Source organism: Ursus arctos, unplaced genomic scaffold, assembly GCF_023065955.2.
Source record: "Ursus arctos isolate Adak ecotype North America unplaced genomic scaffold, UrsArc2.0 scaffold_17, whole genome shotgun sequence".
NCBI lineage: Eukaryota > Metazoa > Chordata > Mammalia > Carnivora > Ursidae > Ursus > Ursus arctos.
In genome coordinates this window covers 11,893,499-11,965,587 of record NW_026622841.1, presented here as the reverse complement: position 1 = coordinate 11,965,587, position 72,089 = coordinate 11,893,499, and the positions used below count along the sequence as shown (strand labels likewise).

The 72,089-nt window shown below is 37.1% G+C and overlaps 1 pseudogene; it reads left to right on the top strand.

Annotated features, from left to right (window-relative positions):
* Window positions 1-30,357: 30,357 nt before the first annotated feature.
* On the top strand, window positions 30,358-56,174 carry LOC113253567 (tyrosine--tRNA ligase, mitochondrial-like; annotated as a pseudogene).
* The last annotated feature ends 15,915 nt before the right edge of the window (window positions 56,175-72,089 follow it).

Here is a 72,089-nt window from a genome sequence, read left to right as displayed (position 1 = left end):
CTCGGTATCCTCTTTGGTGTAATTTTTATGAAATCAAAATTTCACTCAAGTTATTTTCTATCTTGAGCAATAAAACATCAGTAAATTCCTTAAGCCCTATCCAAACACTGACTTCATGACGAATTCAAGCAAATATTTAAAATAAAAGAACTTGATTCATTTTAATTAATTACTATAGTTTGAATGATCTTCAAAATAAAACCACCACCAAACAACACCAACAACACCACCACCAACACCACTTCCTACTTTGAGATCCTTCAGGGAACCTTTTCATGAATAGATTACAATTATGTGTAATGAGTATGTTGTTTCCCTGTGAGTAAAACAATGCTTCTAAAGTATCCCCAAAGATTGCTAAAATAAATTGTGGCATATTTAAACAACAAAATACTGAAGAACATGTTATAAGAGAATACTTAAATATCTTGGGAAAACATTTATGCCTTTATTAAAGACTAGAAGAGTACAAATTAATATGTACAATGAGATTTGTTTCAATGTGTAGCACCAAGTATAACATTTTATATAATTATCTGTAACTTTGGAAAAATTTGGGAGAAATTTGAAATACACTAAACTATTAAAAGAGCCTATGGTGTTGGGAGCTTCCTTCCATCTGCTGGATGGGATGCTGCCCAAGTCATAAATTGTTGAATAAAGAATAAAGCCAATTAGATATTTTTTAAAAAAAGAGCCTATGGTGGACTGGTGGGATTACAGGTGATTTCTTTTATTGTCTGTGTGCCTTTCCATATTGTACAAACCTCACACATTTCAGAAGCTGCTACTGTAATCATCAAAAGAATGCCTTAAAATAATCTTGTGTAGGTGATATATGTGTTTGGAGGACATATTTACATACGTAATATAGTTTATTAGCATAGTTTTGTCAGTATAGCACAAAAATGAATTTTATTTGCAGTAATCCCCATCTAAATGATCACATTTCAATTAACAACCCTCAATGTTGCAGTAGTACTGCTTCCCTTTTGAATTAAAAATTTCCCAGCTAATATCAGATACCATAATTATCTTATAGAACCCTAGATACAAGAATCCCCAAATATTTTGAGAGAAGTATAAACATAAACCTTCAAACTATAGGAAATAGGTCACACTGCTCAGTTGTTTATTAAGCAGTGCAAATGGAAGGACAGAAAATTAACTGATTTCCTCTAAGATTAGATAGTGAATTTTACTTGCAAGCGTATCTTGTTTGCCTTCCATTTGAGAGATGTTTCAAGCTGATTAGTGGAACTATAATATCGATGTAACAGCCTCTATTGCAAAGCTTGCTGAACCCTACTTTTAAAGACTTAAGCTATGTATCTTTATTAACTTGGCCGGTCTGTTCTGAGATCACGATTAGAGTCCACATAAAAATATAATAATTAGAAAATACTTTCTGACCTTGAGCTGGCCAGAAAATTTCCTTATTTAAAAAAGGGAATATTATGCTTTTGCAATAATTTGTTGAACGTTTCTTTGGAAGATATAGGGAAGCAAAACTATAAACTTACCCTTGCAGTGTCTACCCATCAGTGGCAAATCTTCTCATCTAAGAAAAAAGAAAAATTGAGGATTGAGAGGGTGAAGTTATATCTCAATGTAATTACACGGTATCAAAGAAATGCGGGAGCATAGAATTTCTTAATGGCTCTAATAATGCTATCTGAACAATAACATGTAAGTGAAATCGGTAATTTTTCCAAAGACACAACTGTGGTCCTGGATCATGTGAAGGTGTGGTGAGGAGAAAAACTTTACACAAAGCCAAGTTCATTAATCATGATGTTGGGACAAGGGCAGAGTTGTGCAGGAAATTTCATAAAACTATGGAGCAACTTATCTAAAAGTCCTTCAGATGAATTTTAGATGTAATGTGATATTGTGGAAAAAACACTGGCCCAAAACTGGAAGATGAACTCTTTCAGCTACTAATTAGCTAGATAGACCTGCAGTGTCTTTGGACCTCATTTTTTTCTTACCTGTGAAATAGGATTTAGAAATTCTACTTTCCATCCAAAAATAATGTCACTGTGTGAAATAATTATTGTCTCTTGGTTTCCTACATATAACTGGGAAGTATATTTGCCCATATTGAAAACTCTATTTGGGATATATTTTAGATTTTTCTTCCCTTAAAGATCCATTGTGACATATCATATAAAGTAAAACTGATCTTCAGCTCAATATAAAAATGTAAGATAAAACTATTTTCCACTCTTAGTGCTATGGGATAGGGGGAGACCACGCAGTGAACCAATGAATTTCCGACAAGATAGATGTGGTGTCATATCACTTACTGAAAACAATTATTCTTTGGTGCCACAATTTCTAAAGGCCAGAAAATTACTGAACAATTAAAATAGGAAGAAGGCACAGTTATAATATTCATGGCAATGAGGGGTAGTATTTTTTTCATAAAAGAAAATATCCAATAATTTTATCAAAACCACCATGAGTTCTGTTCATTTCAGGTCATGTATTGGTCGCCTTTTATACACCACACGACATGCCAGGCTTTGGAAACACAACAGTGATTTTACAGTCAAATAAAGAGGAAGACATCCAGTTACACAAGGTGCTTTGACTGTGTGTATTTATCTTTTCTCTCCATCAGAGCACCTCTAAAATGGACAAAGGAAATGTGATTGAAGGCAATAATGGATGACAGATTTGAATACATTTTACGGGAAGAAGTCAGATGGAGGAGGGGCACCTGCATGGCTCAGCTGGTTGAGCCTCCCCCTCTTGGTTTCAGCTCAGGTCAAGATTTCAGGCTCTGAGTTCCAGCCCCATCTCGGGCTCTGTGCTGAGCATGGAGTCGGCTTGAGATTCTCTCTCCCCCTCTCCATTGGCCCCTCCCCCCTCTAAAGTAAATAAAATAACTCTTTAAAAAAAAAGAAGTCAGACAGAGGAGATATAAGTGACTACATACAGAAGGCAAGCTGTAGGTGGCTGCAGAGGGCACACTAGTGAGAAGCAGCAATGTTCCAGATGTGACCCCAGGCATGGGGGAGGTCAGGGGTGACTTCCAAGGATAAAAACAGGAAGATTCAGATAAAGTCAACATAGTAGTGAGCCAAACTCCTCTAAGCGCAGAACCTGCTGAAATCCACAGGTAATACTTTGCATGCGTACAATTATACCACAGGGAGGGAAAGTATTATCCTTTGATTTCCCAAAAACAGGCTTCCCGGACTGACAGCACACATCTGATGACCTGAAGGTGAAGTGACCAGCCCACAAGGTTGATCCCCATGCTGAGTTTCAATCAGCTTTCCAGGAGTCTTTTTCTTATATAGGCATAGACAGTCCCAGACCATCAGGCTTTTGAACAAGCTTCTATAATAAAAGAGAGAAGCGAGACCAAACAAACGAAAAAACCAAACAAGTTTTGTGAAAAAAAGATCGTTCAGGAAACAGACCAAAATCTTAAAAAAAAATTAATTAGTAACTTCAGATAAGCAAAGATATTATATCCCTGAAATCAGAGTAAAAAGGGGATAATTAGAGAACAAAAAGAGAAATATCAAAATTTTAAAGGATAAAAAATTTAGAAGAAGAATTCAAGAGGTTTAATATATTGGAAAGACAGAACTCAGGGAAGTGTATGGGAGTAAAATTTAACAGAGATAAATCCTCAACTACAAAAAAGAAATGCAGGAGAAACTATCTTCATTTTGTAAATGAAGAAATGTCAGCATATGCACATTTTTAAAATTTTTAAATAATATTTTATTTATTTATTTATTTATTTATTTGACACAGAGTGAGAGAGAGAGAGCGCACAAGTGGGGGCAATGGCAGGCAGGGGAGAAGCAGGCTCCCTGCTGAGCAAGGAGCCGGCTGTGGGGCTCAATCCCAGGACCCTGAGATCATGACCTGAGCCAAAGGCAGATGCTTAATCGAAGCCACCCAGGCGCCCCAGCATATGCACATTATTTAGAACAAGCAAAAAAGCTGAATACGTTGCCTCTGGGTAACAAACCTCAAGATTAGGAAGAATGGAGAAGGAAACTACTATTAGTATTTTTATATATCAAACATTTAGTGCTTTAAAAACATACTTGCGTTATTTAACAAAATAAGCAAACTTTTTAAAATGTATCAATATATTTAGCATAAATTGATTCAAAAATTGCAGAACATACATTGAAAAAAAAGAACAGAAGAGCATTCTAAGGATCTGGAAATTTCTGTAGTGGTAGAAGAACAATTATTGAAAAAAGAGAGTGAGAGTACAATTTATGTTCTAGTTCCTGTATTCCTCTGTTACGATGGAAGCAGGCATTCCTTCCATTTGCACCAACATTTAACTCTGATGTGAAATGTTTGCCACCCAAACTTCATCATTAATGTCTCTAACAGACAAAATGACATACCCCTTTCAGATTTCTTCTAGCTTCTGCACTATTACAGCCAACTGTCTACTGGACATCTTTGCTTGGATGTCACCAAGGAACCTCAGAATCATCATGTCCAAAACTGAACTCCTGATATTCACCGCCCCCATCCAAGTCTTCCTCAAACATTTGTCTTCCTAGTGGATGGCACCTCCCACCACACTGCGGAGCCAGCCAGAACCTGGAGGACTCTCTTGGTCAACTCATTCTCCCTTTCTCCCCATAACCTGTCACCAAGACCAGTTGATTTTCCCTTTAAATATCTCTTCAATGGATCTATCGTTCCTACGTATGCTAGCCCTGCCTTGTTTCAAGCATGGCCAAATACAAAAACTAAGTATTTTATTTAATGTAAAAACATTGACTAGAACAAGGGTAATGGAGAAGGAGGGTGATTAGTTCATTTGGAAGTTAGAAGAAACTTGGACTCATCATCGAGGAGAGGATACCACATTTTATACTAAGTCAGAAGCAAGTATGTGTTTTGGAAGCATTTCTTACATACATTCTTCAGATTGTCTTCAGGACCTTCTGCAATGTGTTTCCTCAACTACTGTTTCATGTTATTGAAATGTTTATAATATACTGGAAGTTACTGTACTAAAACAAGGGAGTCATATAATCAAATATATATTTTTGATGGTGATAGTGATGATGGAAAATAGAATAGAATACCAATTTCTGAAATGTTATATTTATTTAGCTCATAACTCTATAGGTAGAAGGAAATTAGCTTTCAAAAGTAAATCTTGTCATTCCCCAATTTTTTGAAGGTGGGAGACTCTCTCTGCAATAGAGAAATTCAATGCTCCCAGGCTGAATTGCCAGAATATCTCATTTTCATGGAAATTTTTAAGTCTCCAAAGAAAGGTTTCCAACATAGTCCAATCAGTACACTCTCAAGTAGTTCTACTTTCCCAAAATTAAAATATAGCAGAACAGAAGAACAAAAGTTCTTGAGAAGCTTGTCACTTTCACTGACTATCTTCTCTTGCATGCAATCTACTCCCCAAGAACTGAAAAGCAGAATTCATAGTAGTGGCAGGATGAAAAGACAGCTCAAAGGAGGGGGAAAAAAATCAATGGGAAAAAAATCAATGTGAAAGTTGTAAAAGCTATACCAATTAGCTCTCTAATATATGGCCTTTTGAAGTGCCAAAGAGCATTTTTAAGTGCTACTTTTTATTTTTATTTGAATAGACTCACTGCTAATGGTACGGAAGCAATCATGTGAAACCAAAAAGACTAAACCCTAAAAAGAGCCTTCAGAAGCTAAAGGAGTATTTATAGTCTATACGATGGGTCCTTTATATTCACACCCAGTTTTTCTTGCTTCCTGTGAATTACCTTTCAATATATGTTGACATATGACTCTCAGAGTGTGTTTTAATCTTTTGAATAGGGCAAAAGAACAAAATAGATACCATAATTTGTAACTTTTCCTGATATGTTGGAATACATTCACATTCTCATACATTCACATTCTCTTACTCAAACATTATCACTAAGGCGTTTGAATTCCCAAAAAGAGTACCTTGGGTACATAGAAATAATAAGAATGGATACTTTCTCATTATCATTATTTAATCCCGTTGGGTTCTCTGATTTCCGATGAAGACTATAATGAAAATATTGAAGAAGATAGTGTTCCTTACTCACTGTAAAGCACTTATTTCCCCAATTAAACCCTTACAAAGATGAGAATAAGATGAAAAAAAAGAAAAGAAAAAATGTCCTTGGGATAATAAATCATGCTCAGTTTTTAAGTAACAACAGCATTTATTTATACAGTTCTTATCATAACCCAATACCGTTCTAAGTGTTTGTTAGCTCATCAGTTCCCCTAATCTTCACAACTACCCTGTGAAGCAGGAGTATCATTATGATCCCCATTTATGGATGAGAAAACAGAGCCACAGAGAGAGTAAATAATTTGCCCAGACAGAGTCACCTGAGTAAGTGACAGAGTGGTAATTACTCCCAAGATGCTTGGTGCTGTGCTCTTAAACACTTAAATGCTTTTCAGTAAAACATCCTTTGGTGGCTAAAAGTTGTAGGGCTTTATTTAGGGTAGAAGCATAAAACAGCAATGCTGACAGCAACTTGGTTCAAAAGTCTTTGGATTCTAGATCACTAAATTGGAAATAATAGAAATGATCAAAATCCAAAAATCCTCTGTGCTATTGATCCCTGTATCACAGAAGTGACAGGCAGAGAACAAGCATTAACTATCTGTTGCAGAATTAATTAAATAGGGAAGCCCTGCTAGCCTCTCATAAATATAATGAAGGATATCTTATCCAACTCTCTTCTACTGTGTCTGAGACTGAGTAGTAGTACAGCTTACCTAGAAGGAAATATACGTAATTATATATTTCATAAAGTGGTTAGACCTAGAGAAGACTGTTAGCTAACAGCCATGATTACCAATGGTAGCCTTATCTTTTTTTTTTCCTTAAAAGTGGATGTTCGCTATCTGTTTTAGAGATACTCTTTATAGTGTTAAGAAGATAAATTTTTCTTGTTTATTAAAGAATTTTATTATGAAAGGATGATTCCTTTTATCGTTACCTCTCAGCATTTATTGAAATAAATCACTTGACTCTAAATTTATCCTTGTTATGATAATAAAATAATAATTAATAGTAATGTATTTCTCAATGTTAAGTAATCCTTGCATTCTTAATAAACTCTCCTGTGTAAGGCTATCTTAGTCTGATGGATTCCATTTGCTAGTATTTTATTTAGGGTATCTGCATCTATGGTAATATTTTTCTTTGCTCAATAACAATATGAATAGCACCAGAATAATTTTTCTTTGACGACAGAACTTTTATCTAAGACAACCCTTGATTAGTGTGCTTTGGGAGTAGTTGTTTGATCGTCAGTCATAGTTATGGCTCTATTTCATTTCTTAATGTCCTTGAAAAAACAGTGGTAATTCATACTTTCATAAAATTTTTCTATTTTTTTCTGCATTTTGAGATATATAAGTGTTTTACAGCAGTGTTCCCTCCATTTAAAAAATCTTCCTCCAATTCCTTGAATATAATGCATTTTCTTTGACTTTACTTTGGCATTTCCTATCATGTACTTCCCTTTTTTAGACATGTTAGGGTTTTGGATTTTTTTTTTAAAGACTTCATTTATTTGTCATTTTAGAGAGAGAGAGATAGAGAAGGTGAGCGTGGGGAGGGGTAGAGGAAAAGAGAGAATCCCAATAATGAATGTGGAGCCTGATGCAGGCCTCCAACTAACAACCCTGGGATCATGACCTGAGCCAAAATTAAGAATTGGACGCTTAACTGACTGAGCCATCCAGGTGTCCCTAGGGTTTGGGATATTTTAACGACCATTTTAGAGCACCAGCTCTTGTTTCATTTATCAATGTTACTTCTTAATTTTCCTTTCTAATTTCTGCTCATTATTATCCATATATTCTGCTTTCCTTTTTAAAAAAAATTTCTTAATTCTTAAATGCATTATTTAGTTTCATAAATCATTTCAATAATAGAAGCTTTTAAAGATTTAAATTTCCCTTTGAGGACAGCTAGATAATATCACAACTTCTGACATTTTATTATATTACATTATATTATATTATCTTACATTATATTACATTATATTATATTACATTTAACATTTTCTTAGTTTATGTTTATTTTGACAAAATAATTTTTAAAAGAGCATAATTAATTTTCTCAAGTGTTTAGATTTTAGAAGCGATCCTTTTGCTTTTAATTTCTACTATTGTTAAGTTGTGGTTAGAGAATGTGGCCTTTTAAATTTCTGTGTTAGAGAATGAGTTGAAGTTGTACTCTGCATACCTATTTGTATGTGTGGATGTATATAGTGTATCATCATAGATTTTTATAGGTTACCAACAAACAGTTCATATACTTCATTTTTATGATAAATATATATATACACACACATATATGTGTATTTATAATCACATATATGTGTATATATAATCATATATCATCTTGATGACATTATCTAGATCCTTTATACCTATTAACACTTTCTGAATATCAGAATACCTTAGGTGGTGGGTCCTCTTCTGTAGAAGACATATAAAATGTACATGTAAAATATTACATACAAATTAAAGAGTTCCTGGCCCCTCTGAAAGAAAACCATGGATTCCTTTATGTTCACTAACCATTACTAAGAACCTCTGCTCTGTAACTTAATTATTTACATGATATCTCCTTGAAGCAATAAAATGCAGAAAAAAATTTATTAAAATTTCCTATTATGATACAGAGTTATCAGACCCTTTTTGTACTTCTACTAATCGGGGCTTATATCCATGGATACCAGATTGGGCATTGCACAAAGACTGGTATATTGTGCCTTCTCTAGCATTAGAACCTGATATCAATATACAATACCCCTCTCATTCTGTTTAGAATTATCTTATATCCATTCATTTGTGTTAATTTTATTTTGCTCATTTTTTCTAATTTAATGAATTTAAATAGTGTTTTACTTGAGTTTGTTGGAAATTTTATGTATAATCATAGTGTGGAAATTTATCTGCTCATTTCCAATATGCAAGTCTGATTTCTGTATTTTTATCTCATTGCATTGAATTATGTTTATGTAATATTAAATAATGATAAAACTAGGTATCTCTTTAATTGTTCTGATTTTAATGGACTTATTATTTACTGTAAGTTTAATGGTAATTTGAAATAGGTTATTCTGCTAAAATTATTAGTATACATTTAGAGTAGTTAATTAGCTTCTCCTATCAATTTTTCTTTACTTTCCTCTCTCTCTCTCATTAATTCTCAACTCTGACTGCATTACTGTAGTTTGACTTTCAATTTATAGAAAAAGGAGCTCTTATCTTTCTCCCCCTCTGCCTCCTTTCCTCAAACATCCAACCACTACTGCTACCAACTGGAAACAAAACCAATTCAATGCACTTCCATTATCAGCAATTTCTGCTGCCCTCAATTCTACATGAATCATGGTACATCGATACATTACTCAGAAACAACACTGCAGTTGACATTATTGATATTACATATGAATGAGGGAGCGATTTGATTGAGAGCACGGGGTTGTGTTTGATAACCCACAAAACTCTTCCTGATGCAGCACATGAGAAAACAATAGAGTGTCTGGATAGTTCCCAAAGATCCTGAATAATTTTCCCTGCCTAGCAAAATAGCCTTTTGTTTACCCTGTTCTTAATAAACTCTTCTGTATGAAAGGCACATCGAGTTGGGGAACGCACAAAGCAGATAATGAAATCGCCAGGTGTTTGAGTTTGAAGGCTGTTCATTATGTTATTGCTTGTTTTGAATGTAGTCGTCTATGTTTTAAATGTTTATGATAAAATTATCATTTAGAAGACATAACTTTGAGAAAAACTAATTTCTTCAGGCATATATTGAGGTTGGCCTTATATTAACAATGTGGAATATGACCAGTGTTACTTTTAAGAGTATGGCTTACATCCTTTCCGGATAAAGGAATAACACCCAGCATGGCATTTGTTGTAAAAGGGTAATTATTAGGTTATAAGCTTTTTGTTGGTAAAGACTTAAGGAGTGTAATTTTTTTTTTCATCATAATGCTTTTCATTTTGTAGAAAATCAATTTGTAATTACTGACTTATTTCTCCTCCTTTTGCTTAATAGTAATGTATTTTAGAGGCAATAACTTATTTTTAACCACTCTTTAGCTTATCTTTGGTGTTCTGGAATTTTTTGGTGTCCTTATACAGGTCAGCAATAAAATGTAAAGGAATATTGCCTTGTAAACTGAAATGCTTACAGAGTTAATGTTGAGTTCATTGTTATTTAGTTACTTGAAAGCATGTGGCCTATGATAACACCTTTTTATTTTTTGAATGACTGGTGTATTTGTCTCAGAGAACAAAATATCCTGAGAAGATTCCTGCACCACCTCCCCAATTGATTCCTTCTGAGATGGAAAGCCAAGGTTCCTTACAGAGTAGGCAAAAGAGCAGCCAACCCACTGAGCACTGAGGGTTTTAAAAGCAGGATGCAAACAGGTATTTGAGCTGCATTACTCTAAAATTTATAAGCTATGGGAAAGAATCGATGAGAATTTAGGGTTTTATTTTAAATTTTTTCCAGCTTAGGTTGTAATGGACTCTGAACATGTCCTATAATAGCTTGTCCTGCTGTTCCACAAGGTGTCTGAACATTGATATTATGGGTAAAAGGAATGTTTATAATGATATCACAGCATGTGAAGACACTCTATCCAAGTACATACAAGTGGGTCCAAGTTTTAAGAGTTAACATTTGAGGAAAATATTTCCCAATATTCTCCAATTGTCTATCACCCTCATAAATTCTGTCCCCTTTTGTATTTTTCAGGTTAGTCCCTTGCAATATGTAAAGGAAAAGAAGCAGGAATTGCAGAGATGAAGTTTATTTACTTTTAATATTGTCTTTAAGTAAGCTCTACATCCAATGTGGGGCTCGAACTCAAGACCCTGAGATCAAGAGTCACATGCTTTACCGACTAAGCCATCCAGGCACCCCCAGAGATGAAGTTGAAATCCAGGCCTGTTTGATGCTAAGCCTGTGATTTCTCTAATGCTTCATGCTATATAGAGAAATTATAACTATATTCCATTTATTAATCCGAACAGTGCTTTTTTTTTCTCCAGGAATTTTTATTTTTACTAGAGTCTTTTTTTTTTTAAACTGGGATTGATAAAAATATTTTCCCTCTCCTTTCTTTCTGCCACTGTCTAGACTCTGATGAACACAGGAATTAACATAAAGTTATCCACCAAGTGTCAGAAAAGAGTGTAAACAGCACAAAACTCTGAGTGCCTGCCAGTCAACTCTCAAGAGGCAGGTCTCCATTTGGCCATACTCCAGGTTATCTCTGGTGATTGTTTCCTCCATCCTCTGGTAGTAGCAGGTAATGAATGAACCAGTTTACCCCATTACTCTCTAGACAAGTATTGAAATATCAAAATTAAAGTCTTCATCAATACTATTTTTTCATAAAAATTAATCCTTACCATTATTATTACAACTATAATGCACTGAGTGCCTGTTGGAGGCCAACACTTCACAACACTCATAAAAATACAATCAGAAGTGTTTTTTTTTTTTTAATCCCCAGTTCATGGATGAGGGACCTGAAGCCCAGAGAGGTCAAAGCACTGTGCCATCACATACCACCAGTTCATGTTTCAACATGAATTCAAATCCAGATCTGCCTGTTGTCACAACATACACACTTGTCGCTTTACCCTGCTGCCTCTCAACCAAATAAATAAAGAGCAGGCACGAGGCATTGGGGAGGAAGCTAAGAATTCAGGCAACCATCTAATCATACAAATAATTGGCAGTTGCACTTCATGGTATCTCATATGTATAATCTCATTTAATTCACGAATTCTACAAAAGCTGAGGCCAAGACTGTAAGGAGGGAGAATGCAGAAAGACAGAGTGAAAGGAAAGCGCCTGTTTTGTATGGAATCACTAAGGGAAAGAAAGGTCACATTGCCAGCTGGTGCTATGCTGTCTGTCATCAGGTTTTATAATACGGTGTAAACACTGGGGTCTGTGACACTGAACAAGGAGGGAATAGCTTATTACCTCCCAAAATAGCACAAATGCCAAGCAACTTTAACTGGCTTAGCCTCAGGAAATTTCTCCATTCTCCAAGAATGTAAGGTCACATTAAATTATTTAGAGACGTAAGGCTTGAGTGTATCAAAAAACCTCGGTGCATTATTTTGATGATGGTTGAGTAAGGACTTGCTGTGCTCTTGAGTTCAGATTTCCTAAAGAGGCCTAATATTAAATCAGTTGTTGAATTATGAAAAAATAAACACAACATCTTATTAAAGGAAAACTGAACTATACATGTATTAGTGAAAAACCTACTTGGCATATTCCTCTGAATTTAAAATAAAGAAGCTGTCTCCCAGGCAAAGGTTGTCATTCCGTAGGGAAGACTTGAAATGAAATTATAAATCCCCAAACAGAGATTTTATTAGAGTGGAAAACCTGACAAAATCCTAACCACAGAAGCAGAATAGAAAAGGCTATGATGAACACCAGCTCTATAAGATTCTTAAACAATTAGGACAACAGAGAGAAGAAAACATTAATTAATAATTTTATGTGTACTCATTGAGTTCTCACCAAAATGGTTATATTTTCCTTTTGTAAAATTAATTTTGATAATTCTCCTTGAGAAGCTGTTTGTTAAAAAAAGAAAAGAAAGAAAACTCTGAAGGAAGTTTCTAACTTGGGAAAACTTTTCTATCTTACATAATGCCTGTTTTTCAGAAAAGAAAAAAAAAATCTCCCAAACTTGGACTTCAAAAAACCTGTGATACTTCCTTCAAAAAAGGGAGGAAGAGGTTGTTTATGCAATATCCACATCCTCACTTCTATTACCCATATGCCTCCTACCTCAGCTGATCGCAGTTCATTTGGTAGGGCAATGCTTGCTGTTCAATCTTCAACAGTGGGATCCTATGTTGGAATAAAGTTGTGTCTAGAGACCTGATATATAAATCAGGTGCAAGATCAGCCAGGTAGTTGAGGACCGGAAGTTGTGCATAGGGAGCAAAGCCCACTTCAGATGGCTTCTCCTCCACACTCAGGAGTCCCTAAGTCTCAAAGGAAACCATGAGAAGAATGCCCCCAACCATATTCTTAACCGATTTGACCTGTTCGGATTCTGTTCCACTCCCTTCTCTGTGGTTACATGCCTGTTCATGTTTCTAAACTCCTGCCACATGTTTATCTTCATGAATAATAACAGATAATCACCCTGATAAGCAAGAAGTCATTTTTTTCTATTGTAGGGTTAACTAGCAGTTTTAAATTCTTTTTTGATAAAAAATGGAATCATCATAGCAGGTGTTAATATTATGTATAAATACTGTAGTAAGAGGTTATATTTCAATACTGTATCAGTGGGGGTTCTCCAGAGGGGAAAAAAAAAATCAATGGGGTGTGTTTGTGTGTGTGAGAGAGAGATTTATTTTAAGGAATTGACTTGTGATTGTTAGGCTGGCAAGTCTGAACTCTGCAGGGCAGACCGGCAGGCTGGAGGGCTTGAGGTTTCAGTCTTGAGGCAGAATTTCCTCTTTTTGGGGAAATTTCAGTTTTGCCCTTAAAACATTCTACTGATTGGATGAGGTCTACCCGTATCATCGAGGGCAATCTTCTTTACTTGAAGTCAAATTATTGTAGATTTTAATAACATCTACAAAATACCTTGACAGCAACACCTAGATTAGCTTTGATGAAATAACTGCTCATAAATCTAACTCATAAATCTAACAATCAAAAATAAAATGTATAAAAATTTTTACTTGATATATACACACAAAATAAATGCTAAAAATAATAACCTAGTAATTTAAAGAAAGTGCAACACATTTAATATTTAAAAGTTACTGCACTTAATCTGAAGTTTTAAAACACACAAAAATATTATAATTGCCCTATCTGAGAGTTGATCTTTGTTTCATGAAAAATAATACAGGTGAAGAAAATTTTCTTTCATTTTAGGAGTTTGTCGATAGAATTGTTAAGGTGAGTTCAAAAGCATCTTCTAATTGGTGTCATATAAGCTCCTTTCCCGTTTTAAGAATAAAAAGATTTGTGTGCTTGTTCTAATTTGGTTTTACTAGTAAAATCAATATTACTTTTGCTACATTAGATTTTATATCAGTTTCTGTGTTCAGATCAGAGTATTACACAACAATCACATCTTCTCTTTGAGACTCCTCTGTTAAAGTATTTATAAAGAACTCTAGCTTTTAGTGGATAGTTCAACACTTAAAAACTTCAGAAAACATCACTGGATAATATTCAAATGATGTAATATTTGCTTCTTTTAGAAGGGCTAAGAACATATATCTCATTTCCATGTTTAAAGACTTCTTTTACTACTAACATGGATTATTTCTTAGAATACATCTCATAGGACTTATATATGTATGCAATTGTTCATATTTATTTTATCTGCAAAAATTTCACACTGTTCGCAACAAGGCCACATCACACAGATGGCAACAGCCACCAACAATACTAATTGATTAGATAGTGGCCACTTCTCTGTTCCTATTTCAGTTCCCAGATATAACAGCATTAACCTTTAGCTTTCCATGTGTATATGTCCTTCTACTTTTGACATAAGTGGATTCTTTTGAAACTGGGAACATATTGACTGCTAAGCTTTCATTCTCATGAGAAAATTAAAATATATTTTCTCTTTTACCTGACTTGTCAACTTAAAAAAAAAAACTATATTTTTTTCTGTTCACTTAATTTTTGTTTTGACACTTTTTTTTTCCTCAACAATTTTATTTGAGAGAGAGAGCAAGAGAGAAAGCACACACACACACACACACACACACACACACACACACACGGGGGGGGGGGGTGGGGGGGGCAGAGCAGGGAGGGAGACAGAGAAGCAAGCTCCCTGCTGAGCAAGGAAGCCTGAGGACAAGGGCTTGATCCCAGGACCCAAGATCATGACCTGAGCTGAAGGCAGAGACCTTAACCCACTGAGCCACCCAGGTGCCCCTCTTAAAAAAAAAACCACACAAAAAAAACCCAAAAAAACTTGAGCCAATTTTGAGATTTCCCCACTCCCTTCTCTGGGATAAGGAGATCAGCATTAGCTCAAACAAGTAAACACATTCCTTATAGTAACAAAACAATCCTGATTCCTCCCTCCTGTCCCTGTATTATTGTCATTCATTTTACTTGTATGTAAGCAAATCTACAAGAGGGCACAAACGTTCGGTTCTAAAAGATAGAAGTACTGCGAATCTAATATATAGCATGGTGACTATTAAAAAAATAAGAAAAATAAAAGTTTTTAATTTACCTTCACTTATTTCTTCTTTGATGCTCTTCCTTTCCTTCTGTAGCTCCAAGTTGCTGACCTGTATTATTTTTCTTCTCTCTAAAGAATTTCTTTTCACATTTCAGGCAAAGCAGGTCTACCAGCCACGAACGCTGGTTCACAAACTCGGGAGCTGCTTGGGTAAAATCTGAAACCGGCCTCCTACACCGAGGGCAGGCAGGGACCGAGGAAAGAGGCAGCTGCTCCAGACCCTTAGGCGGCAGGTTTTAGGAGCAGGGGAACTTCTTTATGAAGATTGTCTTGGCGGTGGCAAGACCTGTAGATCTCTGCACCCACTCGCCAGAGTCTTACGTGTTTGTAGAGAGGCCTTACTGGGGTTCCACCACGTATACTGCTCAGATGGCCTCAATAGCACTTGCGCGCTCAAGGCTGCATCTTCGAAGACAGTTGGCTGTGGAAATGGGAGGCAACTTGCTTGTTTCAAAGACTGAGAAGGTGCAGGAGTCAATAGCCTGGGGCCAACTGGCGGGTCAGCCCGAGGCCGCGTCCTCTCGATGACCTCCCCAAACACTCCAAACCTCAAGACCACCTCTTGTAATCTCACAGGCCTCGCTCTTCTATGTGCACAGCAGGGTCCGCGAGGGGCTTCGCTAGCACTGCGGTGGCTCTTTGGCTGCACTGGAGGCAGATACCACAGCAAAGATGCAGGTACATGCAAGAGAAAACACAGATTAAGATAATGATTCCCAAAATAAGGATTTTTTTTTTTTTTTCCCCACCAAGAGCCCACGGATTCACTGAGTCCTCTAGGGTTGGATTACACAGAGAGTTCGTTTGTGTCCTCCTGCGATTTAGTAAAAAGAGGATACATGAGCAGACTCCTCCGGTATGAACACACACCGGTCTGTTTCAATAACAACACAGGTAACTGCTTGCAAGGCAGTAATAATGGCCAAGGCCATTCTGTTTTGGAGGACAGCTTTTCCAATGAGAGACTTTGCAGTGTTCATTAAGGGCAGGCATTGCCAGCTACCATTTAAGGCTCATTAGTGAATTGTGTAAGGGTTTCTATATGTGCTATCATAACCCTCAAACCAATGGAGGGGGGAAAATAGCAGCCAAATGATCATATCAGTAGAAACAGAACGTGCGCTCTCTCTTGAGGAAAGAGAGGTTAGGAATATATGTTATCGAGGGGCAGATTCTCCTGTGCCCAGGGAGAACCTAGGGTGCAGCACTCCAACCACCCAAGTGGAGCCAAGGCCAAAGATTGGGCCACATAGCCATCAGGTCCCATTCAGGGCCACCAAGGAAAACCTGAGGAGGAGTAATGGGTCATTGCCAAACCACTTGCTATCCTTTAATGTGACAGAAGGACTGCGTGGTTCCAGTGATCTCCATCCCATATTCCTGGTACAACTGGGTTGGTTCTGTTTAAAGCGACTTTTCTGTTCCCAGTGTAGGGGAGCCCTGGTGCTCAAACTGCCATAACCTGGGGTGAGCCACATGAACTTATCCCAAATCTGAGTGCAGCCACCCATGGTTCCAATGGTGGTAGTTTTAGGATCTTCCTGATCAGTGGTTGGATGGGCTGCCCGTGTAGTTCGCCACCATGCCCATTGTTATCGATCGTGTGTGTCACAGGCCAGTTTTCTGGACCAGTACTGGTAATATCAGATGAATGAAGAACACTAATTCTAGCTTGTTTCCCTTAATGTACTATTGTAGGCTTTCCACTCCCCTCCCTGAAGTGGTGATATCCACCATGGCAACCTGACAAAGCTAGAGAGGGGCAGCTGGCAACATATCCAACAGTTTGCCAGGCATACAAGGGGGCCCACTGTAGAAAGGTATTTTCATCAGGTGCTCACCCCGGGGCCAGACACCACAGGAGCAAAAGTCCAAAGTTGAAGAGAGATATTTAGTAGGAACTTGAATGGGAAGGTCTTCTCTTTCTGTAAGAATTGTATCTGTGGTCTGATCCTTAGATGTTAATGTGGCTGCAGCATTAGAAACTTCACCTGGTTGTGCGTCCATACATGTTAGCTGGGGGAGGCAGAACTGTCAGGCAGGAGGAGATATGGTGGGGATGGGATATACCCGATCGTGACTCTTGCACTCTCCCCTCTTGCAGTGGTGTGTGTTCCGTTCCAGGTATAGTGTGTTTTCAGAGGTCCAGCTTGAAGCAGGACAGTGGGATCCTAGTGGAGACTGAATAGTTCTCCCCTCACCCAGGAGTTTAGAAGTAACCCACCCATCCCGGTGGGACATCCCATCACAAATTCCAGTAGATGACACCTTTTCCAGGCATGATGGGACGTGGTGTTCTCAACAGCATAACATGTTGATCTGTAGTGAGAGGCCAATTTTTGTCTTCTGTGACTTCCATACCTTTAAGGTCTTGGGTGACTTGGCAGGGGTTCCCAATTTGCCATATGGGGCAATAGGCTCTATTGGCTGATCATTCAAATGTACTGAAGCCTGGACAATAGTTTAGTCCACTTGGCTGAAGCGTTTTTACTGTTTAGTAATTTAACGTGCTGCTTTAATACTTCATTTTTCCTTTCTACCAACTCTGCTGCTTGTGGATTACAGGGGGGATGAAATCTCTGTTCAATAGCATGTTCTTTTCCCAGTCTTGCACATCATGACCTGTGAAATGTTATCCCCAATGACTGACTGTTCGACGAGGGTATCCATTCATGGTACTCAGTTTCTCTAATCCCTAATGGTGGCAGCCTGGTTTTCACCATGACGGGGGAAAGCTTGGGTGAGACCAGAAACAATGTCCACATAAACCAAGGCACATTTAGAACCCTCATTTGAAGGGAGGGGGCCAATATAATCAATTTGCCAATCTGTCACCAACTGGAAACTCCAGTGGACGGCCCCAGGCCCCTTTGGCAGTCGCCTTGGGTGTTGTTTAGAACACAGAGGACATGCTGTTACTGCGCTACCCAAGCCCTGTATTTCAAGGGTAATCTGGCATCCTGGGCAACACACCATCCTAATGATGTGGCTATTTTCCTTTACACCTAATCTGCCGTATCTCCTGAAGGATCAGTTGCTAGGGCTCATACCTGAGCTAGGGCATTAACTTCTTGATTGCCAGGAACATTTGGTTTGTTCCACGGTCCATCACCACAACATCCTCCCCTTCACTCTCCTCACTTTTGCAGGGATTTTAACCTTTGACGTCTCAATCAGGCTTTGTCACAGCACCCGGACCTTAATCCCCTCAGGCTGCACCCTCTCAGCTTTGCCGAACTGCATGCTAGGGTCTACAAACTGCTTCTCCTGCTCTCCCACCTTGCCTGCCAGCCCTGAAGCCAGCAGAGTGGTGAACACTCCCCCTCCTCCTCTAACCTTGGCTCTTCTTCCACCTTTCTAACTCAAGCTTCAGCCTACCCAATCCTGGGGCAGCGGTTTGCTCTGTGTTCACCTCTCTCTTATGCACAAAGAAGAATTGGTGATTTTTCAGTCTGTTCCTGTTTTACTTGTTGCTAGGCTGGAGTGAGAACTTCCAAGTTTCTCACCTGTGGCTTCTTCACTCTTTTTTGTTAGCATATTAGTTATCTGTTGCCATGTAACAAAATGGCCAAAAAAAGTACCACGTAACAAAGTGCCACATTGCCTGAAATAACGCATCAGGAATTTGGGAGCAATTGGATTGGTTGGTTCTGTCTCAAGAGCTTTCATACGAGTTGCAGTTACAATGTGAGTCAAGGCTGGAGCCATCCAAGGCTTGACTGGTGAAAAGTCCACTTTCAAGCATGCTCATGTGATTTCTGTCAGTCACGCTGTCAGCAGAGAGTTATGGGAAGAGGATGCCGTGGCAGGTAATGATTCTGGGTAAAGGCGAATGCAAGGCAGACCAGGATGCATAAGAATGATAGGCCTTGCTAAGGAGTTTGGTCATTGTCTTCCAGTGGAGAACAGTTGGAGGCTTTTAAGTAGCTTCGTTGCTTTATACTGTGAGATCAAAAGGTACTAAATAGGGGTGTGCCGGGGTGGCTCCGTCAGTTAAGAGTCCAACTCTTGATTTCGGCTCAGGTCCTGATGTCGGGGTTCATGAGATTGAGCCCCACGTTGGGCTCCATGCTCAGCATGGAGTCTGCTTGGGATTATCTATCTCCCTCTTCTTCTGCCCCTACCCTTGTTCTCTCTCTAAAATAAATAAATGAAATCTTTTTTAAAAAGTTGTTAAATAGCAGGTATAGCAAAAGACTCCTTGGTTGGGGTTTATGTCAAGAGATACAGAAGGCTCAACAGAACTCACCTGCTCATCTGCCTTCAGATCTCAGGAAGCTCTGAGCCCGCACTAATTCTGTGACATTTTCTGGTCAGAATTAGCCTCTGAGGGGCGCCTGGGTGGCTCAGTCGTTAAGTGTCTGCCTTCGGCTCAGGGCGTGATCCCAAGTCCTGGGATTGAGCCCCACATCGGGCTCCTTGATCTGCTGGGAGCCTGCTTCTTCCTCTCCCACTCCCCCTGCTTGTGTTCCCTCTCTCGCTGGCTGTGTCTCTGTCAAATAAATAAATAAAATCTTAAAAAAAAAAAAAAAAAAAAAAGAATTAGCCTCTGAGTGAGCTTTGAAAACTAGAGGATGTATCCCGGGGCTGGGCTCTGCTGTGTACCAAGCATCCAAGCAGACCAGCCATTGCGCCCTTCTGCTTTGGATTGTTTTCTGTAGCTCAGGCAATAGGAAAGCTAATACGTATCAAACACTTATCAGTGGCATGCCTGCTTTAAGTGCTTTATGTGAATTAATACCTTTAATCCTCATAAGAGCTCCTTGATAAGTTGCTATTATTACTCAAATTTTACAGATATGATAACTGAGACCGGGAGTGGTTAAGTGGTTCATGGTTACAGAGATAATAAAGGGTGGTGTTGAAATTCAAGCCTCGGAAGTTAAACTAAAGACTTGATCTCAATCCTCTCATTGATGCCACTTTCAGGGAAATTGCATAAATACTCAAGCTCCGTTGTGCTTAGATAAATGAAATCTCTGCTGCAGACAGCTCAAGGGAAGTAAGCATAAACAATCTAATCTAGAAGTTAAGATAAACCACGGTCTATTTTTTACTGTTTCTAAAGAACATTTTTCCTTGCATTCCACTGATGCCAATAGGATAAGAGAAATGGATTGTCGAAGTCCCATGTAAAGGTCGAGCATTATTGGTAAACGTTAATGTAATTCTTCATGTTAAGCACCCTGTTTTGTTCTTTCCACCTTCAGAATCACTGAACCCCTGAATGTGTCCCATTTCCAATTCTCAGTAAGATGATTTGCCTCTTTCTCCTCAAAGTCAAACCACACCGTAACACATGTGATTAGTCCACTACTTACTGAGACATGATCTGTATGTCAAAGTGAATTAGTTACACTTCTACATGGGTGTGGCTTAAAAGTGGAATTGACAATACAACTGATACTGACAATCAGGTTTCCTTTCTTTACACATATATTCTAGACCAATGGGCTGTGAAATATTAATCCAAATGTAACCCTGTGTTTATTCTTCTCAAAATGGGAAATTACCTAATTCACTTTATATACATATCCTCAATCTGTTAGTCTCTAAATTTGTAGCTCTTATTGTGGCTATTTCTGACCTACATCTATTTCTATTTAACAAGGGCCTTAGGTGGTAATTTTGATAATTCTCAGCTTGTTGTATGAAGAACAAACTTTGTCTTTAATTAGACTTGTACAGAGTATGCATCATAAAAAAGAAAAACTAAATCTTTTTTCCCTTTTACTAAATTAGGGGTAAGAACCCTTTCAAGCATATTATCTTGTATTTTACTGGTTTTAATAAGTTCGGAAGATTAAGGGCAATACTACTTGAACAAAGTTGGAAAGAATCAGATCCTTTTTTTTAGAATGTGTTACAAACAGTGCTCTTCATAGCTGCCAGGTATGACACAAATCACATTTTTCCACACTGTTTATTTTTAAATAAGAGGATTACATACATTGTCAATCTGCTGTAATCTCACTAAATTGCGTTTTAACCAAACTCCACAGAATACAATTAAGGAAGGTCTCTGAAAATGATGTAAGCACACACAGTGAGCAGCCATGTTTTCCGAGTCCTGCATGGACCCACCAGGGACGTGTCTAAGTAGATGACGCTTTCTGAGGCACTAATGGACCTTACTGTTAATGGTGACTCCTGTAGCTAGAACACAGAGGCCCTGGGAGTACCCTACATACTGTAGAAATTCTTTCTGCAAAATCCCTGGCGGGTGCTCATCCAGTCTTTCTTCCTTACTCAGAGCCTCTGCTCTTGTGTTTCTCTCTGCTTAGAATAACTAGGTTCTTAGACCTTCGCATGGGTAGAGCCTCAACTTTAAGTTGGCTCAAATAGTCCTTCCTCAGAAACTTTCCCTGGTAAATGAAAGAATGAAAGAAAATTCCAGCAGCTCTAGGGACAATGGCATACAATGCCATGGGTTAGGCATTCCATTGTTCGGAGCTCTAATGGTTGAAACATCTGTATTAATTTGCGAGGGCTGCTGTAGCGAACTGCCACAGGCTGGGTGGCTTAAACAAATGACATTTATTTTCTTACAGTTTTAGAGTCTCAAACTCTGAGACCAAGGTGTTGGCAGGTCTGGGCTCTCCTGAGGCATCTCTGCTTGACATACAGATGGCCACCTTCTGGCTGTGTCCTCACATAGTTTTTCCTCTGTGTGCACACATGTCCCTGGTGTCTCTCTCTCTGTCCACATCTCCTCTCCCTACAAGGACACCAGTCAGATTGGATTACAGCCCACCCTAGAGGCCTTGTCTTAACTTAATCGCCTCTTTAAAGGCCCTATCTCCAAATACAATCACCTCCTGTAGTCATGTGGGTTAAGCCTTCACCAAATGAATATGGAGGGGGCACAAACTGAATTCACAGCACCATTCTTTGCCCAAAGGATTCTTTCTGCTTTCTGGATACCCTCTTCTGTGTCATACTTGTCTTTGCAGCATTATCTTGTGCCCTTCATACACACTACTTAGCTAAACTTACTTGAAAATGCCTGCTCATTTACTGTAGCAGATGAGAGAATGTGGCTCTCAGATTTCCTACTCAGTAACCACAATTGACTAAAGGCCTCACTGGGGTGCTCTGAATCCTTTGCTGCACCTGCACCAAGGTGACCCTCCTGTTGGCTGCTCCCAGCCAATGACTCAGTGCAGCAAGTATACTAAGGCAGGTTTTTTCCTATGAGATACAGTGCTCTTCTGGCTGGAGACTTTGCTTGAGGATTCTCATCAGTCTCAGGAAAATGTCTTCAAACTGCTCTGCAAGCTAAGACTTTCTTTCTATCCCTCTCCATCACAGGGGTGAGATCTGCACTAGGCTGATGACTTCCCATCCTCCTCTGGCCCCTTCTCATTTTCCCTCACAGGCATTTCTCCCAATAATCTCTTGCACATCTAATCATCTTGAATCTTCTTGGAGGACCTGGACAAATTGTCTCCACATGTGTAAATGATAGAGGTCTTCTCTTTTCTGAGAATGTAACTTAAATTGAGAGAATGGATTCAAGAGTGGAAATTCTAGCAGGCAAGGGGAAATATATGTATTTTGGAGAGCCGAAATACCATTGAAATAATTCAACGCTTATAACAAGGACAACATGAATTTAGTTAAAGTGTTTCTCAGACTTCTAAATAAATCATTAGACATTTTAAAATATAAATTTATGCGACACGAAATTTTTATTCTGAACACAAGGATATCTTATTCCTCTTTATACTTAAACAAAATATATACTTTTTTTCCTACCAAAATTATCAACACCAAATCAATAGGGTCTGCAAGGATTAAGACCACACATTCAGGATAAAACCTTCCCATTTGAGCCTCCAGAATGTTATCCTCAAACCTATCCCCAGTCCCACAGCCCCCCATCCCTGCCTACTCTGAGACCAGTCAGAACTAATCTCATTAAGCCCATTACCTGTTTGGGTCAATCACCACAGGGAATCCCAGGCTTCCAGGTTTTCCCTCACTGCACACATTTTAATCACTATATATCTTTGCATATCCTTTATTATGTCTCTTTCTTCCATCTTCCCTAACTCCTAAAACCTCTCCAGTGAGCCCTCTGGAATTTATGGTCCATCATAAATAAAACTCCCTGCTCTCTTCTCTAAAAATTACCTTCCACCCACTCTCAATGAAACTTAATTCTCCCTTAAGGACATGGCTTCCTCTGCAGGTTCTCTGGCAGAAGCAGTTTTGTCTCCCTCAGCCCTGATCCCAGGGGGTTTGAATCTGGGTAAGTTTTCTCTTTGTCCTCATGGCCAATTATAGGCTGCAATCCCTCTACGGTCCTGAAACTCTGTGACGTTGATTATGAGGCCATTTGCTTTGGCCACATACCTCCTGTCCCTCACTAAATCTGCTCCAACCACAATGGTCTCCTTAATTTTCCTCGAACTCACTGGAAAACGCCATTCTTGGGGTCATAGTACTTCTTACTTCCTTCCCTACAACATGCTCTCAAATATTTGACTAAGTTCCCCTGTTTCTTCATTTTATTTAATTTTTGGGGGGTCAAATGTCAATGAAAGATATCCTGTCTACAATATTTAAAATGGCAACCGCCTTCTGCGACATTTCTTATAATCCATTGCTTATATTTTCTCCATGGCACCTGTTTTTATTCATATCCTCCATTAAGAACTTAAATTTCAAAAACACAGATTACGTTCTTTACCGATGAATAAGAGTCTACTATAGAATAGTTACTCAATAGACGTTTAATGGATGAATACAATAAATCGAATTTATGGAAATTATAATCTTTCTCCCCTCCGAAGAAGGATAAGTTAAATACTGTCTTAAGAAAAATCACATTGCTTTCTGTCTTATTCAACATCTTCCTATTGTTTTTTTCTTTCTGTTATGTGCCTAATGTTCTGCTAATAATGCAAACATGAATAAAGTCCGATTTCTTACCTTGATGGGTACCCTTTCTAGCTATAAGACATAAATATATACAGATTATTATGATAATAACAGGGATAAATATTTATGCATATTTAAGTTTTAATTTTCTCTGGCAACTAGGGACAAAACCAGAGACTGGGAAACCAATTAGAAATACGCACAATAGCCAAATGATAGACAGTGGAACCCCGTGTTAAACTTTTTACTTGGAATGGGAAAGGGCAGACACACGGAAAATATTTACTAGGCAAAATTCAGGAAAAATAATTTTGATTATATTTAAAAAGTGAGAAACTAACAAAAGACTGCATGATAAGGAGATGTTAGAGGAAGTCAATGGAGAAAGATTAGAAATTAACATTTCATCTGATGAATGTTGGTGCCTATGTGAGATACACAGAAGAATAGATCCTTAATATTGGTCTCAATATAAAGCTTGGTAGAGAAGTATGGGATGGAAAAATACATTTGGGAGTTCTCAATGCATCTGCAGTAGTTTAAGCCTTAGAAATAAATGAGATAGCTCAGGATAATATATAAAGTCAAAATAATCGAGGCGCAAAGAATTACACTGAGAACAAGAATTTGGAACACTTGTAGAAAGGGGAATGATTTTATAGAAAGGATAAAATGTCAGCGAGATCACTCCCCAAAAAGCATAGTTCCTACTGTGGTATGATGTAAAGTAAGAGATTAGAGAGTGTCAAGAATGAAAACATAAGCAGAATTCCCAAAAGCAGCAGAGAAGCTCAGTAAACTCAGAAAAGACAATTTTCATTGGATTCAAAATTAGGAGACCACCAATGACTACCAAAGCAGTTTCAGTGCACTGGAGAGAGAAGCAGGCAGCAGGCAGGGCCCCGAGAATGGAATGGGCTGTGAAACTGTGGTCTGTGTGGCAACAAAGCTTTCTTTAATTAATTGCAGATGAAAGTGAGCCATACATGGGGCAGTAGGTGGCTGGGAGATGACCGGGGAGGTTTAAGTACATTGGAGACTAAGAGGAAGAAGCAGAAAGGAGAATGTTGAAGATGCAAGAGAGAGAGAGAACAATTGATGGCACAAGAAACGTTCTGGACACAGTGTTCAGGGGTGGGATAAAGAGCTGAATCAGAGGGGCAAGAGAGGCCAGAGGACTATGACGGTCTTAGGTGTGGATATAGATTGGCTTGCAGGAAGGGGACAGCCTCGCTGATGTAAAATGACATTGGTAGTTTCATTTTTTAATTAAATAAAGGAGGCACGTTTCTTGCTGACAATTTTAGGAAAAGAGTTTGAATATTAAGGAAGGCATCTGTGAAAGCTTGGCATATTCATAGAGGGGAATGGAAGAGAATGATAGTGTTTACAAGTCATTGGAACGAAGACACAAACTTCTTGGGGAAACAACCTGCATGGTTGGGTAATATCCTCCAAAAATCCTTATCCTTCCACAACCACAAATGATAAGGCAGGAGGTGACACTGACGCTGAGTTAAAGTTTTACTAGGAAAGTATGGTAAAACAAGGTAATTGAGAGACCAGATGGAAAAGAAGTAGATTTGATGGTTGCTCCTGTTTTCTAGGTGGGACTGGGAGGGAAGAGAGACCAGCCGGAGTTGATAGAAAAGGAAGAAAGGGATCAAGAATCTTTAACTTTCTTGCAACCAGAGTAGAAATGGTAGGTATGAAATCATGGGAGATTTGGGAGGAAGGGAATACAAGATTAGAGAGATGGTTCTTGGAGGAGAATCTCTCGGGAACGTTTGTTCCAGATGATTTCAATTCAAGACACTGTCTGATAAGAAAAGGGGTAAATTTTATGAGACTAAAGGATGTCCATGAATTTCAGAGTAGGTAGAGTTTTGGAATCCAAAGAAAACATATAAATATTGTAGTTTAATTTCTAGACAAGGGATCTGAGAAATAACTTGTTTGAGGGCACACAGCTAATTAGTGGAAGAATCTGGATCAGAGCAAGATCCTTCTGACAGAGTAGATTTTTTATTTGTTTATTTTAATATTGCTTCTTGTTATCTAATACTGGGGAGTATGGCGATACCTTCTGATTCTTCCCTGGAATTTCGGAATCAAGTGATTAAGTGGTGGGATCTTTGTGAATAATAAGCATTTGGAAAAGTAAGCAATGGTAAGAAATGAAAATTTGCTTTTCTTTTGCTCATACATTCCACATTTTTTATTAATAAAAATTCTCTCTCTCCCTGTTTGCAGATACACCTTATAGAGGAAGAAAGTTGTAAGGCTGGTTAGAGATTTCGATGGAATTTATTATTGTCTTTTATTACTTTCAAATACTAGCTCAAGAGGAAATCTAATAAGTGCATTATTAAAAAAGAAAAACAACTTACATTTGCATATTGAATTGTGTACGTGTTTGTAGCATTGCTGCAAATATTTCCTCCAAATTTCCTATGTTGACTCAAAGTTATTCTAGAATTCCAGAGTTGGGGTGCTGATATGCTGATTACTTGCCTTCCCCAGAGTTGGGGTGCTGATATGCTGATTGCTTGCCTTCTGTAAAAAGAAAAGTCTACTTTGAAGGTGGTTTAAGAGGCGATGCTGTGCACAAATTTGCACACATTATTAACACTTTGGCAACAGGTGCCTTGCCTCGGTGGGAACATAGAACAGGTACCACAACTCGCTGAGCTGACTCCCACAATGGATTCTTAGTTAGCTTTCAAAAGATAAATAAAATTGCTTCTCACATCTTAAAGAAGGTAATGCGTAAGCACATGCCAAATGACTGTGACGAATTCCATAAAATCAGCTGTCACAAGGAGCAGTTCAACACACTTTGCCTCTTTGTAGGGAGGGAGGTACCCTTTTATAGTAATAGTATGAGTAATGTAATCTACTGAGTCAGTAATAAATTTTGGCTGATACAGTTAAACTCTAATCCTGTTAGATAACTATTATATATTAATTAGTTAAGTAGGTTTCAGCCCTAGTGTTTGAAAATACAATAGATGATAAACTTACATCATGGAACTAATGATAATACCTTGTGTTAAAAGCGTGAAGGAAATATATATATTTATTTATTTATTAGGTATTTGAGGCATATGAATTTAGAAAAGTATTTGAGGTAGGGGATGCTCAGCTTGATACAACTTAGAACTTGGAAAGTGTGTAGGGAGCATGGAGATGTGAAAGAGAGAAGTATGTTTGGGGAATAATAGCTAATTTTTAATTATTGGCACACAGGATGTGTATGAAGTAGGGATAGAGGCAAAGCTAAGGCTATGCTGGAGGTAGGCAGGGTCATGGTCCTAAAGCAATAGTTGATTAGGTATAGGGCCAGGACTGAAGCCAATCAAGGAGAAAATAAATTAGAAATATCATTATGCACAAAAGTTGAAATAAAACTTATAATTTGCCAATCATATTCTCTGTAAATACCATGGAAACTGCGGTGGAAGTATTACCTTATATAATATGGTTAAATTATTGTCATTTTCCAACGAATGAAAATGCAAAGATTTATCTCAAGAGACACGCTTCTTGAAATGAAATTGTGTGGCTTATTCTCAGTCCTTAACCTATTTGATTATTTTTCAGTATTTTATACTATGAAATATTATCATCATTGAAAATCTTTCTGATTGGCCTATATCAAAATATACTATCTAATCATTTCTCCAGTGCCTTCCTCAAGCATGCGCTTCTAGCTGAATCTAATATTACTCCTGCCCCTCCAGTAAGTAAATGTGTTAACTCTCCAATAACCTCACTGTGGGCTACCATGACTGCCCCTACACAGCACACACTTATCTTCACAGGAACAACTACTTCCCTCTCTGGCACTTGTCAAAACCTATTCGGGTCAAGCTCTGGGAAAATGCTACTCTTTACTCGAAGTTCTAATTAACCAGGAAGAATTAATCTTCCCTCTTGCTCCTACAGATGTGTATAACTCTTTATTCCAGGACTAGTATTGTGACCTTCTTTCTTAAATTATCTATTTGTCACCCAAACCTCCAATACAAGATGTTAAGTTATTGAGAGGTCAAGGCCCTGGCCACTGTTGTGTCCCCTAAGACACCTTTTTGTTCAGTTGCCAAGTTCTGCATCCCTCCTTCCCACGTATCTAGGGTGGCGAATCTCTGCTAGATATGCAATCTAATCCCAGTGCCCAGGACTAGTTCTGAACAACCAACTTTCAGGTATAATGTATTTAAGGCATGTACCCATCCATACTGGCCATTGATACATTCCGTTTTATGCTAAGACATGAACCTCTCTGCCAGTTACTCTGACTCAGCTACTCAGCTGATCCTTTCTCTATTCCTTTACCCTTGACTATTCTGTTAATCTTTATGGCAAGGAATAATATCTTCAAGTCCTTTGGTCTCCACCCAGGAGAATTTTTATATTTCCTGAATAGTGATTAATTTTTTAGTGTGTTATTACTGTGCCACGAAATTACCAATAATCTTTATAAGGATGTATTGTTTAAAGGGTGATTTTTTTTAATACAACACTCTTTTCTTGACATGAATGGGGCTTCATATGACATTTTTGCAAAAAACTGTCTGACCTGCCCAACAGCTTTTTTAAAAAAGCAGCAAATGTAGAGTTAAAATTTCAGAGTAGATACTCTCTCAATTCCCAAGACAACAACTTTAAAAGGGAAAACAACAGAGGCCAGTGAAGGAGGTTCTAAGACGCCTGTTTTGTGGCCCTCATGGAACTTTGCACTTCCTGAAATCTCTGGAGGAAGGAAAGTTATTTGTGTTAGCACCGCTGGGGTGAGACGGTCCCTGAGAGTAAGTTAGGGGACTGCTTTGGATGTTGCTTTTTGCTCTTTCCAGCCCCTATGAGATTTCTAGCACACTTGAAGCAATAAGGGAAGGAATCAATTCAACTTTTGTGCTTGTAGAGCAGATTCAGAGATAATACTTGTGTGAAATCACTTCGGTTTCGCATCGCTAGAATTTATGGTTGTACTCAATGCTGTTCTACTAGTTTGCCGGGGCTGTTATAACAAAGTACCACGGATGGGGTGGTTTAAACCAACAATCTGTTTCTTTAGACAGGGGTATGTGGACTGGCTTGGGTGGCAGCAAAGATCAGGGGAATGTCGGACTTCAGAGAGCTCAGCCTCATGTCTACCCACAGCCATCCACTCCAAGGCTCACAGACCCATCCCTTCCTACCGGTGCGCCCTTGCCTTCCCAGAGGAAGGGAGTCAGGGCAAGGATGGTCAAGCAGGCTGTGGGGTTATTAAAACATATTAGAGCTGGATTTGATGGGTTTGTGGAGTTGGCTGAAGACTGGACCGAAAAATGGCCCCTCTTCCTCATCTCTGCATCCCAACAATCCCAGGACCTCGGAAGTCATCCATTTTCCCACCTCAGGATCAGTGGCAGTTTCTTTTTTTTCGGGAAAGAACTTGTTATACTCTGTTATACCCCCACTCAGGAAAATCCATTTCCTTTTATAAAGTGGACACAATCCTATGAGAATCCTTTACTGGGAATCAAAGTCAAGTACAGCTGGCAGAGCTGTGTGACTGGAGCACTCCTGGACAAAATCATGAAGGAAGGGGACAGCTATAAAACCACGCCTGTCTGTGGAGAGGTCACCTCAGGCACCACAGAACTTGGGTGAAAAACTGTGTATTCAGAACAATCCATCTTATAATTAGTTTTTGAGAATAAAGTAAGACGATACATACAATGTTCATGCAATGGGACAAAATCATTCTGATTTGCAATTAGAGCTACCCAAACCTGAACTTATTTAAAAATAGATGAGTCAATCTGCCGGTGACTCTGGGAGCGCAGGGCAATGGCAGGATTTGTGCTTGGATTGTTCTTTCAGTAGATCTGACCAAATGGCATTAATGTGATTTGAACTCTGAAGTTCCAGCCAGAACCTAAAAAGTCTTTTGCTCCATTCCCCTGCTACCTGGAAATCACCGAGTTGAAAATGCCTCCAGTTCTAATCCATTAAAGTTAACAACTTTCAGAGCCATTAGAGATAACGACTTCCTCTGTCACAGTTTCTCATAGGAACCCCCTGTGAAGGATTTATGCAGAAAGCGGATCAAAGGAAAATAAACAAATTCAAATTTTGTGACACAGTGACAGGAGAGATGAGGGGCACGCGCTGCTCTGACAGGAGTCTGACCATGTCGTCTTTTACTTCAGGATGGAAATCCGTGCCTGAGAGTGGCGAGCCAGGCTCAAAGATGCACACCTTTCTTCCCTTCGTGTCCACAAACAACTGCAAGATGGGAAGAGAGCCTTTCATGGGGGAGGCTGCAGTCCTTTGCTGGAAACTCATTCCTTCAGAGAGGTAATGTCCCCTGGACTCCCCCCCCCCCCCAGGTCTGCCTCTTGGGAGAGGGTGCTCCCCCAGCTCCTCCTTTAGAGGTTCTTTGGGATGGGGCTGTCTCTTGCTGGAATTTGCTTGTTCCAAGGCTTTATTATTTTTATTCTTTTCCATTTTCCAGTGGTCAGAGAGCACAGCTTCTGCCTCAGAGAATGTGCCCTCCTCTCATCCTACCACAACCGCTGCTTTCTTATCCTTGACCCAATTCTGTATCTTTCAACAAGAAACCGAAATCCATAGTATTGTGAAAAAGAGAGCCTTCCTTAGGCGCTCCTTTAAATCTGCAAACATTCAACATGTTTTTCTTTATACTGTTGTAGAATTTTTTTTAACAATTCCATAGGAAAATGACATTTTAGTAAAGGAGCCTGTTTTCATTCTACCTCAGAAACAGTATCCGATATTGGACTGTGGAAACAGAATAGTTCATAGACACCGAATCAGGCTTGGCTGAGTTCAAATCCTAGAGAATCTAGGACTTCATAGCTCTGTGACTTTGGACAAATGGCCAAGATGTCTGTGCCCCAGCGTCCCTGTCTCTAGGGCGAGGATGGGGATATTACCTACCTCACAGGTAGCAAGTGTGAAGCTCTTAGCCTGACACAACGTAAAACATTTGCTATCTCTAGTCTGATGCTTAAAGCATTAATTAATCCACAGATTCCAAGCTAAATCGTATTCATGTCGGTGAGACTAAAGAAAGAATGCTTGGGTCTCTCCTTCGGCTCACGGAGCGGCGACAGATGTGGTAGGGACAGCAGCAGCCCACCTAGTAATCGTATTCACAGCCTGTCTGAGATAGTCTGAGAGTCACTTTGGAATGGCAGAAACCAGAGTTAAGGGAATAATAATGGCGAAGGGAAGAGAGTTGAACATGTGAGATTATTTCCTGTCAGAAAAAAGGCATATTTCTGAGTATCTAAAGAGGAAGAGGACAAGTGAACACAGGAACCAGATCTGGCAGCCTTACTGAATACAAAGCAGGGCATAAATAGCAGATGAGAAAATGTGTTTTCCTGACAATAAATAAATAAATAAATAAATAAGCAAGCTTGCCTGCCAAAGCCATGCCTCCTAGAGTTCTAACGTGGTGGCTTTGGGTGCTGGCTCTGGGAACAGCACCAATTAGGTCACTGGAGAAGTCCCCTCACCTTTTTCCCTCCAGATAAGCACACAGGCTATGCTGTTTTCACACTTTTTTTTTTTTTAAAGATTTTATTTATTTATTCAACAGAGATAGAGACAGCCAGCGAGAGAGGGAACACAAGCAGGGGGAGTGGGAGAGGAAGAAGCAGGCTCATAGCAGAGGAGCCTGATGCGGGGCTCAATCCCATAACGCCGGGATCACGCCCTGAGCCGAAGGCAGATGCTTAACCGCTGTGCCACCCAGGCACCCCTGTTCTCACACTTCTAACATAGGAGTAACTGGATGAGTAATTTTGTGTGTGTAACAATCATTTTAAGATTTTATTTTGAAATACTTTAGGCTTACTAGAGAGTTGCCATTTTCATATATCATTCATCCAGCTTCTCCTAATCTGAGCATCTTATATTGCTACAGTGCAATTACTGAGACCGGGAAATCAATACTAATGCAATGCTATTAACTAATCTACAGGGTTGAGTTGAATTTTGTCAATTTTCCCACAATTAGTACAGCAAACTCCAGGAAAATTTAGCTGATTTTTGTCTAGAATTTTTGGTGATAGGGAGAGGAATCATGAGTTCTCCGAATTCGTGGTTCCATTTTGTCTTTTTTTTTTTTTTTTTTTTAAGAGAGAGAGAGAGAGAACAGGAGTAGGGAGAGGGGCAGAGGGAGAGAGAATTCCAAGCAGACTCTCTGCTGAGTGTGGAGCCCCATGCAAGGCTCGATCTCAGGACCCTGAGATCACGACCTCAGCCAAAATCAAAAGTCAGACGCTGAACAGACTGAGCCACCCAGGCACCCCCCATTTTGTCTTTAGGACCCTAACTTTGCACTATCCAATTTGAAAAAGGGGGCTTCTTCCATTCTGCCGGCTTTGTCTCCCCCAGAACCAAATGTTCTGAACACAGCCCCTTCCAAACACGTGTACTTTCCAATGACTTCCTTTCCTTTGTCTATATTTGATGTCATTTGGTTTTGTGTTTTTGGATTTGAAGGGATTTAGTATTTCTTTCTTTCTTTAAAAAATTTTTTTTATTAAGTAGGCTCCAACACCCAGCATGGGGCCCAATGTGGGGGCTTGAACTCAGGACCCTGAGATCAAGACCTGAGCCAAGATCAAGAGTCCGATGCTTAATCGACTGAGCCAACCAGGTGCCCTGGATTTAGTATATATATATATATATATATATATATATATATATATATAAAAGATTTTATTTATTTACTTGACAGAGAGACAGCCAGCTAGAGAGGGAACATAAGCAGGGGGAGTAGGAGAGGAAGAAGCAGGCTCCCAGCGGAGGATCCCGATACGGGGCTTGATCCCAGAACCCTGGGATCACGCTCTGAGCTGAAGGCAGATGCCTAACGACTGTGCTACCCAGGCGCCCCAGGATTTAGTATATTTCTGGCAGTGATTTGAGATCATCCCTTGACCCCATCCGTATTTTCCCTCTTCACTCTTCCATCATTTTTTTTTCTCTCCATTTGCTTTTGTTCATGTCAGAGCCTGGCGGTGAGGTAGGGATGTGTGTGAGAAAGAGATAGCATGTGCCGGGATTAGGGATTTTTCTTTATACACAGTTATTTAAAATCTGGGTATTCTCTATCTTAAGTTATGCTGAAGGCCTGGTTTTGTGTCAATAAACTCTTCCTTTCTTATTACTTTTATTATTTTCCACATACCCAGAAATTCTCGGGGTTTTGTTTTGTTTTATGGATGATAAAGACACAGGTGGTAACTGGACAGTATCCTGAGGGGTCTCATGATCTAGTCTCCTATCATCAGGGAATGTTTGCCCCCTACAGGAGCTACGTCATGTGGACTTAAGGAAAGAAGATTCTGTTAAAGATAAGGCTTACAAAGAATCCCCACATTCTCGAAAATCTCATACGGCAAGAACCTTATTACATTGTTGTTTCCTCATGTAGGTTCAGGAATTTCAAGACGATATTAAAAAATGTGGGCAAACATAGTAAGCAGCATGTTATGGTTGAAAGTTAATTTCTAATGAAACAAAAGGATAACTTTTTTTTTTTTGTTAAATTATAGGGAAAGGAAAAGAATCTTATTCTTTGTCAGAACTGCAAAGATGTGATCATTTTAACAAGCGAAATTTTCTTTTGGATTTTTCATTACTTACTAGTTAAATTTTCATCTAAGTATTCCTTAACATAGAGGATGCTTAGTGTTACAGATGGAATGTTTGTGTTCCCCCAAAATGCATATGTTGAAATCTTAACCCACAGTGTGATGGTAGTAAGGAGTGGGGCCTTTTGGAGAATATCAGGTCCTAAGGGTGGAGCCTTCATAAATGAGATTAGTGCCCTTATAAAAGAGACCCCTAGAGAGCTCTCTTTCCTCCTCCTCCGTGAAAGGATACAAGCCAGCAGCCTGCAGACCAGAGGAAAGCCTCAATAGAACCCTGTCCTCAGATTTCCAGCCTCCAGAAGTGTGAGAAATCAATTTCTGCTTATGAGCCACCCAGTAACTTGTTATAGCGGCCTGCACTAAGACACTTAGCTTGTTACACATAGGAAAACAGAGTTAAAAGTCAAAGTTTCAAGGTCTTTGTTCATATATACCACATATCTACAGTTTCTTGTCAGATTATTTTTAATGTTAACTGCAGTGACCAACGTGATTTATGACCTCACTTTTTTTTGCTAATAGTTCAAGTAGTGTGTTAGGGGAACTCATTCGTAAGTGGGCTGTATACAACCCTTAACTGTGGTTGATTTCGATCATCAGCTCAATGGGTGGTATGGCTGATCTCTAGCACCATTAATTTTCAAATCATGTCTATTGCACCATAAGGATGATAAAAGCGTAAGGAACTTGAAGTCACACTGCACATGACTTCAGGGTCATAAACGTGTCATGTTGACAACACTACAGTCTGCCAAGCGTTCTGATGCTAGCAGAGATCTTAAATCCTTCACTGCCAACAATTTCACATGACACAGGATGGAAAGGATCCCAAGATCTTACATTAAGCCCACTCTTAAACATCTTGATCTTAACCACTTTACAGATGTCTTTTTTGTTCCTAGCGTTACCAACTTTGTCTTTTCAAATAAAAGCTTCTCCCATTTATGTGCTCCTTATGACTTTAACTCTCGCCTTTTAAACCACTGGAAAGAGGTTCTCAATAAATCACCGCTTGTCTTTTAAGTTATATCAATATTTAAAGAAGCAATTTTCTTTTAGCTCTTTTGACTGAAAATGGAATTATATCAATTGTTGGCCTATGAACCATTTCCTTATAAATTTAGGGAGTTTTGATGTAAGGAGGAAGTGAAGGTTCAGAATTTCAAAAGTTCTCTTTATGATTTAGCTTCTTTCCTCCAGATCCTTGATTTTCAGTGTTTTATATAACAATGATTTTGGTGGTTGGCTTTACTCTACTCATCACTGTGGCTCCCTTCTTAATCTTGGATTCACATTTTCAGTTTTATTTTTTCTGATCTTATGCCCTATTGATTCTTCAGCTTGTTTCTTGTTATTGCTTTGCCAGAATCCATATCCTTGTTTTGAGATGAAGTTTTAACCAAGAGTTTCGTATGGTCTGGAAAACAGTATTGACTCTTCTAATTTTTTCATTTATTATGACAACTTTATTAATCAAACAGGATGTGACATCCACTGTGATAGAAACTGAGAATGCAGTCCCGCCTGCCCTGAAGAAATTCAATCTAGTGGAGTAGATAAAAGAACTAGGATACACTCTGGAGAGTGTTAAGATTGAGGTGTGGACAAGGTGAAGTGCCACCACAGAGAAGGCACAGAAAAAGGAGAAGACCTTACATTAGCCGGGGGTGGAATCGGGAGCAATCAGAAAGCTTTACAAAGGAGCTGGCTTTTGATCTGAGTCATGAAAAATTAATAGGAGTTTAATAAGCTCTCTCTCCCTGTCTCCTAACTCTTACTTTCAACAAAAGCTTTGATTTTAAAAACATCATTTTTATCCTTTATGTCTTTCTCCTGTTAGCATCCTATTTCACTTTTTTCTCATCAGGACTCACCTTCTTGAAAAAATAGTCTGCTCTATTTTCTTAACAACCAAGCACTCATCCATCAGAGCTATCCAGATTGTGCTCTAGCCATGGACAAAAACTCTCCGTCAATTCTCATAGATGATGTCCTAATTGCCAAATTCAATACCAACGTTTCTTTCCTATTTGAGCTTTCTGTATCATTTGGTACAAGTTACCACCTCCTTCTTGAAACTATGATCTATTTACTTTCTTGCTATCACTTTCTCCAATGTTCTTCACTTCTGGATGGTCATGCGAAAGTTTTCCTTAGGTAATTTCTCTTCCACCTTGTACTACTTAAAGAATCCTACAGGATACAGAGCTCTAGGGTTCCCTTGATTAATTAGATACTTTATTTAAGAACAGCCAAATGCATGATCCAGAACTATCTAGAGCTGAGGGCTGGACCTGCGTTTCTCTGGAGCAGATGCCCTGCAGGGATACCATTATTCTGACATCAGTTGATGCATATGCAGTGTCTGTACGGGGTCTACTCTATGTAAGATTCTAAGGACAAAGGAGGTGTGTACATGACTAGTTAACAAATTATATGCGAATATCAAATGGGCTTATATTTGTTTTCCTTCTTCTATTAATATTCTTGGCTGCTTACTTGTTTGGCAGAGATAATTTTGGCTTATATATTTACCCTTGCTTTTATTAAACCCATTGGCTTTATGGTTCTTTTCTGTTTGCAATATTTCCAGCAGCAACTGACTCAACTCCTATACAATCCACAGTCATGTATTATTCACTCCTTCTATGTCATTAAGAATAATGTTGAATTGGAAAAGGATGATGATCCATCCTAATAGTACCTCATTAGACACTCCTCTCCAACTGTATGGTGAGCTATTTATTCAGTGCCCGTGACCAGCATCCTTTTACCTACATTTCATCAATAACAACTTTAACCAGGCTGTCATTATTTACCAATTTCCCAAATTTCTTTTCTTCATTTTTCTCTTTAAAAAATAGAGCCATATAAAACCCATTATCAATGGCTCATTGATTTTTATGTCCCTCCCTATTTGTTAGCAGGCTTTTATTTTCTCTGCCCTCTTTTTTTTTTTTTTTTTCACTCTCAATATTTAAAAACTCTACTCACTAACTCAGTCTGTGTGTTTTCCTCTGTCAGTCTTCCCCACTGGAAGTTTCCTTTTTCAGATTCTGTTCATTGGTTCTTAACAGACTTTTGTTTTTTCATATATCTTATATTATAAGTTCCATACTAGACAGTAAGCTGTTGGAGAGAAAGGAAAAGATGACGTGTGTGCTTTTAAAGTGAGCGCTTCACAAATGACGTCTTTTCTAGGTGATAATGAGTGAGAATCACAAATATGTTTTATGAAATGATTCTCTCATGTTCAGCTTTTGGCAGCTCTTATTTTCAGAAATAGTAGCAAGCTCCTAAGACACAGAAGGGGTTGGAGGAGCTGAGGATCTTTATCTGCAGGAGCCACATTTTAAGGATTTCGCTTTGGCTGTGCCTCTTGCTGTTGGAACAAAGATCATAGGTATTGATCATCACATCCCCAAGTGCTGGAGAAAACGTTCTCCATAAAATCAACGCCATCTGCTGAGCTTCCTATCTTTCACGATTTTCATATTTTGTTTCATATTGTGTATTTAAATATTTTAATTACTAGTACCTTTTAGTTTTCATTTGTGTAGGAGTTTTTTTTTTTTTTTTTTAAAGATTTTATTTATTTATTCGACAGAGATAGAGACAGCCAGTGAGAGAGGGAACACAAGCAGGGGGAGTGGGAGAGGAAGAAGCAGGCTCATAGCAGAGGAGCCTGATGTGGGGCTCGATCCCATAACGCCGGGATCACGCCCTGAGCTGAAGGCAGACGCTTAACCGCTGTGCCACCCAGGCGCCCCTGTGTAGGAGTTTTTAAAGTGAAGGGCACTAGTACACACATGAAATACAACAGTAATTACAGGGAATTACGTGGAAGGATGTTGTGGAAATTATCTGGATTCTTCAACCAATTACTGCATGCCTCTCACTCTGCAGAGAAAAAAATTTAATTAAACCTTTCTTACAATACAACAATATGAAGGGGAGAACCCAGTCTTATAGCTCTATAAAGATTATACTCAGAAATTTAGATTTTCAATTAAATGACAGTGTTCTTACATTTGATTTGTGTCTCCTAAATCGGAGATACTTTTAAATTTCTTCTTTTTTTTTCTTATACTCCTAACCGTTATATAAACCTTATTTATTATAATATTACCTGATTTTTCTATATTAAAAAGCTGAAAATAATCATGGGTTAATATTATTAACTGCTTTTTCTTTTCCTTTGAGCATTTCCTTTATGGTTCTCAATATTTGCTTATTCCATTTATTCTGCTATTCTTCCATGGCACGTGAGAGCTTCCCATCTTACAGACAGCCTCATTAAGAAAGGTTTTCCTGAGGCACGTGTGTGGCGCAGTCGTTAAGCGTCTGCCTTCGGCTCAGGGCGTGATCCTGGCGTTCTGGGATCGAGCCCCAAGTCAGGCTCCTCCACTGGGAGCCTGCTTCTTCCTCTCCCACTCCCCCTGTTTGTGTTCCCTCTCTCATTGGCTGTCTCTCTCTCTGTCAAATAAATAAATAAAGTAAAAAAAAAAAAAAAAAAAAAAAGGTTTTCCTAAGAGGGAAGTGCGAGCATATACAGGAAATTTAGAAAATTAAGTCAAATCCAGTCTTAATAATATTACTCCTATATACATCATCCCTACCACCTCCAATTTTGACTTTTCTTTCCCTTTCTTTTTTCATTTTGGGAATAGATTTCTTCTGAAACTATCTTTCAACTTTTTTGATTCTTATCACCTTCAAAACCTAATGAGGAGTAACTGATACTGAAATTTCTATCCCACAGTAACAACCAGAAAGCAGAATGAAATCTATAAATAATTGTTTACAGATACTGAATGACAGAACAGGGCTGTGACTCTGAGGGTGGGAAACAAAGTGAGTCCTCTGATTGGCTCTGGCTTTCTCTGTGAATCTGCTTTCTGGGCTCTAGTACATGGAGGAACTCAAGTAGATCACTGAAATATTGGTACCTTAAAGAGGCAGAGATCAGACACTGGGGAGACCGAAGTGGCAGGTAACTGTGGGGCACAGTAGCATAGAGAATGGAGCTGTGCATGTAGAGGAGGAGATCAATGAATATTTATTGGGATCATCTGGAGTCTTTGCTGAATACTAAGCTGTGCAAATACTGGTTCTAGAAGATTCTATTAAACTTGACTCTATTCTAGAAGCAAGCTAGGTTTAGGAGAACTGGCATGGAGCAGTTATCAGGAAGCTGTAAGATAAACTGTTCCCAGATCTCAAAAGGGCTTAGAGACATTCAAGTGCCAACAAAGCAATAATGGAGACACTCTGTTAAACACTGGCATTAAGTAGAGAGACCAGAGTGGACACACTTTACTGGAAAGGATAAAACAGCCCTGGAATAAAGACTACTGTAGATAAGTCCTGGCAAAATCTAAAATCAATAAGCTGATCAACAAATAAACTCAACTGCCTGATAAAAGACAACTCTATTCTACCTTTTTAAATAGAATGCAAAACTCAGACTCTTGATAATGTAACTATTATATTGTTCAACATCCTATAAAAATTGCTAGATATGTGAGGAAACAGTGAAATCTCGGCATAATTTAGACAAAAATTATAAAGAAATTCAGAACTGACAAAGTAGTGGAATTGGCGAAGATAAAACTTTAAAACAGTATAAGAGATCATTGAACATGATGATATTGACATAGAAACTATCCAAACTGAGAGAAAAAAAAAAGGCTGAAATGTATAAATAGAAACTCTAGAGGTGTGATCATATCAAGGGAGATAGAATGTGAATCCCAGAAAGCAGGATGCCCAGAAATAAAATGGAATATATAAGGGTTATATTTTTTAAAATTTGATAAAAAATTTTAACTTTTATATCTAAGAGAGTCAACAAATCACATGCATAGTGTCAATGTTACATTATAAGAAGAGCATATAGGATGGAACCTATATTTGTATGGCCGTTCTTGGAAAATACCATCTGTAAGCACAAGGTCAGTGTACAAAAATCAAATGTACTTCTCTATACCAGCAATGAAGATTTGGAAAATGGATGATTAAAAAATATCACTTATAATATCTTAAAAATAACATGAAATGATTAGAGGTAAGTTAAAACTACATGTAGAAGACTTGTAAAATGAAAGCTACACAATATTGTTGACATAAATAAAAGAGGACCTAAGTAAATGGAGAGATATACCCTATTCTTGGATTGAAAGTGTCAATGTTGTTAAGATGAGTTTTCTCCAAAAAGATCAACTGACCCAAGGGGATTCCATTCAAAATGCTAGCAGGCTTTCAAAATTAAATTTATTTATTTAGGAAGGGAGTAGAAAATGACAAGCTGATTCTAAAATTTATACAGTATTGCAAAATATCTGTAATACTTAAAAGTAGATTACAGAAATAAAACTCATCCACTATAAGACCTAATGGAGGAAAGGTCAGCATTGATATATTAAAATATTTAATTCACATTTTCAGAAACCTGAAGAAAGAATGGTAATAAAACTTTCTACATGCTTACAGATTATTTTTAAATTTTTTACTACTGGAGAATGTTTTCTATATTAATAATTCCCATTGTATATTTTTGGAGTATAAACATCTGTAATGAATGTTTGTATGCAGATATACGATCTGTTAGTGGGAATATAAACTCTTAATATTCCCAATTTGCCCATTTTAAGTATTACAGATGGTGCTATATATAAAGTTATTACCTTATGCCCAACAAATATGAAATTAATATTTTTGTTTTAATAAAAAATAAATTGCATCTAGGCAAATTATTCCTTCACTTCTTATAGAAACTAAATTCTCAGGACCAAATATTATTTACGAAGAATCATAAGCTAAGCTACCACCAGTTTACAATTGGATATTGGTCAAGAAATGTCTTTTGCTGGCTTACTTTTGATTCATAGGAGAGACTTGCATTTGCAGTGTTAGATGCTTGGAGGAGACAGAAATGTAAATATTGACCTAAAATGTTAACAAGATAATGACCAGGAATTTTTCTAAAATGTTTCTAGGAAATTATGGATACATGGTGAACAATGATATATAGACATCACTTCACAGCCTCAAAACCAGCAGACTAGAAATATAAATCCCCTGATACTACCTGCCTACCTACCCTTGAACAAGTAAAATTGTTTTATTTGAATTTATAAAAACATTTTGGGTTTCTGTGAGTCTCTCCTGTATTTGACCTATATGATATAATGTTTTCCCCAGTAGCAGTTTTTCCCTTTGACTGGAAACAAAACGAATTAATCATTTGGGATGCCCTGCTGTAAAAATCTATATTTATTTCTGGTGATTAGGAGTAGAGAAAATACCATGGCTTGAAGTCTGTATTTCTTTGAACTGATATCTAAAAATTAGGTAGAGTCTCTGAATTAGCTCAGACATATTCTTTACTGTGATGATCCACTATATTATTTCATATGCTTACACATATTTTAGAGTATATCAATCTTTAAAACTTATGTGTATCATTTTATTGCAGTTCAGAATTGGCCTTGTTTCTTAGATTTTAGCTTTTGAATTTTCTAAATTTGTGAGTTTAATCTTTTTTTAAATTAAGCGTTAACATGTTTTGCCTCTTTTAATTTTTTTTTTTTTTTAAAGATTTTATTTATTTATTTGACAGAGAGAAAGAGACAGGCAGCGAGAGAGGGAACACAAGTAGGGGGAGTGGGAGAGGAAGAAACAGGCTTCCCAGCATAGGAGCCTGATGCGGGGCTTGATCCCAGAATGCGGGGATCACACCCTGAGCCGAAGGCAGACGCTTAAGGACTGAGCCACCCAGGCGCCCCTGTGAGTTTAATCTTAACCCCCATCATTTATAATTATACATATTTCCATTGAATTTATTAAATATTTGTAATTGAAGAGATGAAACATTTGAAAATTGTCTTCTTTTAAGGTAGTGCTTTCAAAGACCATTCCACTAACATTATAAATAACACTAGCAAATAAAGCCTGCCTATAGGAACAATAATTAGCTTTCCTTTGTGATGGGATAGAATCAGAACTCTACCGAAATTCATTATACGGATCAAATAGTATCTACTAGACACTATTCTACATTTTGTGAAATTATTTTGCTAATATTGTGAAGTTTAGTAGCATTATATTTTAAAAACCAAGAAAAAGCAGAATAGCTGTTCAGGGTATTAAATTGTAGCTTAAGCTTCCCCTTCCCCTAATAGTGCTCAATAAAATTTTACCTAATAACTTCAATTTGACCTAATAATTCTAAAAGGAGGCAAGCCAGGCAATCACCAAGTAATGGTAACATAAAAATATATCTATCTATCAATCTATACATATATAGATATGTTTATATATGTTTTATAATATATATACCATAAAACATATTTTGAAGTTCATCTAATAAATATTTGCTGAATACCTATGTACCAGGAATTTATGAAATACATATCTTAAAAACTATTTATTATTAATTTGTAAATCATATTTTAATTACACATAATTTTCAAAAAATTAAAAGTATATAAAATATTTTAGTATCTTTTCTCTTCTTGTGTCTTTTGAAGCCACTCTCCGAAGGAACCAGTCATAAAAACTTGGTATATATCCTTCTAAACTCTTTCTGTGATTTTACTATCACATAAATAATATTTGTATTCATTCACATTTATACTAGATTTTATATACATCTGCATGTATAAATGAAATCATTAAATAATGTTTTATTTTGTTTAGTTTTCCTGAGAGTTGCTTTTTTTCCTACTTAAAATAAGCCCTTAATACTTAAATACTTAAAAGTGTTTCCATGTCAGTACATAGAGTCTATCAGTATTTTTAACTTTTTTTTTAAATCTCCTTTATAACTCTTAGTGTGAGTATATCCGAATGTTCCCAATTTTTCACTATCAGGTACGATACTGAAATATATGTGCTCATGATTTGGTTACTGTAATTCTCCCTCCACTGATTCCTGGGGTTTGACCAATGTGATTGGCAGGACACACAAACTCCTCTGGAGGAAAACTCGGAGAACACAACACATTTCTCACAAATAGAGTCTGAGTACTGCAAATCCACATGAGATCAGGCAAGCTAGTTCTAAAACCATCATTCACCAGAATACAGCTAACAGTGAGTACTGCTTTCTTTGATTCTAATTTACCCAGGGAATTTGACCCAGATCATCATCCAAAGTAAGTTAGTTTCTGCATCCTGGTTCCTCTGTATTTTCTATGTGGTTTTCATGTTGTACTTACAACAGTATTTCCTCCTCTTTTTCTAAGACAATTCTTTTCTTCTTTCACCTAAACTATTGCATTGTTGGGGGGGGTCCTATGTCTCCTTTATCATAGTTTCCCAAATACTTAGAATAGTGCCTGTGAGCAGTGATCCAGAAGCATTTCTGAATGATTACCTGTTACATATAACATATCAGTTGTTTAATATATTTCTGTGAAAAGGAAGGTAGTACAACTTTAATGTCATGCAAAGCCATAATAATTTAGTTCATCAACATGGGAGCTATCCTATCATCCATTTAGAAAGTTGGTTTCCACTCATTGCTTTACTTTTTCATAGGAAAATAAAAGGCTACTTACTTTTTGTGAAACAAATTATCTTTAAAAGAGAAAGAAGGAGCTGTTTTATAATTTTTTTGATGTTGGTGGATTTAGATATTTAGATACCCTTGATCTAGTAAGATTCTGACTTCCTGCATTCAAACTTCAGCTCCACTCTTTCTAAGCTGCCACCTTAGTTTCTCTGAGGCTCAATTTTCTCCTCTTTAAAATGAATATAAATATGCTTTCCTATAATGAGTATTGTGTGGATTAAATGAGATAGAGCCCAAGTCGTATGTCAAGTGCCAGTCTCTGACAATAAGAGTGCAATATTAATACTAGTAATACACTAATTAATAACAGCATATGGAGTACTGAATAATAACAATGATTAGTAAAAATAAGAATAGGCGTAATAATACTTACTGAGTATTTACTATGTGCCAGGAACTGTTTTTGGTTCTTCATATACATTAACTCATTCTGTCTTCATTACAACACTTTAAGATGGGCACTGTTGTGTCCCTATTGTATAGATGAGAGAACTAGGGCTCAGAGGTAAATAATGGACCAAGATTATGTGGTTAAATAGAGAAACCAGGCTTCAAATTCAGGAATCAGCTGCTGGTGGTACTGGAGATGATAAATAAAGAAATAATGACTGCTATCTCTATGTGAGTACTTCCAACTATTGTCCTTTAAGTTCAAAGGCGAGTGAGTTAGAATGCTTCTAGTTTTGAGAATTATGCTAAATGTAATAGTAAGTTCATAATTCTCAGAGGGTATAAAGTTATTGATCCTTTATTTGCTTCTATTAGTTGCTAAATTTTCATCTTGCTGTCAGATTAAGCTATGTCATAAAGAAACACATAAAACTTGAGTAAATTAAATATATTAATTGACTATGTAAAACCATGTTAGTAACCTACATTTGTATACTAATGCAGTAAAATTTCCTTCCATCAAATTTCTACTTTTTCTCTTGTCTTGTCCTTTATGTTTGTTATCTGGATATTGATACAAACAAAAACACTGAACTTCTACTTATAGTATCATGCATGTGGTTAATTATTCCTCACACTGTTTAACATAGTGTCAGATTAGCTCTAAATTTTTAAAAATTAAGGAGAAAATAAAAACAGGATTATGTAATTAGTATTTTTCCTTTATATGTCTTGGTCTGATTAAAAAATTCAGATTTCATAGATGGACGTGGAAGAAAATATAAGAAATACCTCCTTGTATTTAAATATCAAGTTTTAATCTTAAAAGAAAGAAAATTATAGCTACTTAATTATCTCCATAAAATATTAGAAGTTAGGTTAAGCTGATGATTACATTAAAGAAATCAGATAAATCCTGCTCCACCCAGACCCACAGTACTGCTGAGAGTGTTTACAGCCATAGCCATGAACAGAGTTAATACTAACATGGTTATTTTCATTATTTACTGGGAAATTCAACATTATTTGTGTGGAATGTGGGATATTCAGTAGACGGTTTTATGGAGAGATTATAGTATTCAGTTTGCTAGTTGTAAGTAAGCAAAGGGACAGATTATTGTCATCCTTATGGAATTAAATTCTATTTGGGAAGATATAGTTTATACCTATGGATGGCTTGGAAAACATTTAAAGGAACATATAATGTATGGACATAAGACTGTAGAAAAAGTAGATATTGCGAGTATGAGAAAGATAGAAATTAAAGATGTGGTTTGAACTGCATAGAGGGAATAAAGAGTAGAAGTTTGTGTAACAGTCTCTTCCAAGCCATGCTTTGAAAGGGTTGATGTTATAATCAGAAGTCTAAAGGAAGATCATTTAAATTCCATTCTCTACATTCCCCACAGGTCTACCACTTCTTTTGATGTCAATGTAAGAAAACTGCCTTTACCTACTTCTTTGCAGGAAAAATAAAATCAAAGCCGATAAAGAAAAAGATCCCCTGAACTTTCTCTCAACATCCCTGCAAACTTAAATGAATGCATAATGCATAATGATTCCCAGCTTCCACTTCAAGGAAGGAACTGATGTTCAAGCTGCAGGGTGTGCTGTGACAGTCTGCCCCTGAAATCCCTTCAGGGTCGGTCTCAGCTGTAGAGAGACTCCCTGTCAAGTTCCCACCTTTACCAAGACACCAAACCCAGGGACTGATCATAGTAGAACTGTATAGACCTTGGACAAACTGAAGGGCCATTCTAGCTCCAGGGCTCCCTATGGGATGAGCCAAGGCTGTCATTAAAACTGCCATATAGCGTTCTTTCTTTTTCTTTCTAATAATGGTCCCTTCAACACTTTTCCAAAGCTAGATCCTATTAGTGCCTAATTAGCACCCTGCACACATCATTTAACATGGTCAGCCATGCCTTTTGAAATGGTCTGTCAATTTGTCTTTGAAGTCAATATATTCCTTTACAGTCTTTCTTTACAGTCTCTTTACAGTCTCATCTCCTTCACCTAACTTTTTCTTTTCTTCTTTCTTTCTTTTCTTTCTTTCCTCTCTTTCCTTCCTTCCTCCCTCCCTCCTTCTTTTCTTTCTTTCCTTCTTCCTCCCTCCCTCTTTCTTTCTTTCTTTCTTTCTTTCTTTCTTTCTTTCTTTCTTTCTTTCTTTCTTTCTTTCTTTCAAAAGAGAGAGGGAGGGCAATTTGGGAAGGGAGAGAGATTCGGAGAGGAGAGGTAAAGAGAGACTCTTAATAGGCTTCACGCCCAGCATGGAGCCCAATGTGGGGCTTGAACTCACCACTCTGGGATTATGACCTCAGCCAAAATCAAGAGTCGGATGCTTAACCACCCAGGTGCCCCTTCCTTCACCTAACTCTTAAATGTTGCTCTATCTTAGGATTCATCCTAGATCCTCATGTACACATGATCTCCCTAGACATGAATGAATAAATCTCATTCATTTTCATGGTTTCAATTACCATCCACATGTTTAAAAGTCACAAAACTACACCTTCAAGCCAACATTTTTCTCCTGTAATCAACATCAACAAATGGAACTCCTTATTGGCTTAAAATTGGAATGCCCACAGTGGTCTAAAACTCTCATTTATGCCCCCAACATTCAGGGATTCAGTGAATCACTAAGTCTTGTTGCATCTACTTCAAAAACACTTCTGTATTCTAACATCCTTCTTTCTTTTTCTTTTTTTGGTGGGGCCGGGGGCTTGTGAGGACCCTCATCTTTATTAACTCTAGTTCAGGCTATCACTCTTTACCCTTCTGTATTCTCTTCATTTTCGTTCATCTCTTCACCTTCCCATTGATTTAGAGCTGGGGCCAGAAAACTTTCTTTGTAAAGGACCAGACAGTAACTATTTTAGGTTTTGTGACTCAGACGGTCACTGTTGCAACTTCTCAATTCAGCCACATGAATTTAGACGCCACATGAGTGACATGAAAGCACGCACAGGCAAAATGAAAATGAATGGTCATGCATGTATCTCAATAAAACTTTATTTAAAGAAGTAAAACAGGGTAAAGGCCAGATTTCCTTTGTTTGCCAATGCCTGAGCTAAGTCACTATTTTTCCCAAAACTTTTTCCTAACTTCCACTCTTTCTTTAGATCTCAACTTAGATATTACCTGCCTCTGTTCCTTTGCATGTGTTTCCAACACTTTATTTTCCCTATTACATTTTATTTTAGTTATGTATGTAATTGCATGTTACCCCATTAGCTTACAAACTGCAGTAGAGTAGCAACCAAACCTATCTTGATAGTATTTGTATCCCTAGGATTTGTACAGTGTTTGGCCCAAGGTAGGCCTAATAAGTATATCTGGATGAATGAAAGCATACTCAAAAGTATGGATTTGGGAATAAGCTAGATGTATTTAGGGGAAACCAGAATTGCTTAAAGGCAAAACAGGCTATGGGTATGGGTAGCAATCTGATGTGAGATACGATTATACTTTCTTAGAAGATGCATAGAATCAGTAAATTATCTTGAAAACATTCTAAGGTTTGAAACAGCCTTAGGAATTATATATTGCAGCAGTGAGCTGGACTAAATTTTATTTTGCTTCCATATGATTCAAAGGTATAATGCACTTCCATCAATACGGCATGCCTAATGAATTTTCAGTGTAGGTTGGAGGGGTTCTGGTGAACGTAAAGGAAATTGGTCCCAGGACCTGACTGCCTGTCCAATTTGGACTCAATCTAATTGTCCTTTCTCATGCATATTTTCTCAAAGCCAAATGCCTCATTTCAATTACTTCCACAGGCTTTTTTATTTTTTCCCCCTGCCTCTGAATCTTTTCATCTGCTATTACTTCTGCCCTAAGCAACCATCCCTCTGTTTTTCATTTGGCTTCTTTCTTCTCAGCCTTCAAGTTTCAGAGGGGATTCTTTGGGTTAACTGCCTACATGCTGATCATCCTACCCTTGTAGTCTCTTTTCACTGTATCAGATTGCTTTTTAGAACCAATCACCAGCTATTGGAAATTGGCAGTGTTACTGGAAACGCATTGTGCCCCAGATTCTCTGTGAGGAGAAGATAATGATAGCACTTACCACACTGGTTTATGCGAGAATTGAATAAATTAAAGTCTTGAAATCTTTCTGGAAAATAATATAGGTTGGCTGTGTAAAATAAAGATGATTCATTTAAATATTAATTATAGGATTATTAATGGTGATTGTATTACTACTTACTAATTAACCATTATTAACTATTGTTTATTAATTATCTCCCTCACTAGACTGTATAATCAATTAGAAAAGGGCCATATGTGATTTTGTTCTAAATTATATACCCAGTGCCTATGGCTGTGACTGGCACTGCAGTTACTGTTGAATGAATGAGACAGTGCTGGCAGCCTTCTCTCCACTGCCCATGGTTAAAATCCTTGAGCTAACCGGTGTCCAAAGCTAGACCAAGAAGCAGAGGTCTACAGAGGAATATACCTTGCTCAGGTCACCTAATCAGCAGGTTTAAAGTAGGGAATTAAGCTGGAGAAATTTATCTTGTCCAGGCCTGCCTATGCCAGATTTTATTTCACCAACTGCTAAATATTTACAAGATTTTGAATGCCACACAGGACTTCCCATCTCTTCACCAGTTTCCACTGGTAAAGCAGTTGTGTATGGGAAGTTTTCAATTCAAATACTGTCTCACTCCAAAGTTTGTTCCTATGTCCAAGTTTATGAGTATAAGGAGGCATTAGATAAGCAAGTTATTTGCTTCTACCGGAGGTTGGTTGTCACTAGTTCCCTCTCGTGTACATGTCTGTGTGTCTAAGTATTTCAGAAATAGAAGCTTTTGTACTTAAAATTAAAAGTGAGGAAGAAACCAATGGCAGCCAGTCAGGCAAAGTGGGAGCTACATCGTTCACATAAAACGAATAAAAGCATTTCTAGTACTAGAGGATGAATATTCCAAACTACATAGCTTACACTTGAACAATAAATATACATTTAAAATATTTGACTGATGTTAAAACAGGTACTTAATTCCTGAGAAAACTGTTTTGAAACTATTGCATAGATACCAGAGGAAAAGCAGCTTATCTATTTTGGAAAATAAGACTGTTACATTTACTTTCAAGTATGCTGGTAAACAAACATTCAAGGTTACACCTTACAATGTATTTTTACGGTAACAATATTTCCCATTAAGCACAGCACAATAAATCCTTTTAAGTCTTTTTTGGATGTATTTTTCTCTGAGCTGTATTTAGCCTTGAACAAGGCATCCTGATGAAAAAATTTCCTAGAAACCAATGTTGAAAAACAAGAACTTATGAAATCCCATTTTATCTACAAAGAGACAGCAATGAAAAGAAAAAAAAAAAACAACTTATTACAACAAATGAAAAATTGTAACTCCTTTGCTACTAAAAATTCCTTTTATTGTATTAACACACTGTCAGAACACATAAACCTATTTTGTATAGCAATCAATTCTAAAACAATTACAAAGCTTGCAACACAGCTCTGGAAAAGATCTTTGAGTTGTCCTGGCTGAAAAAATTCTCTGAAAATAATAGAACTATAATTTTGAAGGAAGGGGCCTAGGAATTGTTTTTCCTAGGGAAAAATATTAAAAAAAAATAAACATTTAGGTTTTTTTTAATCAAACTAGGAAACACTGATACACATAAAAATAGAAATCATCATTAATATTTGGTATCCATGGGTCATTTTTGTGTGCATTTGGTATATAACCATTCGTTCTTTTTATTCTGTATTTCTTTTCATTTGAAAGGGATGCTACTAACTGTAATGGGATACTATTTTGAGCAAGTATGACTGTTTTTCTTTTCTTCCCCACCATAGAGCTAGGTGAATGTTATCCCCATAGAGAAACTCTTTTGCCAATATGGTACCTAAAACAGTAGAGTAGCAATAACTGAAAGACAGATAGGTAAAACCCCTATGTTTCTCAGTTGTACACATAATTCGTAATGTGTAAAAAAGTTACCATGAATATCTCTAGAAGAGCACAGAAGTACATGACATTAAATTTGCATATCTAGATAAACCAAGGATAAGGAACAGAAGTGTGTTCTGCAGGACTAGAAGCCCTGTTCGGAGGCATCGGTAGAACTAAGTGAAAAACAAAAAAGGAGAAGCAATGAGCTACCTACTAGAATGGAGGACAGCACTCAGACCAATGACCCTCCCTAGAGTGACCCAGACCCTTAAGCTCTTGTGGAAATTCAGATTAATCCTGGGGAGAAGAGGAGGTGAAGAAACTTGAAATGACAATAATAATCGTAAAGAGACTGAGACTGCATTCAGGGGGGCTCAGTTTCCACGAATTGGAAAGCTTAACTTTTTGGCAACAATTCACAGAGGTGATTTTAGTTGACTTATAGCTAAAGAGATCTCACCGCATATCCAAGATGCATATTTTAACCTGTTAACAAATACATTCATAAATGTAACAGTTTCTCAAATGCTAATATATTTTATTTTAATATTTATTTATTAATTTATTATTATTATTTTATTTTATTTTTTTAGTAATCTCTACCCCCAGTGTGGTGCTAGAACTCAAAACCCCAAGATCAAGAGTCGCACGTTCTACCAACTGAGCCAGCCAGGCACCCCTCAAATGTCAATATAGTTTAAACATTTTTCCATAGCAGTATCTCTACCAAATAATTTAAATTTAACACCCATATAATTTTTCATTGTATGAGTTTATTGTAATATATTTAACAAATTCCTTTTTTTTGGATATGCCTTGTTTCCCACATCTTTATATAGTTGCACATAAATTATTTTCATCTTTTCCTTTAAATTAAAAGTCTAACTCTTTAATTGCTAGATCACATGATAGCTACCTTTTGAATTTTTTTATGTGGAAAATCAAATATTTCTCTAGAAATATTATACCAATACACATGGCTGAACAGTATCCATAATGGATCTTTTCACTGTTACGTGGGGAGCAAGGAATAGGAAAAAATTTGGAAATTTGATAAACATTTAATATTAACTCAGGTTTTTAGAGACACTTTATTATAAGTAGATTTAAATGTTTGTCTTTAGGTAACTGGCTGTTTATTTTTCATTTACTAATTTTTCAAATGATACTTATTTATCTGACTGTTTTTATATACAATATTAATGTTGATTCTGCCTGTAATAAAATATTTCCAGTTGATCTCTTCATTTTTAATTAATTTTTTGGAATAAATTTAGTTTCTCATAACATTAAGTAACATAGTAAATAGTGTTCCTGTATACCCTCAGCCTAATTTCCCCCAATGTTAACATCTTACATAACCATGGTGCATTCGAAAAAACTAAGAATTTCAGTCTGGTATAATATATTAACTAAACTGTAGATTTCATTTAGACTTCACCAGTTTTCCCACTAATGTCCTTTCTCTGTTCCAGAATCTAATCCTGGATACCCCATTTCATTTTGTAATCCTGACTTTTTAGTTTACTTCAGCCTGTGACAATTTCTCTGTCTAGTTTTTCATTACTGAAACTTTTGAAAACTACTAGTCAGGTATTTTGTAGAAAGGTCTTCAATTTGTGTTTGCCTCATGTTTTCTCATGATTACACTAAGATTATTATGGGTGTGGGGGAAGAATACCACAAAGGTGAGGTGTACTTCTACCATGGTTAGTGTTATATGTCAACTTGGCTGGGCTATATTACCCAGTTTTTTAATCAAACACTAATTTAGGTGGTGTTGTAAAGGCATTTTATAGATATGATTAATATCTACAATGAAGGGACATTAAGAAGATTATTCTAAAAAATGTGGGTGGATGTCATCCAACCACTTGAAAGCTTTAAGAACAAAGACAACTTTCCTGGAAAAGAAGGAATTCTGCCTTAAGGGTGCAGAATCAAATCCTGTCTGAGTTTCCAGCCTGAGTTTCCATTGCCCTACAAGATTTAGATTGCCAGTCCCAACAATCACCTGAGCCAATTCCTTTATATAAATCTATATCTCTATATCACCATATCTATCTACTGTCCATGTATCTATTTACTTTCCAACCCACCTCTCTTATCTACTACTGTTACTATTTTCTGGAGAATACTGACTGATACATCTTTTCATTGCTTGATAACAGGAGATAAATAGAATGAACATGACTCATGATGGGAGAGGTTAACCTTGATCACTTGGTATAGTTGATACCTGCCAGGTTCCCTTTCTGTAAAGCTTCTATTTTTCCCTTATGATTCTCTACATTTTACAAAGAGTTGTTAATTCCAACGGATAGTCAAGTAGATTGGAATTAAGTTCTACTTCTTTGGAAGGGCAACTGTCTACATGTATTATTTGGAATTCTTCACTAAGGAAGACTTATTCCTTCTTCCTCATTTCTTTATTCATTTGACCTTTTATTTATCTCAATATTGATGAATATATACTTATTTTGTATTTTAGGTTGTAATACAATATTATCATTTATTTTATTGCTCAAATTTTTCCAGGTGTGGCCATTGGGAATTCTTTTAATTGGCTCCTGTATCCTTTTTACACACCCCCAGCTTCGTTTTGCTTTCTTTGAACTTCCTTTCTGGCACTTCAAGATCTCCCAAATCATCTTGCCCTATTTTCCAAGCCCCAAGAATCAGTCATTTTTTCCAAAGGACCTTGGTTAAACTTACTGGAGAACTGTATTTGGAAAACAAGAGCTGAGTTCTCAGTGTGCTCACTGATATGTCATTGTTTGTAGGCCCTGTCAATAGACGAGCTAAGAAATATATGTGTGTACACAAAGCTATGCATATGCACATATCTGAAGTGACTCCTCTGCTAATCCAGTATCACAGGACATTCTAGACCTCCTCTTGTGCTTATTTTTAACTTTTTAATTTGACAATGAGGAAACTGGTTACCATTAACTATAATTTATTTACTTGCTTGCTTAACTGTAGAATACATGTAAAGTAGTTTCAGAATTGGTAACCCAGGGGCGCCTGGGTGGCTCAGTCATGAAGTGTCTGGTCATGATCGCAGGGTCATGGGATCGAGACCCGCATCAGGCTCCCCGCTCAGCGGGAGCCTGCTTCTCCCTCTTCCTCTGCCTGCTGTTGCCCCTGCTTGTACACACTCTCTCTCTGTGTCCAGTAAATTAATAAAATCTAAAAAAAAAAAAAAAAGAATTGGTAACCTATACTCTTCTGGGAAATCAATTTAATAACTAGAGTACAATCTTTATATATGGTTCTTTTAGTCTGTAGTTTTAACAATATTCAGTAGAAACATTGTTTCCAAAGCTACTCAGGTCAGTTCCTTTTTACCTTCATTTTCATCAATGAAGTCATACTATAATTTAATTTGCTGTTTCTTCTATTAAAGGTGGGGACAATGCTATTTGCAACTCAGCACATCATTAAATTGATTCTAGAAGTCTGGAATTGTTGATAAAGGCTTCAAGGAATTTAATGGGAAATATTTTTAACAAATTGCACAAGATCAACTGGATATCATATACTTTTAAAAATTGACCATTAATTCATACCATACTCAAATATTAACTGAAAATGGATTGTAGATCTAAATATTTAGTCAGAAATCATAAATTTTTTAGAATAAAATCATTAAAAATTTGGGGTAGGCAATGTTTTCTCAGATAGAACACAAATAATGGAAACCATAACATATATCTTTAGAACTAGGTACATAATCACATACCTATGTCTATAAATTTGAATTCATGAAAATGAAATCTTTTCTTTCTGAAAGACACTATTATGAAAATAAAAAGGCAATAATTAGATTGGGAAAAGAGGACTTATAAGACATTTATCAAAGATACTGTATACAGAATGTATAGAAATCTCTTACAATTCAATATTAAGACCACAAACCATGATTTTAAAACACTGATAAACCTGGGCACCTGGGTGGCTTAGTAGGTTAAGCGTCTGACTGGCAGTTTCAGCTCAGGTCATGATCTCATAGGTCCTGAGATCCAGCCACTTGAGTCGGCTTAGGATTCTCTCCCTCTTCCCCTCCCCCACTTGTATGCGCTCACTCTTTATTTAAAATAAATAAATAAATAAATCTTTAAAAAAAACATTGATTAAGACCTCAGACACTTCACAAAATATGCAAATGTTCAATAAGCACATGAAAAAACACAGTATTATTACTTATGAGAGAAACTGCCAAATTAAAATCTCAATGACATAGCCCCACAGACCAAATACAGTTATTAAAATTAACATGAAAAATGCTTACCATAATTTTTGTTCTCGAGGATGTGGACCAACTTGAACTCTCATATACTATTGGTGGAAATGTTTAAGTGGTACCACCATGTTGGAAAATACTTGGTAGTTTTTTACAAAGTGAAGCATACACATACTGTGACTCTTCGGTACTTATTCAAGGAAATAAATGTAGAAAGATGTTTACATCAACATTATACCACCTTCATTTCCAGTAGTCCAAAGCTGGAAACCAAGTGTTCATCCTCAGATGAATCGATAAACTTAAAAGTAGTAAAAGTACTTAAAAGTAAATACACACTTAAAAGTAAATACAAAAACGCAGGGGTGGGGGTGTGCACATGGCAAACCATTGGTAAATACAGATGCATCTCAAAACGTTTATTCTGATTGAGAGAAGCCAGGAAAAAAAAAAAAAAGACTGCAGAACATGATTCCATTTGCAGATAATTCCTGGAAATGCAAACTAATCTGTAGTGACAGAAAGCATATCAGTGATTGCCTGGGGATGTATTAGTATAAGTGGTATAAAGGAATACAAAGAAATTTCTGAAGGTGACAGAAATGTTTTCTTTCTTCAATGTGGTGATAGTTTCATATAGGACCCACATACATTCTGACAATTTTTTTTAATACTTCAAATATACTTTATTAAACCTGTTTTTAAGAATGTACCAAGTCGAGTAGGAGGAGGGTACCGAGAGGTGTGTGTGTGTGTGTGGGGGGGGGTGTCTGATGACTCTAAGATCCCAGCATTCCCTTCGTGCTGTCACCAAGATGGCGACGCCCATGTCACCGCTTTTTCCAGGCAGGCCGGTGGGCTGGCACCTCAGGGCCATCAGAAGTCTTGCCCTTGAGGCTGCCTGACGCCACTCAGGCGCTCACGGTTGCTGGCGGCGCAGAAAACTCAAGAATTCAAGGAGTTCTTACCTGAGAAGGGAATGAAAAGACAGTTTCCGGAGCTCTTCCACGGTGGCAGGGCAGGCAACTCCTCAGACCATCTACAGCGGCTTCACCAACGGCCGTCTCACTTCAGGTGGGGCATCTGCCGGCGCTGCTCGGCCTGTTTCCCTTCCAGGGAGCCGGCCACAAAGTGATCGCACTGGCGGGAGGCGTCACGGTGCTCCTGGGACCTGAGCTGCAGCCTAAGGAGCCTGAGATGTGAGCCGCGTCAGCAAGGGCTGAAAACCCCGGTGGCGGCTAACGCCCAGCCGCCCTTCACAGATGGGCAGACCTGGGGCTGCCTCACGGTGCTGCACAACACGGCCCGGGTCGAGAAGCCGCTGCTGGTGGACTTCCGGCGGCAGTGCGCAGCCGCTTTCCCACGGGCATGCTGCTGAGGGGGCTCTGCCTCCAGACTGGCTCAAGAGCCCCGGGGGCGTGGTGTGGCCTACTTCTTACTCTTGAGGCTCCAGGCCCTTCACCTCTACTGCCTGATCTGGATGTCAGGTCCAGCAGGGTGGATCCGATTAGCTGGGCGCGTCGTATCCGGATACGAGTTCATCCACAAGTTGACCGGAAAGACATGTTCCACGAATTACAACTGGAGCAAATCTGGTGAAGTATGCTGGCAGTGGTGTTTGGCTGCGTAGACCTAAGATATTTCCATTTGAATTCTGTCAGTTCTTTGTCGGGCCGCAGGATGATTTGGTGGAAAGGTACCGGAAGCTCTCCACCTCCCTTTCCCTTCCAGAGATTGACCACATAATGGAGTTACAGGTCGAGAGAGAGGAAAGCGGGGTTCCCAGAAACGACTTGCTGCAAAAGTTAATAGAACTTACTCACGGACAAGAAGGACTGGATTCTGCTAAAAGGTGTGCAGAAGCCTGTTGCCTTAGTAGCATAGATGCACTGGAGGTCATGTGTGATCAAGAGTTAAAATGGCTGTTTAAAGATTTATTTTCTGAATTAGTTCTTGACCCTGGAACAAGCATCCTGAATACAGGCCGCAAAGCAAATGCCATTCTAGGGTATTGGATGATAACACGGGCGGAGTCAGTATAAAGCACAGACAGGCAACAAATCCTGAGAGCGTTTTATTTGTTGGGCGACATATTCTTAAGAATGACTTGCGTTAATTAAAATGGGAAAAAGAAATTGCTACACCATAAAATGGTTTCAGCTGTGATGAAAAATCCTGATTGTTCAAACAAACCTATCCATCATTCATTCTCAAGTTATACGGAAGTTATGGCTCCGGAACTTAACACCATGGATTGCCCGCATCAGAGCAACAGGGAATGGAGCGTAATCTAGGCCTCCAGGGTGAGTAATTTCATTATTTATGTAGCTTGGTTAATAAGTAGGGTGTTTGTGTCATGAGGGGATATTTTATTTTCTGATCTGCAAACGTTAAGGACCACCATAGAAAACCATGATTTCTTGGGTTAATCTCTTTTAAAAATAGTACTTCATGAAGAAACTAAATGCTGTCTTTCGTATCTTACCTTTCTTGTTCTCATTTTTGGTAATGAGGAAGAACAATGAAGAAGAGCTGTGTGAGGAATTATGGATATTTTTATATCAGGTACTACACATAGCTCACTGATCTCACCAGTGTTGTACTGTTCTAAAACCAGCAGCGCCTCTAGTGTCCACATTACATTAGAGATATGAAATCTGGGGGCGGCTGGGTGACTCAATCCGGTAAGTGTCTGCCTTTGGCCCAGGTCATGATCCTGGGATCCTGAGATGGAACTTCACCTTGGGCTCCCTGCTCGGCAGGGAGTCTGCTTATCCCACTGCCCCCTCCCCCTCGTGTTCTCTCTCTGAAATAAATAAATAAAGTCTTAAGTAAAATAGAAATATGAAATCTGGTGTCGGAAACTTGTAAATCTCTAGTTTTTGCATTGTTTAGGAAGTGAAGGTAGTTCTCCTGAAAAAGAGGAAAAGTATTAGGTAAAGCCAAGTTGACATTAGAAATTACAGTAGACAATGTATCATTTCAAAGAAAACAAAAAAAGTCAATACTTGACTTTCCAGAAAGTTTCTAATTCAGTTTTCCAGTCCCTTGCCTATGTTCTCGTATAATTAAATTTAATACAGCCTTAAAAGAAAGTACCAAATGGACATTACTGAACTGCAAAATCCATCTGATGAAATTCAACAGTTGCTTGGATATAACAGGTTAAAGAATCCAAAAACTTGAAGGCAAATGTAAATAGGTTATTCAAGTTAAAGCATGTAAAGAAGACCAAAAAGACAATAGTTTCAGCTGTGGGAAAGTATTAAGGTAGGTAATGTGCATGTCATTGGACGAGTATTAGAACTAATATGTTGCCTGCCTAGAGTGCTTTATTTACTACCACATCTAATGTCTCGCTCAATATGCAACTCCAGGGTTTAACTACCCGCAATGATTTTCTGACCCCCACTCCTTCCATAGATATCAATGCCTAGTCATTCCTTTGCATTTCTTAATTTTACAGTATTATACTTTTATTTTTGTACCTTTAACAACTCATTAAATGCTTTATTTATATTTGTCTGTCTCTGCCACTGTAAAACTGAGACAGGGACGATGTCTTATTTATATTTATTTATATAGTATCTAGTAATGTGACTACACATGGTTATTCTTTAATAATTATTCATCAAGTGAGAGAAAGAATACTAAAAAAAGAAATCTGAAAAGATAAAACACAAGGAAGAAAAATACCTAAAACTCATTACTATGAAACCTCAATGGATATGAGAAACTACTCTGTGAAAGAGAAACAGGGCAAATTATTACGCTTGATAAATAATTGATAAATGAATAAATAATTATAAATAATTCCGATTCCCTTAAAATTGATTTAGGGTAGCATGGAAAACAGACCACATTTTGAGCTGATAGAGAGCATGGCTTGTGAATCAAAACAAATGAGTTGCCTCGTATTTGTGTAACACATGTCTTTCATTGACGTTCATCTCCTTTTTCCTGTCTGATAAGAAGCTAAATTGGTTAGCATAGGTCTTTCATTTATTCTGTTAACTTCAATCTATTTTGGGGTTAAAGTGTTTCTTCTCATTTTAAAATAATTGAAAAGCAATTGTCTCTAGTATGCAACAAGATAGCTGTCTCACACTGGTTCCTTGCTGACCTGCCGAGGACATAGTAGTTCTCTGCAGAGGGGTCTTCAACTGGGACATAAAAGTCTCATGAATGTGAAATGGTCTTCTGAGAGTTTCTTTTTTTGGTGAGGGACATGGTTTAAATGACTTCTCTACTCGGGGAATTTCCATATCACGTCCTTATAAAAAGTTTCATTACAAATGTGAGACCAGAATTTTTTTGTAAACTCCCATCTCTTTATTTTGAGCATTGCTTCCTGAGTCAGGTAAACCCCTACCTTACACTTTGATCATACATGAATATCATGCATGCATATACAATTAAGAACAGAGGGGACATAAAAAGGCCCATTGGTTGGGATGCTAAGTATCAGGTAGAGTGGACTGCATGCCATTTTATGTCTTTCCATTTATAGGACTGTATGATGCTCAGGAATCAGCAGGATCTCAATGAAACAACAGGCAATGTTATCAAATAATAATGCTGATAGAACAATCAAATATTTAGAGAGTACTACTATCTAGCATAGAGTGGCTGGAATCTTTAAATTTTTTCTTAAATTTTAGCAAAATGTATGCCTATAACACTTTTTTTTCTCAGCATGGTTGTGGCATACATGCTTACTCTCCAGAGTTTCCATGGAGACTTGGCACTATGGTTTGTTTTTGCTTTGTTCCCCTACTTAAATTTTTCCTTTTAGTAATTTTAGTTCTCCCAGTGAAAAAAATTTGTTAATGATCTTCAAAAGTGTAATCCTTGGATTTGGAGAAGTTGTCTCCTTTCTTGTCATTGTCATTTGCTGAAGTACTTCGAATACATCAGTCACCTTATTTATTACATGGACATTGCATGAAAGAATATATTTTATTAAATATTCAAGAGTTCTGGGTATTTATTTACACTATGTTGCTTAGAATTGTAAAGTCTAAAAGCTTTACAATTTATCTAATCCTCTAATTTTATGTATTAGGGGACTGAGCAGTAGAGAATTGAAATGATGTGTGTTAGAGCATATTCCAGTTTGCAGAAGTCCCAGGAGTAGCCAATTCCTTTGTCGGTCTCTCCTGCCATGTCAGATATATTTGGTTTGTCCCTGTAGCCTTTTGGAGATTGGAGAAGACACTGCCTCTGTTTCCCCATTCACAGAATTGTTCAAATGAAATAGAAAGCTTCTTGACCGTGGGTGAACTCAGGCATCTCTGTTGGTGAGAAATCTGCTTTTGCGAACTGTGAATCACTGTGCGGCAGCTGCTTGCAGGGAGAACACCTGGCTCTGTGTCTGGTGTCTGTGCTTTGGCACCTTTCACCACCTCCGGTTGTAGTTAAAGCAACAGTTTTTGATTTTTAGAGGACACCAAAGTTCTATACAGTAACTTATTTTTCTCTTGGAGAGAAGTCCCCTTTTGGAGTCCCTGGGCTTTAATAACACGTAAGGACCCATTTTTAGGTTCTCTTTTGTCAAGTTGTGACTGGACTCCAAAACGTTACTTACTCTTTCCTGGGGTAAGCCCATCACTGTGGGGAAGACATATGTGATTCATTTTTATCTCACATTGGAAGTATACACTTGCCAATAGGCAACTCTTACAATCTCATAACTGCAAGTTTCCAAACAACCTTACTATGACGTATGCTATTTTGCTGTTGGACACCGTGCATTATCATCATAATCATTGGTGCTGTAAAGACAAGCACATTAAGTATAATATAGAACAAATAGAGTACAAAGTTTTTGCCTTCTGGGAACTTGAATTTTAATGAATGCTATTATTTAACTGAAAACGTATTATGCCAGAAGGTATTCCAACTTACTGTGAAATAAGTTGATGAAAATGTTATTTTTCATAACAAATGGAGGAAAATTGAACAAGCAAAGGGGACTGAGCAAATTTCATTAGAAGGTGCAGTATATCTCGTTCAGAGTTTAGTTTATGGGTTCCTTTCATGTATCCTTAAAGCAGAGATTCATAAAATGTAACCATTTCTTTAAATGAGATGACAAATGTAAAAATTTCCTTTATTCATCATTTCTTACTCTAAACTTATCCACACTCATCATTATTTTCAAATAGCACAGTGGTAGATACTCAATAAAACAACTCATATATATGTTTAGAGGATTTTGAAGCCAGCTTGTGGTTTGAATATGTTATATTTGATGGTACTTGTTTAACGAATGAATGGGTTCCCCAGTCCTGTCCTGTCAATCATCTCTCTTCTAATGAAATCCTCAAGGGAACTGTATAAAAGGGATAAGAGTGAGTGAGAATCAGCATGTCATTTTATTGCCAGCTGGGTAGATACCAAATTCTAGTGAGCAGCTTGAGGCACACGCTTTATGTTGGAGGCCTTCAGGGGCCATTATTTCCCTTAAGGTTTAAATCTCAATTTTGAGAAAGTACAATCCTCTGGTTGCCTGCATAATCTTGGAACCTGAAGGAATTGCCAGCATATGTAAGTGTTCAAATGGCAAAAAATATAGCCAAAAATGTCTGTCTTAGGATGGTAGGCTTGGGTCAGTTTATCTCTCAATTTCTTGTAGGAGAGGAAGGAAAGAGAACATGACTTTTTATGTTAAGTCCTTCTTGGGTCTTCTCATCATACAGAGGCAAACAGTAGGTGGTCGTTCTTGGAAGGAGGCCAGTAAATTCAGATGGTTTCTACACATGGGTGTATATGCCCTCAAATATTATGGTACAGTCTGAAACAATAGTTTAATGCTTTATTCACTGTGAGAGATTGGAAGAGAGGAGTGGGGAGTCTCAGAGGCAGGCGAGACCTCTTTCTGGAATGGAGAGCCTCCCCGTTCCTCCTGCAGAAACAAACACTGACTACCAGATTAGACTGGTATTCAACTTTCTTATTCCTTCTGTAGAATCACAGAAATATAGTCAAGTCTTGGCATTTTGTATAGTGCACTTTGCTCGTTAATGGGAGATAGCTTCTGGAGACTTTTAAATTGCACAAGTACTTGAATGTTTGTATTCTTAATGAATTTTCTGAGGACTAACAGTTTTCTATTCTCTCTTTTGCAGTTTACTTTTCATTTCTTTCAATTCTCTGTTACTTCTCTATGTCACTAACAAACTTAAATATCTGGAAGAAGCCAAAATTGACCTCAAGCCAATAATACAAATGCTCATGAAAAATAGAACTTGCCTCTGCTATAAAATAGACGAGACTCTCAGATCTTTACTTACATTGTCTTATCTCAGTTTGCAAAGAAGTCTAACAATCAAGATTATACAAGATACCAGACTGTAAGTAATTAGAAAGAACAAATTGAGAAGAGGTTACTTGCATGCTGTTCATTGAGAATAGCAGTGAATAGCTTAATAGCCAGAAGATAAGCCTATAAAAAGGAAATATAAGAATCTTATAAAGCATAGGATCCAAGTCAGTTCCTGTAGGAATAAGCCAAGTTATAGGACAATTGACCCTGCATTATTAGGGAGAGTTTGATACATTCAATATTGTCTATTTTATAGATTTCTTAATCTCTATTTAAAATATATAAAAATATAAAATACAAATAATTATTTCATTTTATCCCTGTCTCACTACACACAAAACATAAATCACCTTTATGTAGAACCATATACAAAGTTGAACGAATAAAAATCATTAATACGTTACATGTTTATTTCATCATGTAAGTTTTAGTTGTTTTTAGGAAGTGTAGAGAATTCATTTTATCATCCTAGATATATGAGAAGTTGCATGTAAGAATAGAAAAGCGGGACTTCAGAAGAACAGTAGTTAAACAAGGGCCTGAAATCTAATGAGACTGTGTTCAAGCCCTTGCTTTGATATTTGACTCTCATGCATTCCAGTTTCTTCCCCTGCTATCATCATTGTAGGGATTTAATGCTTATTCCCATCATACAGACTTATTCTGATCATTAAATGATAATAAGTAGAGGCTATTTGGGCTGTCTATTGAGTAATGTAGAATAGAGGAATAATAGATAATGGGTACAGCTTATTCAATTTATCTCTAACATAGGCCTTAAGAATTAAGCACTTAGAATCAGTCTCCTAAAAATAAACTTACATATTTGAGTGAATAAATGTGAATAAATGCAGGACATAGAGAAACTATGTCTCTAGTGCCTGCAACTCTTGAACCCATAGTAGGCATCATAGTATCATGGCCCCAGCACTGTCCTTCAAGATGGAGGTGGCTGGTGGTAGATGCCAATTGCTTGACTCCTCTTAGAAAAATGGCTTAAAAAACACTTATTTTCCAAGTTAGTCACTTATCTCAGGGGAGTTGGGTCGAACCACAAAGCACCATCCAAGCAGAGAGTATGTGCGCCAGGGCACAAATCCTGGTACAGATCATGACCAAATCCTTTTCTCTTAGTGCTTTTCTACGAAGTGAGAGGGAAAAGTGGGGCCACCTTCATCCAAGGCTGTGACATCATATGTGATGTCTCTAAGTCTGGGTCACTGAAACCAAAGCATTTTTCTCTGTTCAACTGCTTTGCTTAATGTAACGGTATTAGCAATACCGGGAATTACATTATTGCTGTAAGTAATTTCTCACCAGTGTTGTCAATGTTCATTTTTTGTTTTTGTTTTTTTAACTCAGAGTTCTTTTTTTTATTATTATGTTATGTTGGTCACCATACAGTATATCATTAGTTTTTGATGTAGTGTTCAATGATTCGTTATTTGCATGTAACACCCAGTGCTCATTAAAATACATATAAAAACACTCTGGCACTTGTTCTGTTTTTCATATATATATTGAAGTGTGAAAATGGCAGAATTTTCCAAATTTACCAAAGTTCAAATGTAAATAGTAGACCCTTTCTGTTTGAATATTAATTGCATACTATTGTCCTGGATTTTTTTTTTAAGATTATTTATTTTATAGAGTGCATGTAAGCACAGGGAGGGACAGAGGGCGAGAGAGAGAGGGCGAGCTTTAAGCAGACTCCACTCTGAGTGCAGAGCCTGATGGAACTCCATGTCATGATGCTGAGATCATGACCTGAGCTGAAATCAAGAGTCAGACGCTCAACAAACTGAGCCACCCAGGCGCACCAAGACCCAGGTTTTTTGTTTTTTGTTTTTTTTAGTGGAATCATTGGTTCAGAGAATTTCAGTCACGTATTAATGTATTGTTTTAAAATCCTGGATATGTTTACAGAATAGTTAACACCCTCAAATAACTGTCAGTGTGTGTGTTTAACTTTTCATCAAACACTGTTGTCAAAGTGACAGTTTTTTATCTGGAGTTAAGATGTTCCGTTGTTAAACACCTTTACCTCTATAGTGGGGCAAGGAGAGCTGATAAATTCAATCATGCTCTTCCTGGTTGCTGAATATCAAAGTAAAGAAGCTAATTAAGTCACCTAAGGATACATGTGTGAAAGCAAGGGAACCCACAGGCTCTAGGGTAAACATGTTGCGAATTTCAGAAAAGATCTGGCTTCACAGGAGTGCCAAAGTGCACATTAGGATAAGTGCAGTTGAAATATTAAGCATAAGTTTACACTGGCACTGCACGTGGGATTGAAATTTGTGCTTCTTAAATCTATAGGGATGCAACAGTGAAGGAAGGGCACTTTTGAACTTCAAGAACAAGAGATTCTCAGTATTACTCCTTTCTCTAAAGACTCATCTTTACACATCTGAAATCCAGAGATATTGCTTGTTTACATTTTGGCAAATACAGTTCTATTTCAGTGCTTTTTTATATATATCATTTATATTTTAAAAATTGATGTTTTTAGGAATAGGTAAATATATTATAATTTTTACTATATATTATATTATTTTTTAAAAAATGTTAAGTATTTTCAAAATTCTTAAAAACTATAATTCTACTATGTTTGGATATTTAATTTGTTTTCACTGGTTTGCTGTTATAAACATGAACGTCTCTGTGCACACATTTATGTACATAATATTGCTAGAATTAAAATTAATGGGTCAAAGGATATTGATCTAGTTTTTTTTAGTACATATTGAACTTTTTCTCTGAATAGTTTATATCTATTTATGTTTTGCTGGACAGAAATGCTTTATCACATCCTTAGGTTCACTGGGTATTATTAACATTTTTCTTAGACTTTTAGAAAAATCTTGGGATTTGCTTTCTAAATTAAGCAAGATATACAAGGCATCATTCAGTATAAAATAATGTGGCACCACGTAGAAGCTAGCCTTCTGGTTCTTGTATGGTTTACTGTTCTACCACCAGCAATGAATGGTGGAAAATCACAGTCCTTTTAGACCCATGCCAACACAGAGAACTGACTGTAAGTTAGTATCTACTGAAGAATAAAAGGAGAGTCACAAGAAACCCTTTCCTCCTTACACATGAAATGAGAAAGACTTTTCATGGAAATACTTTATTACATCATTAAGTAGCTATTGATAAGTTTCCAAATGATATAATAACTTTCTTGTGTCATTCAGATCATAATGGTACATCATTAATAAGAGTCAACCTTTGGTCTAAAGTGATCATTACTTGTAGTGAAGAAAAGTTTCAACTTTCTGATTATTGTTTTAAGACTTCAGGGTGAATCAACATTAGATAAACAGGTAATTTGAAGCCCTATGCTTTTTAAAGTTTGCTTTATGGTTGTGTTTTTGTTTTTTGTTTTTGTTTTTTTGTTTTTTTGTTTTTTTTTTTTGGTTTTTGTTTTTTAAATGCAGGAAGCCTGGTATTTCACCTAGCACTTTAATCTTACTATGTGTAACTACCTAACTCTAATTTATGTTTGCTATCATTTCAGACAGGACCAGTCCTGTCCAAAAACAACTTTAAAATATGAATTTGTAGGTCTACTGTGCTGAAGCTGCATTAAGTAAATGTAATAATTCCATTCCAAATGATGAAAATTGATGATGACATGTTACTTTTAATAAACAGAGTCTGCAGTTGATATAGGAGTGCCTTAGATCAAAATCAAGATATATTAAGGACAAAAGAATAAAATCAAAGAAAGAATTATAGTAAACCCAAGGAAAACTATTCATGAATTAACCTCAGGGTTTAGGATAGCCATGAGCAAGAGTCCTGGTGGCAGGATTCACACCTGTATTTAGATGCTAGTGCCATATATCCTCAAGGAGTGTTATTGTAGCTGTGAGCAAGTGTAAAAATATTGTCCATAAAAATATGTTGTGGACTGAGGGCAGGCTTTGGGATATAAGAGGCCTTGCTTGGCTCCTGGGAGGCAGTCAAACTTGAGTACTAAGTATGACCTTCTCCACTTATTGTCCTGGGCTAAGAGACAAACCGAGTTCAACTGAGTGGCCTTGCTTTATTTTGGGAACATAAATGAGGAATTAATTAGTTCCATGGGGGAATACTGTGTAATTATTCTCCTTGTGGACTTGTTCTCTTTAACTCTTGTGTTATTCATCTATTTTGGTTTGTTTTCTTTTCAATATTTGTTGCCTTGAAATATATACTTAGGGTACACAAAATACAAATGTAAAGCTAAATGGTTGACAGCACAACAAACACCAGGGTTAACCATCATCAAAGTCAAAAACAGACTTGAAACAATCCTCACACCCTCAAAACTGTTAGTGCTCCATTCTAGACAGTTCTCATTCCCTTCCCAGAGAATGCACACTCTATCCTGATTTTATGGTTTTTTCTATTTCCATGATTTTTTTTAAAAATAGTCTTTATTTTTTAGAGTAGTTTTAGGTTCACACGAAAAGGGAACCAAGGCACAGTCATTTCCCACATACCCCGATTTCATTCATGCATAGTTACTCCCGTTATCAACAACCCCCACCAAAGTGATATATTTGTTACAACTGATGAACCTACATTGACACATCATTATTACCTGAAGTCCATAGCTTATATTAGGGTTTGCTCTTGGTGTTTTATACCCTATGGATTTGGAAAATGTATGATGACATGTATTATTCACCATTATAGTTTTATGTAGAATGGTTTTCTTGTCCTAAAATTTCTCTGTGCTCTACCTATTCATCCCTCCCACCCTCCTAAACTCCAGCAACTACTGATCTTTTTCCTATATCCACACTTTAACCTTTTCTAGAAAGTCATGTAGTTGGAATCGTAAAATACATTGACTTTTCAGATTGGCTTCTTCACTTAGTGATATGCATTGAAATTTCTTCCTGTCCTTGATAGCTCATTTTAGTACATAACATTACATTGCCTGGATAGACTGCAATTTATTTGTCCATTCACCTATTGGAAGTACATTTTGGTTTCTTTCAGGTTATGGAAATTATGAATAAAGCTGCTATAAACGTTAGTATGCAGGTTTTTATGTAGATACAAGTTTTCAACTTCTCTCACCAAGGAGTACGATTGCCGGATCACATAGTTAGTGTATATTTAGTTTTATAAGTTGCTGCTAAATTATCTTCCAGAGTGTCTGTACTGTCTTACATTATCGCTGACGATAAATGAGAATCTCTGTTGCTCTAAATCCTTTCCAGTATTTGGTGTCATCTGTTGTCAGTGTTCTGGATTTTGGCCATTCTAATTGATGTGAAGTAATGTTTCATTGTTGTATTAATTTGCAATTCATTAATGATATGATGTGGACCATTTCTTCATATGCTTATTTACCATCTGTATATCTTCTTTGGTGAGGTGTCTATTAAGGTTTTGGGCCCATTTTCTTAATCGAGTTGTTTATTTTCTTAGTTTTGAGTTTTAACAGTTCTTAAACATTAAAAGTTCTTATATATTAGTTCTTACATATTTAAGAGTTTTGATAATAGTCCTTTATGAGATTTTTTTGCAAGTATTCTCTACAAGTCTATGGTTGTATTTTCATTTTCTTGACAGTATGTTTTACGAAACAGAAATGTTTCATTTTAATAAAGTCAATTAATTTAATTGATAAATTCAATTAATTTAGTAAAGTCAAGCTTATCGATTATTTCTTTCATGGATTGTGCCTTTGGTGTTTCTCTAAAAAGGCATTGCTCTACCCAAGAATATTTGGATTTCCTCCTATGTTATCTTCTTGGAGTTCTGTAGCTTTGCATTTTACTTTTACGTTTGTAATCCATTTTGAATTAATTTTTGTGAAGGGTGTTAAGCTCTGTGTCTAGATTCATTTTTTTTCATTTTTTTTTTTGCATATTCCACATAGCAGCATTTGTTTAAAAGACATTTTTGCCCCAGTGTATTGCCTTTGCTCCTTTTCCAAAGATCAAAGGAATGTTACTTATATGGTTCTATTTCTGGGTTTTTTATTCTCTTCCATTGATCTGTTTATCTATTCTTTCATCCATATCAAACTGCCTTGATTATTGTAGCTTTATAGTAAGTCTTGATTCAGGTAGTGCCAGTCCTCTAACTTTTTTCTTCTTCAATATTGTGTTCACTATTCTGGGTCTTTTGCTTCTTCATATAAACTTTAGAATCAGTTTGCTAATATCCATACAATCACATGTTGGGGTTTTGATTGGGATTGCATTGAAGCGGTAGTTCAAGTTAGGAAGAAATAACATCTTGACAATATTGAGACTTCTTATCCAAGAATATGGGATATTTTTCTATTTACTAGGTCTTTGATTTTGTTCATCGGAGTTTTGTAGTTTTCCTCATATGGCTCTTGTGCATATTTTGTTAGATTTACAACTAAGTATTCTGGTTTGGGGGTGCTAATGTAAATGGTATTGTGTTTTTAATTTCAAATTCCATTTGTTCATTGCTGGTAAATAGGAATTAGATTGATTTTTATATTTTAGTCTTGCATCTTGGTAATATTGCTATAATTGCTTATTAGTTCTGGGAGTTATTTATGTTGATTCTTTTGAATTTTCTGCGTAAACAATCACATCATCTGTAACAAAAATTGTTTTATTTCTTCCTTTCCAGTCAGTCTGTTTTTATTTCCTTTTGTTATTGTAATAGCTAGTTCTTCTAGTATAGTTTTAAAAAGGAGTGGTTTCAAGGGGACAGCCTTGCTTTGTTCTGGATCTTAGTGAGAAAGCTTCTAGTTTCTGTCTGAGTTGAGTATGATGTTAGCCGTGTAGGTTTTGTAGATATTCTTTATTAGTTTGAGGAAGTTCCCCTCTATTGTTCATTTATCAAGATTTTTTATTATAAATGGGTGTTGGATTTTTGTCAGATGCCTTTTCTGCATCTTTTGATATGACCATGTGATTTTTCTTTTTAGCCTGTTGTTATGATAGATTATATTAATTGGTTTTCAAATGTTAACCAGTCTTGCATACCTGGATCAATCCCAGTTGGTGTCGTATATAATTCATACTTTTCATTACTGCATTCAATTTTATAATATTTTGTTAAGAATTTTTGCATCTATGTTCATGGGAAATATTGATATGTAGCTTTCTTTTCTTGTAATGTCTTTGTCTGATTTTGTATTAGAGAAGTGCTGGCCTAATAGAATGAATTAGGAATCATTCCTACTGCTTCTGTCTTCTGAAAGAGATTGGAAAGAATTGATATAATTCATTTCTTAAGTGTTTGGTAGAATTCACCAGTGAACCCATCTGGACTTGGTGTTTTCTGTTTTGGAAGATAAGTAATTATTGTATCAATTTCTTTAGTAGGTAGTGAGCTACTCATATTGTCTATTTCTTATGCGAGTTTTAGCAGATCTTGTCTTTTAAGGAATTGGCCCATTTCATCTAGATTATCAAATTTGTGGCCACAGAATTTTTCATAGTTTTCCCATATTATCCTTTTAAAATCCTTGGAATTTGTATTTTTGTTCCCTTCATTTCTGATGTTTCGTAGTTTGTGTCTTCTCTCTTTTTTTTTCTCAGCCTGACATTACACTTAAAATATTATCCATGTTTTCAAAGAAACAACCTTGGTTTTACTGACTTCTCTAGTGGTCCTGTTTTTAATTTCATTGATTTCTGCTGTAATTCTTATTTTTCTTTCTCTGCTTTTTTTTGAAATTTATTTTATCTTTCTCTCCCTACTTTTCTTTTCGAGTTTCCTAAGGTGGAAGCTTAGATTATTGATTTTAGATCTTTCTTTTTTTTTTAGTATGTGCATTCAATGATACAAATTTCCCTCTAAGCACTATTTTCAGTAAATCCCACAACTTTGGTCAAGTTGTGTTTTCATTTTCATTTAGTTCAAAGAGCATCTAATTTCTCTTGAGATTTCTTCTTGCCCCATGTGTTATTTTTTTAAGTGTGTTGTTTAGTATCCCAAGTGTTTCTGAATTTTAAGGTATCTTTCTGTTATTGATATCTAGTTTAATTCCAACCAGAAACAGACATTTTATGATGTCTATATTTTTCAGCTTCTTAAGATATCTTTTATGGCCCCGTAAGTGGCTATCTTGGTGAAATCCAAAATATGTATACCAATTGCATTCCCACCAGCACTGTATGAGAATGTTGATCCATATCCTTATCATCTGTGGGTTTTAGTTTTATTCTGGTGTATGCTTAAAGGAATGTTACTGTGGCCTTAATTGGCTGTCTTAGGTTGAGTTTCTTCTTGAAAGCAGAGCCTTAGAAAAGACCTTATATGCAGGATGCCATCCAAGGAAGTAGGAAAGAAGGACCTTAGGGACTGACTGAAAAATGAAAACCCAATATAAATGTGTGTTAGAGAGGTCACCACTATGGGCAACTAGGGTTTGTTCCCTTTTAGGACCTAATGAAGAATGTACAGAATATCATTCAGAATCCTCTGCTCAAAGATCAACTAAGAAGATAATTATTTATTGACTATAGTCCTCCTTTGTAAGGGATTACTCAAGCTTTCTTGCACTTCCACACTTGCCCAGTAGGCTTTTACTGGTGTTCTTAACGTTGGAGAAACCCTGAAGCAGGCAGAAATACATGAGACACTCTTAAGGCAAGATGCTGTCTGAGCAAGACTGAAAGACATGGCTGAAATTAGAGATAAAACAGAGGGGATATAGGGAGGTGTGCAGTGGCTTCTAAGGGAAGTTCAATGGTAACTAATGGAGCAAAGCACGTTTTGTGCTTATTGACAATTTGGACTTTTATAAAGTGATACTTGAAGCTTCTTGAACATTGTTTTATGATATCATCTCTGTGTGTTTTAGTTTTCATTTGTAGAAATGTTTTATATAACATAGTTATGATTACTTTATCACTTACATGTGCTGTAAATATCATTTCATCCTTTCACCTTGCCTTTCTACTTTCTTAATCATGGGTTTGCTGAACAGGAGATCCTATTTTAGTGTAGTCTAATTTTTCAAGCTTTGTATTTGTAATTAGTATTTTCATGCCTTACTTAAGGAATCTTTTCCTATAAAAGGTTTATAGAGATATCTTATATTATTATTAAAAGGTTTTTGCTTGGAACACCTGAGTGACTCAGTGAGTTAAGCATACAACTCTTGATTTTGGCTCAGGTCGTAGATCTCAGGGTCCTGGGAGCAAGCCGCCCCACGTAGGGCTCTGTGCTCAGGGCAGTCTGGTTATCCCTCTCCATCTGCTTCTCTCTCTCTCCCCATGCCCCACTCATTATCTCTCCCTGTCTCCCTCTTTCACATATACATAAATGAATAAATAAAATCTTTAAAAAAAAGAAGGATTTTGCTTGTCTTTTATGGTAAACTCTACAATCCATGTGTATTGATTTTTATATATGATGCATTATATCATATGTTAATGTATATAATATATATATTACATATGTAATACATTTATGTTTTGTGCCCAGCCTCCTCCTTTCTCTTTCTACAGGGATCTCTTGTACATCCCACCCTCATATAAATGGTAACCTTGCAATTAGTGATTTTCTTTTCTTTTTTAAAAAATATTTTATTTATTTATTTGAAAGAGAGAGAGAGAGCACATGACCAGGGAGGAGAGGGAGAAGCAGGCTGCCCACTGAGCAGGGAGCCCAATGCAGGGTTCGATGCCGGGCTTGATGTGGCGCTTGATCCTGGGACTCCAGGCTTGATCCTGGGACTCCAGGGTCATGACCTGAGCCAAAGGCAGACGCTTAAACAACTGAGCCATCCAGGCGCCCCAATTAATGATCTTCTTACAAGACCCAGGTTCCCTTGCCAAAATTGTTTGCATCAGTTATGGAGGCTTGTTCTAAATTACCTGTTCTTTCTCTGGCAGTGGATGCTCCAAAGTGGAAAGATTGGATTCTACCTCTATGTTAAAGAAACAATGAGGAGACTCTCGAGACCAAGAGAAAAAGGGTTGAGGTGGGGAGAGAAAGTACTGAAAACATTCTAGTACTGAGTTTCTCATATTTTCAAGGTAACCATCCTGCCTTTCTTCAGATTTTATTCCTCAATTTATAAATCAGTGAGTCTTCCTTTTTGCCTAAGCTGGAGTTAGATGTCTCTCGCAAGAGCAAAAATCTTTGTCTCTCTATTTCTGTAGACTAGATTACTAGAAGTACTAGAAGTAAACACATTGCTCATAACACATTCATATTTTATATTTCTACTTTATTGCCAGTTGCCTTCCAGAATGGGTTTAAATAATCGAATTTCAATCAATTATGTATGAGTAACTTTTTTCTTTACACAATTTTATACCACACACATTATTAGCTTTTTCTCTTTTACTTTTTCTAAATCTGTTAGTCCCCCTAATTTCCATGATTGTTGCAACATTAGCCGTTGGTTCAATAAAGGGAGGAAGGAGCAGATGAGTCTTGTAGAAAAAGAGAAACAAGTGCCTAAAATTCAAGAACCACAAGATTAGGGAAGGGTTTTTTTTGTTGTTGTTGTTCCAGAATTGTTTTAATTTTCTTCTCTACCTTCAACACTGATGTTTGACAATCTTAGGCCTAAAAATAAATGGAGAAGAATGATTAGAACTGGCTGGAGATTCACCATTATAAATGTGTCTGTATTCAGTGCCCCTGGCAGCATAACTGGACAAGCATAAGAGCCATTATATTCCCTTATGTTACCAAGACACAGCTACTTTTTGGAAGTAATACATGAATTTTGAAATTGAATGATTCTTATTATCTCAAATAAATATTTTATTTTATTTTTTTCTCACAAAGATATTTTA